Below are 60,948 nucleotides of genomic sequence, written 5' to 3' on the forward strand. Positions count from 1 at the left end.
AATAACGGGAACTTCCCCCCCTCGCAATGCCCAGACGACATGCCAAAAAGCAGAACTTCCAGAAGTCAAAACTAAAAATGGCAAATCCCCTTTCATCTCCCCAGCATTGCTTTTACTCCGCGTCCCAGCGCAGGGACGGTGCTGCCATTTCAAGGCTTAGACTTGAGCTTAAGGAGCTGGGAAAAGCTCAGCAGTGCCTGTGAGCTGTCTCGGGGTGAAAGCAGAGCAGAGAGGAGTTGCTTTAATTTTATCATGAAATAACTCCCCGCACTGGGCCACGGGCACCCTCCCAGGGCTGGATTTGCTGGGTTTGGTGCGGCCACAGTTTTTGCTCCAGGAAAGCTCTCAGGTGTTGCTTACCCTGGGGAAAATAATGCAGCTTTTCCAGCAGCAAAACAAGCCTCTGGCAGAGAAAGCAACCCTCCCCATCACCGCTTCCCCGGCTTATCCGCAGAGATTTCCTCCGGTGTCGGCTCCGACTCAGGCTGCCGGGGATGGGTGCAGGGGGAAGGAGGCTTTCACCCCGAGCTGCGTCCTCGGACTGCCATCCAGGGGCAAACCTCCATCGTGGGGAGAGAAAAGGAAGAAGAGGGAAGCTTGGGAGCAAGGGGGATGGGATTCTGGGAGCCGGGACCTAGGCAGGCCAATGGCATCTGCCTGACAGGGCTCTGAGCCGGGGCGCTGGGTATTGCCACAACAACAAAGCCATGAGGGGGGAGAAAAAAAACATCCCTTTTGTTTCCCAGGCCAGCGGCTGGAGGAGTTCCTGTCCCAGCGATGATATTGGTGGCTTTGCTGTAACACTAATTACACAGCAGTGGCGACGGGGGAGGGCTTGGCCCTTGTTGTACTTCTTTTTTTCCCCCCCCAAGTAACTCAAAGTAAATAAAGCAGGTTCAGCAACAGAGCAGAGCAGTCGTGGCACACACGCCCCATTAGCTTCTGGTGATGATCTTCTTTGGATGAAAGCCTGGCCTGGGACGAACGCAGCCCGGGCAGACCTTGGCTTGGGTCTGGAGGGGAGGGCTGGGGAAGAGGCTCCTTGCTGGCCGGGAGGATGCTGGAAGCTGTGTCTGTGCAAGCGCGGCGGGGAGCGGGGAGAAATGCCTGCTTCCCCTTTCACATTGCCCTGCAGGCACTGGAAAATGGCAATTTTTCTCCCTAGAAGGGGATATAATCTCACTCCCTCCTCCCTGCATGTGGCAGCTGGGCCTCCTCTGCCCCAGGGGCTCTGTCATGCTGCGCAAAGCTGCACTCCGACCCAAACACGATGCCAAATGCCTGCCATCGTCCCTCTCCGAGTGCCTTTCGGGCGCTGCCACCCAGACCTAAAAGCTCTGAGCGGAACCTCTGCTCCCTAAGCACCCATGGGAACAAGGAGCAGCCTTATTTCGCCAACGCTGCTCCCCGTGACCAGACTCCAGGCCGTACACCGGAGCAAAAAGCAGAAAATACTTGCTATTTTTGTCTGCAAATCCCACATCAAGAAGGGAGGCATCCTGGGTTTCTCTGCCCCGACAGCGGGGCTGTGCCATCCCGGGGGCTGCTGCCCATCGTCGCACAGAGCCCAGATCATCTGGCTGCCGGCCCCGGTGGGGAGGGGATGCTGGGCAGCCTGGAGGCACAGCGAAAATAAACTGCCTTGCTTTAACACCGCTCCCAGGGAGCGGCTGCAGGTGCAAGATTCGCTGTTACAAACACCTTGGAGAAAAAAAAAAAATCAAGGAAGCTTCTTGTCCTGTCTCCCAGATAAAGGCAAGGGAAACGAACCATGAAGAGAAGAAATCAGGGAGTCGAAATAAGCCCAGACCAGCTCTGGGCAGGTCGGCACCACCTGGGATGCCCTGGGTGATTTTGTGCCATACCGGGAGGGGAACGGGCTGGGGAGGACTGGGTCTGCCTCCAGCTACGGGGCTGACCCCGTTCCAGCCCTGTATGGAAAACAAAACCCAGCAGCTCCCACGCCTCTGCCAAGGCAGCCCCGGCTCTGGTTTTCATGCCTGGTTGGAGCTCGCAATAGCAGTAACTGGGTCAGAGCATCTGTCGGCGCAGGCAGAGCTGGCGAGGCCGGGGCAGGAGGCTTGGACCTGCCCGAGCCCTGGTCCACCAGGCTGGGCACGGCTGTCCTCCCCAGCTCGCACCGCGGAGAGGAGACGGGAGCTGTTTATGGAAAAGCAAACGGCGTCTCCAGCCGAGCCTCCAGCGGGGACAAGGTCTCCTTGTTCTGCCTGGGGCCAGGAGATAAACCCTCATCCAGGCCCTGCGCTTCGCACGGCTCCGACAGCCCCCTTCGCCCCCTGACCCACACGTGCTGACGCTGTGGGTCCAGGGACACCCACGGACACTCCGGCACGGAGCCGGGACACGAACAGCTCCCACCAAGCATCCTCAGGGCAGCTCTGCCACGGGCACACGGTGTGCTGAGGGCTTCTGCCCGCTTTCGGTCCCCAAAGCCCTGCGCAGGCTCCCGCTGGCTTCCCAGCACAGAGCAGATGGCACAGCACGGGTGGCACCGGCTCCGTCCCAGCCTCCCCGCCGGAGGCATTGCACCCCCCGAGCAGGGGGTACTTTGCCCCATTGCGGCAGCGAGGGGACGGGGTGCTGCCACCCCCTTCCACGGGCGTTCTCCCCATCTGCAGGGGGCTGGAGGGCTCCTTCCCTCCTCCGCTCTTCCCCGACCCACGATGGTTTCGTGAATGAGCTGTTGTAACGGGCCTGGGGAGAGCGAAGGCAGCAGATGGGGAGCGGGCTCGTCCCCGGCGCGGGCCGGTGGCCCGAGCCCTGAGCGATGCGGCCAGGTGCTGAAGGCCAGCCTTGCTTGAAGGTTACCCAGACAAGAGAAACACGAGATGCTCAAGCCCTTGCAGAAGGGCAGACCCATCCTTACAGCCCCCCCCCACCACCGCCGCGGACCTCCCCTGCGGCTTGTGCCCCTGCTCCGCCGGTGCCAGGAGCCCGGCAGGCTGCGGAGCAGCTCCCGCTCTCTCTGCTTTCCGGGGCAGGAGCAGCCCGGACCGTTCTCCTCGGGCAGGCAGTCAGCGTTGCCTGAGCTTCGCAGAAACCCCAGGCCAAGCTCCGAGCCCAAATATGGAGGCACTTTGGCCCCCGTCCCTCCCCTGCGAGCTCCTCTGAGCCTGCCCTCGCCCAGCCAGCGCAGCAGCGGGTCCGGGTCCAGCGCCGAAAGCAGCTGGGGAGGGGGGGCGAGGGCAGGCTTGCACCCCAGCCGTCCCTTCCCCGATACGCACCCTCAGGCATCACTGCCTCCCTCCCTCTTGCTGCTCCCCCGGGCAGACCCTCTGCTCCTGCAGAGGGGATGCGGGGGAGACCCCCGGGGAGGGGGGGGGCAGAGCAGAACCCCCCTCCTCTCCGACACACACGCATTCCAGCGGCTTTACCCTTCGGAGTCACAGAGGCTGGAGAATTCCAGCTATTCCAGCATCTTTATCTTTTTTGGCTACAATTTCTTTCGGCCACGTTATAAATTAAAAGCTGCTTTGCTTTTAACCTCCTCCAAGCTGCACCTTTTAACCTCCCTCCCCGGGCAGGAAGGGGGCTGCTCCTCGCCGAGGCCGATGCTCTCGCCTTGGAGGTCTGCCGCAAGCCAGGGAGCCCGGTTCTTCCCCCCCCTCCCTGGCTCAGCACCGGGTGCCAACAAAGGCTCCTTGCAAAAGGAGCTTGTCATCGCTGATGGATGACGTGGCCGCGCGGCGGCTGGAGCCAGGGAGCCGGGATGTGTCTGTGCGGGGGCTCAGCCAGCCACCTGGATGGCACCACCGGGCTCCTCGCCAGCGACGCGGTGGCTGCCGGGGCTCCGCGGTGCTTCCCGGGCAGGGGGACAACCCGGGGTCCCTGGAGGGGTTGGCACCGGGAAGGGAAGGGTCACCATCGCTCCGAGCAGAGAGCTTGATCGGGGTCCCCCAGGGACACATGGCCTGGGGTGAAGGTGCCACCCAGCCGTCCCGAGCCCCATCCTGGCAGCGCCGGTGACCAGCGGGTTGGGAAGGGCCGGCCAGCGGCTGGGGGATGACAGAGCGGCAGCTCTGCCTGCTGAGCTCCGAGAAATAATTCTCTCCATCCTATGTGGCTTCCTACATAAGGTATCAGTGCTGCTCTTGATTAGAGAAAAGCTTCCCATATTACAGGCTTTTGGCTCCGGGGAGGAACGAGTTGGCCAATTGCAATTATTAAGACATTTAAAGTGCATTTAACCCAGGAGCCCTTATTTTCCCCTTTCAATGTAACCACTAATTCCTCCTAAATGGTCTTCTCCGCGCTCCCAACCAGACAAAGGCTTTAATGTTCCCCTGAAAAGGCACCGCGCGAAGGAGAGCGGAGAGCAAGGCCGGCGCAGCCTCCGAGGGGAAATCTCAGGCAGCACTGGAGCCGAGCGCGGCGCGGAGCCCGCCGAGGGCTGCGGGCTCTGGGCAGCCCCGGGCTGGAGGCACGGGGGAAGCTCAGCAGGGCAAGGAGAGGCACGGGGAGCGGTTTGCGTTGCTTGAAGCGTCACAGCTGCGGGAGAACCCGGCCAAAGCCACCTCTGACTCCATGCAGCGGCAAAGGGTCACCCCGGGGAGCCAAGGCAGGGGACACTGCCAACTGTCCCCAGCCGCCGGTGTCCCCAGACATTGCGGGGATGCTCAGCCCTCTCACCCTATGTCTTGTTCAGGTGAGCAACCGGCTGCTGGAGCTGAGGGAGCTCATCCTGCTGCCTTGAGGGTCCTGGTCCACAGCTGGCAGTCCCTCAGGACACCAGACCCTGCCACCACAGCTCGGGGACAGCCCCCGGCGACGCAAACCCAGGGCTGGCCTGGGAGCTTTGTGCTTTAATCCAGAGCCAGGGGCTGATTTGCCTTTTTGCGAACCGATGTGGGATGCCCCTTGGGTGGGGGCAGAGCCTGGAAGCGCTGGATTCGTGCCAGGGATGCACCCAGGGCCGCAGCCTGCAGTAACATCACCGCGTCCTCGCGAGCCGAGCAGCCCCGCCGAGCGCTCCCCACCCGAAGCAAACCCATGCTCCGGCAGGAGCCCGGCTCGGTGCCACCAGCGTCCCCATCCTCTCCTCAACGCCTAAAATCCTGGGTTGGATTTATCACCTCTGAAGGGGTCCGAGCCCCCGCGGGACACCCAGCTGCTCCCATACCCCCACGTTTCTTCACACTTAATTCCTCCCGGAGCAAGGGACTCTCGGAAGAAGATTCCCCCCCCGGCCCTGGCTTGCCTGCGGGCTCCCATTCCCAGCTGAAGCTATCGCCGCGCTCGGACCCGATGGGTAAAACAGATGCAGCAGCAGATGCAAAAGTCATCGGCTCCTTCGGGGCGGGGGAGAGACGGGCCAAAAAAAGCAGAGCAGGATGGGCAAAGGGAAAACAGATTATTCTTTTTTTTGGCGCTGGGGTAACCAGGAGGCGGCACGGCAGAGCCGGTGTGAGCCCGGCTGCGCCGGATCCAGACCCCTTCCCTCGGGTTTATTTTTTCCAAACAACAACAACAAATTGGTTGCAGATTCCAAGCCGGGTGGGGAAATAAAAGGAAATCAAACCAAAATCCTTTGACTGCAGAGATTAAAGGGGATCAGAGGCCAAACACACAGTCAGCACCCAGCTCCTACCGCTCACATGATGGAGGCTGCTTTGCATTCGGGCTGCAATTAAACAGCTGTGTTTTCTTTAAAGTACAATTTAGAGTTTGTTCAAACACCATTTTTGCAGGGTATCACGGGATTTCGAATGAACAGACTTTTAAAAACATATTTTGCGGGGTGGCCTTGAAATTGTGACTTAGGAAGGAGGCAGGAGAATATCTGGAGGGGAAGAAAAAAAAAAAAAAAAAAGAGATGAAAATAGCCTGCAGAGCAAACACGCCTCAGCAGCCAGGATACACAGAGGGGGCCGGGGCTGCCATCCCCGGGAGGAGCGAGGCAGAGGATCAGCAGCTGCTGGCGAGCACAGGGTTAAGGCTCCAACCAGCCCCTCTATTAAGAGCTGAGCACATTTAATGGTTTAATATTAACCGAAGCGTGACAGCAGGGTTGCAGCCCAACTGTCTCGCCGCGGAGCGCGCAGCCTCACCGAGAGCTCCAGCTCCCCGGCGAGAAGGGCAAAACCCGATACCAAGCGCAGCCGGCTCCGGCATCCCTTTGAGAGATGCCAGCGGCCCCTTGGCACGGCCGGGGGTCCAGCCGCCCCCCGCACGCACACGCGTGTGCGCGGCCACGGGAAGCTCGCCGCCGGGTTACAGCGGGTAGCGCTGCCCGGCTCGGCAGATAGTCAATACCTAATTTGAGGTTTAGCCTTTCAACCATTTCCCATTCATTTCAGCAAATGGATTGGACTCCCACGTCTGCGGGCAGATCGAAGCCCCCCCCCCCCCCCCCCCAGCCCACCCCTCCGGCTGGCCAGGGTGGCCGGACCGCAGCTGCCAGATGCTCCCTCCCAGCAGCTCAGGGGTGTTAATGGGGAGTAGATGCGATGGCTAATGACTGCTCTGGGTTTGACCTTTGGGCCGGCCAAGGCACTGAGCTGTTTTGTCAGAAAAATGGCAGCTTGAGCCTGCTGGCTGGCTCAGGAGGCTCGCTGCAGAGGGGCTGGCAGCTGGGAACTGCGGCTGCTGCTTCACGTCCACTCCAGGTTTTGGGTTCCTTGGTGCTTGGATTTGTACCACGGATGAACCCATTGCCACGGTCTGCAGTAACATCACCGCATCCTTGCGAGCCGAGCAGCCCAGCAGCCTCTGAAATACAGCTGAGTTGGGTCTGGCTGTGGCCATCTCCCACCACCCAGCCCTCCTCCAGCATCACTGCAAGAGCTGCTCCACCACCTCCATGTCCCATCCCCATGGGCACCCACAAACATCACAAGGCAGTGCAACTTGGGCTTCAAGGCAGCATCCAACCTTCTTTTAGAAGCATTATAATGGTACTTACCTGAAATCACATTGATCTGGAGACACAGAAGCAGCTCTGCTAACAGCAACACCACCACCCTCCAAGGCAGAACCAGGAGCAGAGCTCAGGCCCAAGGTTTGGGCAGAAAGCAGCTCTCCCTGCTATATAGACCACCACTTAGGAGCCTGATGATGGAATAATGATTCCCACCTTGGAGCCCACCGATGGGCTCCAAGGTGGGAACCATCACCCCACTGATGAGCTCCCAGGTGGGAACCATCACCCACTGATGAGCTCCCAGGTGGGAACCATCACCCACTGATGAGCTCCCAGGTGGGAACCATCACCCACTGATGAGCTCCCAGGTGGGAACCATCACCCCACTGATGAGCTCCAAGGCGGAAACCATCACCCCACTGATGAGCTCCAAGGTGGGAACCATCACCCACTGATGGTGTTACCATGCTGGGGCAAGCACGAACCTCACCGCTTTGCACAGCAGATGATGAGCAAAGCCCACGTTTTGCGGAGCAGGACCAGTGCACCCACCCGCTGCCATGGGACCCCCCGGCACCCCCCTGACCCCTGCAGCGGGGTGATGCAAGGCGGGGGTTTTTTTGGGGACAGCTGGTTGCAAAGGTCACTGTTGCCCTCTGGTGGTCCAGGGACGGGGAGAGCGGGGACAGCCCGGCTCCCACCCAGGGCCTGGCACCCGGCGGGTGGGGACCTTGCTGTCCCTTGCAGTCACAAGTGCGCTGAACGCACCCGTGCTCAGCCAGGCTGCCACCGCCTCCGCCAGCTTGGGTCCTTCGGGTCCCCTTGCCGGCTGAGAGCCTTCCTGGTCCTAGCTGATGTCACCCCTCGTGTCAGGGTGATCCTTGCAGGCACCACCACGGTCTGAGCCCGCAGAGACCCTCAGCCGAGCTGGGGGACGGGTCCTGGGCGGGAGATAAATCAAATCTCCGGGAAATAGATCAAATCTCTGTCCCCAGGGGATTACAACCTAGCTCTTGTGCTGCAGGGCCCCCGGGACCACCCTGCCTCCCACCCCCACCTCCATCCGCCCCCCCAGCAGCAGCTCTCCCTCCCAAACGGGAGCTCTCTGCTCCATCCTTTGCTCCAAGCCCAATATTTTTCCCTCTCACAAACAAATCAATAGGAGGTACTCGGAGGCTGGTGACCAGAAGGCAAAGTCCGCCGCTTGCTGAATTCGAAGCTGTCGCTGCAGTCACGGCGCTGGCAGAGGGCCCGGCCGAATCTGCCCTGCCGGCGGGTCCCCAGGCTCAGCACCACGGATGCTGAGCCGGACCCAGCCTGGCAATTCCTGGTGACGTGATGGCCTCTAAATCCCCAGAGCACGTGGGGAGGAGGGGTGCTTTGGGAGCGGTGGGAAGGGGGGATGCCTCAGGACCCCCGGGGGAGGGGAATCTCTTGGGACCCTGGTTACGTGGCAGCAACGCTGGTCGCAGCAGCAGCAGGAGCCGTATGGGCTGGGGACAGGCACACTCGTGGGTCTCAGGCGAGCCGAGGGTCTGGTGTGTCCACAGTACCTCCAACCACCAGTCCCCCAGGGCAAGGGGCTGTGCTGAGCCCCAGGAGCCCCCCAGGGCCAGCCCTGGAGGGAGATGCCCCCACCAGCCTTCCCTTCCGCCAGACAGGAGCAAGGACCCAGGCTCCTGCACGTCCTACACCCAGCTCCTGTCTCATGCTTGCAAAACCCTGTCAATAAGCATTAAGAAAGCATCCAGCTCACTAAGGAAGGAAAAAATCTGTAGGGTTAAGATAAAGACATGATGACAGAGCAAGGCAGGGTGTTATCTCGGGTGCAGTGGAAGGAAACAAGAGCTTGGAGGGAGGGAGGTGGAGAGGGGGCTGTTTTCCGCCGCAGAACCGCAGTCTGCCAGGCTGAAGGTCAGGAGAGGTCTGTAGCAAATCAGCTTTTAATTGGAAGCGAGCACAGCAATCGTGCCCGTCCGCAGCTCCCTGCACGAGGATGCTGCGAGCCGGCTGCCACGCTGGCTGTCCTACAGCTTCACCCCCAAACACATCAGCTTTTTTCCCTCCCAGCAGCAGAAGTGGCAGCCCACCCTCCCGAGAAAAGCCGGGGGTCTGGAAACACAGCCCCTCCCGTGTCCCTGTCGAGGGAGGGGAGCAGAGAGAGAAGCAGCCTCCTGTCCTGCTACCTCCCAGCAAGAGCAGGAGGTGGAGGTGAAAGACCCTGTTTGGCTTCGGCACTGAAGGACACAGGCAGAGACCACAGTTTCCTAGGAACTTGGCATCTGCTGGAGCTCGGAGGCTGCTCTGACAGAGGCGGCTTGGGCTATATTGGATCCATACGTTACGCCGCGCAACTCGAGCCAAGATCTCACTGTGGGATTTGCGGGGCCTCATCAGGAACAAGCACCAGAGCCCAGGAGGTTCCCAGGCAGCTACAGCCAGGCTGCAGCCTCCTTCCTCCCCCAGGTCTTCCTCCCAGTAAAGAGGCCTTTTTCATCCCCCCCCTGCCCTGCTGCCCGGTGGGTAGCTGTGGTGGGGACAGCTGCCAGGGCTGGCTGTGGCGGTGTGACCAAGAGACCAAGGAGAGCGTCCACCAGCACCCAAGCCACTCTGCATCTTCTTGCTGCTGAGAGAACATCCCTCATGTCCGGAGACAAGAGCATCTCCCAGGCCTGCCCTCAGCCCTCCCAGCTTTCCATCACCCATCACCTGCATTTCAGCTCTTCCTGTCTCTCCTTTATGGGTCCCAGTTCCCTCTTCTCGCTGGTTCCCAGCTCATCCAGGCAAATGGGAATGACCCCGCGTTGCTTAGGGCACTACAGCCCACCGGCCTGCAGATGCTGTACGTTTGGCAGAGGGTCACTGACAGGGAAGCAGCAGCTCACTGGAGCTCTTGAGAAGTTTAAGGTCCTGCTGCTCGTCAACCCACAGCCCACCAGCACCACCAGCACCACGCACTGCAGAAGGGCAGGAGCCTCAGGCAGGCGTGGGTCTGCTGGACTCTTGGCTTTACAGCTTCAGCAGTCCATCTGACAGAAGGACATCGCTGCTTGGGAACCGGGTGGTCAAGGCAAATGGCAGCCCAGCCACTGAGGATGCGCAAAAGAGGGTTCCTCGCCTGCACTGAGAAACATCGTGGCTCAAATTCCCAGCCCGGCCCAGTGTTGCTAGCAATTCCAGTCACTACCCTGTGTGTCCCCACCCAGGGAGAGCCAGGTGAAGCTCATGGAGAGGACGGTGGCCAACACAGAGAGGTCCTTGGCCAGTTCTGCACCCGGATGGCTTCCTACACACAGAAAGTAGCCAACATCTGCAACAAGGTGGACCTCCTGGTGAAGGAGCTTGCAGACTCCACCGACACGAAGAGCCTTGTGCCACGAAGGGCTTTGCCGGGGAGTTAGCCAAAGTGCAGGATTACAGGCAGGCCGAGGTAAAAAGCGGTTGAGACCACAACCCCCTAACAAGGTCCTAAGCAAATAGGTCCCAGATGTGGGCCTTCCCATCAGGAAGCAATAAACACACACCCACAGTAAAGCGAGCTGCAAGTGCTCTGCAGAGTGGTAGTGACTGCCTTCACCGGGAGGGATGTGCTTCCTCCTGCCCTCACCATCTGTGGGCAGAAATGCCCCTTCGTGTAATGCCCGGCTGGGTCCTTCAGCCTATGCAGGAGAAATCAAGCCAAGGCTTGGACCTTGCCTGAGGTGATGACCCATCTCTGCTTCTCTAGAGCATTTTGGGGTGGAAAGGGGGGAAATCCCACCCTCTTCCCTGTACTTCCTCGTGGTACCTGGTACCTGGAGGTAAGCGGGTCTTTGAGATGCTCTGGTTGGCATCACCAGCTGGGAGACCTCCAGGTCTGGATCAGGTCCAACCATGCTGGTTGTTGGCCTGCTCCTGTTCATGCTTGCTCTGCCTTTCCACCCGGCAGATGAATCTCCCCTTTTCTCGTAGATGGAGAGGCTGGATGTGAAGGTCCTTGAGCCCCTGAAGCTCTACGGCACCCGTCTGAAGCAGACCTGGGTGAGCCCCGGCGAGGCTGCTCTGCCCAGCCCCGGCCAGGACACAGCTCCGTGCGGTGGAAAGCTGGTCCGGGAAGGGCACAGGTGAGACCAGGACAGAGGGGACAGGCCTGAAATAAGCTTCATCCCACAGCATCCTCACGGTCCAGCAGGCAGCCAGAAGGAAAACCTCTACTCCTCCTCCGAGCTGACCGGCTCCTGTACCTTGATGGTGGTTATAGAGATGAGTCCCTGCCTGAAAATTCTTCCCCTGAATTAATATCCCTTTTTTTCCTTTAGCTCTTATGGCGAGACAGATCTGCAGGTGCTCAGAAACCAGAGTAAAGACCAAGAGCCGGGAGCAAGGGAGCTGCCCCTCTCCTCAAAGTTCAAGATGGTTACACAAAACCTGTTCGTTCCTATCAGCCCAGCTTTCCCGCAGGGTCCTACCCGCAGCCTTCCTGTGTCGTGGCGTTGGGAGATGCTAACTCACTGCCACTGCCTTGAAGGGAGTTATTCCTGACCTACACCAGGGCCAAGGATCTGCTCCGAGCATCCCTAGCAAGCAGCAGGATGCTCAGGGATGAAGACTGACTTGCCTCACCCCTAAGGGACAAGGAGAAGCTGTCCCTGCGGTTTCCCATGGGAAGTGGGGAGGAGGGGGAGAGCCATTAAGCAGCTCCTTGCCCTGGGAATAATTAATCTGCAAAGCCCTCGAGGAGGGAAGGGCTGCGTCGCCCTCTCCACGCTCCCATTTCCAAGGAGGACCCTTGGAAGCAAGCCCCCATCTCGTGGCAGGGAGCTCCCCGCTTGCCACGTGCGGGGTCTTCGAGGGCACGGGGACGATCACCTCGGCCCCCCAGAAGCAGCACCCGGAGGCGAGCAGAGCCCCGTGCCGGGGGGCTGGGTGGGCAGGGGGAGCGTGCCGTGCCTCGGGGAGGCTGAGCTCCCCCCAGCCTCCGGGCAGCCTTCGCAAGCCGCTGCCTTTTTAATCTGGCGCCGGAGAAATTTGGGCAGCTCTCCAGCCCTCTGAGCTGTTCTGCGTTTAGGCTCGGTCGGCTTTTAGCTACCGCACGCAGGGCAGCGGCAGGGGCCAGGCTGCCTGTCCCCACCGGCTCGGGGCTCGCTGCCAGCACAGCGAATCTTTCTGCTTTTCCTGCGGCTTCTGGGCGACGACCCGCGCAGCATCAGGAGACCACGACCCCCGGCTGCTCCTCTCCGCTCCACCAGCCCCGTGCCGCGGTCCGTGGGCAGCCCCCCGTTGCACAGCGTCCCCGGGGTCATGTTTTGGTCTTGGAGGAAAACCTCAGCCCCATCCTTATTGCTCAGGCAAGGTCCAGGAGGCATTGCCCAGGGCAGAAGATGGCATCCTAGCTCAATGGGGTGGGGGATGGAGCGTGGGGAGGGAATCCCAGGGCAGAAGGTGGCATCGCAGCTCAGTGGGGTGGGGGATGGAGTGTGGGGAGGGAATCCCAGGGCAGAAGATGGCATCCCAGCTCAATGGGGTGGGGGATGGAGCGTGGGGAGGGAATCCCAGGGCAGAAGATGGCATCCCAGCTCAATGGGGTGGGGGAAGAAGCGTGGGGAGGGAATCCCAGGGCAGAAGATGGCATCCCAGCTCAATGGGGTGGGGGATGAAGCGTGGGGAGGGAATCCCAGGGCAGAAGATGGCATCCCAGCTCAATGGGGTGGGGGATGGAGTGTGGGGAGGGAATCCCAGGGCAGAAGATGGCATCCCAGCTCAATGGGGTGGGGGATGGAGTGTGGGGAGGGAATCCCAGGGCAGAAGATGGCATCCCAGCTCAATGGGGTGGGGGATGAAGCGTGGGGAGGGAATCCCAGGGCAGAAGATGGCATCCCAGCTCAATGGGGTGGGGGAAGAAGCGTGGGGAGGGAATCCCAGGGCAGAAGATGGCATCCCAGCTCAATGGGGTGGGGGATGGAGCGTGGGGAGGGAATCCCAGGGCAGAAGATGGCATCCCACAGAATATCACAGAATGTCACAGAATAGTAGGGGTTGGAAGGGACCTCTGTGGGTCACCCAGTCCAACCCCCCTGCCGAAGCAGGGTCACCCAGAGCAGGCTGCACAGGACCTTGTCCAGGCGGGTCTTGAATATCTCCAGAGAAGGAGACTCCACAACCTCCCTGGGCAGCCTGGGCCAGGGCTCCGTCACCCTCAGAGGGAAAAATCCCAGCTCAATGGGGTGGGGGAAGAAGCGTGGGGAGGGAATCCCAGGGCAGAAGATGGCATCCCAGCTCAATGGGGTGGGGGATGAAGCGTGGGGAGGGAACATGCATCCTCCTGGAGACCTTCCTGGGGACCTTTTAGCACCAGTCCAGAAAGGAGGGCAACAGCTTTGCAAGACGCCGGCCTGGAGCTGTGTAAAAGCAGCAGGGCTCGGCGTGACGATGCCTTGGAGACGCGCTCGCCCTGCCAGCTCCCGCCACCTGCGGCAGCCCCTTCAGCCCCGGCCTTTGATCCTCCTCCAGCTCCCGGCTCCCCTCCGCGTTTGCTGCCCGGGTTTCTCTCTGCAGGGATTTTCCAGACCACCTGGGTGGAAGCGTTTCTGCATTCCCCTGTGCGGCCCGGTGCCAGCGTGGGAACACGCGGCAGCTCCTGAAGTCAGCCTTGTCTCTGCCTCCATCCCCTGCCAAACCAGGCCCGTAAAATCAGCTGAATTTCCAGAGTAGTCGCTTTTCCCCAGCTTTTCCGAGCTGCCGGCTCCAGCGGGGCCCATGGTGAGGGTTCGTAAAAGCTTTTTATTCCGATGTGCAAACACCGGCAGGTCTAAAGCCACGCTTTAGCCGGGACCGGCGGGGCTTCATCAACGCAGGGGCTTGGAAAGGCTCGCCAGCCTGAGCTGCCTTGTTTACCAGGAACACATTTCTCTCCCGTGCGTGCGCCAGGCTGAGCCACACGACGGCATCTCCACGCCCCGGCTCGCTGCTGGGCGTCGAACGGGTCGGAGCGGAGAGCGGCTCCGTGAGCGTTCGCAGGACTGCGGGCTGCTCCCAGTCGGACGGCGCTGTCGGGTCTGCACCATCCCCGTGACCCCGCTCCAGCATCCCCTGCTCCAGCACCAAAGCCAACCCCCGGGGGTGTCCCCGGTCCCCCGAGCCTGACGCCCCGTCACCAGCCGGTGACAGACAGCTGAGCAGGATACGGCCCCTGCTCCCCCCACGTCCAAGGAGAAACAGCCCCCGCTGGTCTGACCCCCCTCCTCCTTCCCTTGCAGGCTGTTTTTCTCCCCCTCTCCTCCTTCCATCAAGCAGCAAATATGCTTTCAGAGCAATAAGACGGCTGTTCAGCCTTTGGAACAAATGTTCTCTGCCAGGCTTCGAGCACAGGGGCGGAGGGGGGACTCACACTGATTTAATGACAGTGATTTAAGCAATTTGATCCATTTTTATGGCGCATTTACAGTTAGGGGAAAAGAAAAAAAAAAAAAAGGAGGAGAGAGAGAGAAATGCAGGAGTGGAACGGAGGCAGGAAAGGTTAGGGAACGCACCCCAGCAGGCGCTCGCAGGGGGAGAGAGCCTGCCGCAAGCTGTTCCCCTCGCCGCTCTGCCAAGGCGAGCCCTCGCCAGCCTCCTGCGCCGTGCTCCGAAATCTGGCTCGTGTCAGCGCCGGCTCCCGGGGGGCTGCGGCTCGCCGGCGAGGTGCTGCCAAGCCTGCGGGGCTGGGCACGGCTCCGGGGCCACCCGGGAAAGGGCTGATCCTGCGGCGAAGGCTGGGGTGCGGGCACGCACCGTGCAGAAGCCTCCAGCCCCCGTGCTGGATGCGGGCAGGGGGTGGGGGGGCCAGGCTGCACCCCGCTGTCATGGGGGATGTGCAGCGAGGGCTCATCTGATCCCCAGCTCTCGTCCTCCTGCCTTCGTGGGGGGTCCCCCGGTTTGCCATCCCCGTTCGCTTCTCGGTGCCGGCAGCTGTAGGGGCTGCCGCTACGCCTTCGGGGTGCCGAGGGACGAGCTGCCCGCACAAGTGCACTGTGTTCCCTTGTAGCAGAGGAGAAAACAGAGCTCTGAGCAAAGCCAGCTCAGCAAAACGCCAGCCCCGGCCAGCCTTTCCCTTATAAATGCTTATAAATATCTGCAGGGTGGGGGTCAGGAGGACGGGGCCAGGCTCTTTGCAGCAGTGCCCAGCGACAGGACAAGGGGCAACGGGCACAAACTGAAGCAGAGGAAGTTCCAGCTGAACCCGAGGAAGAACTTCTTCCCTCTGAGGGTGACGGAGCCCTGGCCCAGGCTGCCCAGGGAGGTTGTGGAGTCTCCTTCTCTGGAGATATTCAAGACCCTCCCGGACAAGGTCCTCTACAACCTACTGTAGGTGACCCTGCTTCGGCAGGAGGGTTGGACTGGATGACCCACAGAGGTCCCTTCCAACCCCTACCATTCGGTGATTCTGTGATTCCCGTTGCTGCGCTGAGACCTGGCCTCCTCATCACACGCTCTCCGCACGGCGTCAGCCGGGCCCCGTTCCCAGCGCGGGGAGCGCAGCCGCTCGCCGGGGCCGGCACCGCTCCGCGGCTCCCAGCTGGCTCCCATCGCTCGCGGGACCGCCGGCCAGATGCGGGTTGTGCCGACGCATCCCGCTGCGTACGGCACCCCAAGTCCCGCGGGGCTGCCCACGGGGAGCCGCTGCCCCTGCGGGAACGCTGCCGGCCCCGGCTGCCCCGTCCTGCCCCGTCCTTCCCCTCCAGCCGGGACTGACCCCGATTCACTCCAGGATGCACCAGCTCGGACTTCCTGGCCATTCGGTGCGGCCCTGGAGGGGTGGAATCAAAGGGCAAACACCGCTCTTCCATCAGGAAGGGACCACGGAGGTGCCCACGCTCCGTGTGACAACAGCCAGGCAGCGAGCTTGGCCTCTGCAGGAAAATAAATAAATCCCCAAATCCTAAGGGATCCTTCCTGGGGTCCCCTCTGCCGCAGGCGGGGGTCTTGTGGGGCTGGAGCGGGCTGCAGCGTCGCACCCTGCCCAAAACCGCGTCGCCCCACGGTGCGGCTGCCCCTGAACCGCGCCTGTGCCGCTCCTGGTTGTGGAAAGTCGGGATTAAAGCCTTGCAGGGTCGCAAGGTCTCCCAGGGAGCCGGCCGGAGTCACTTCGCTGTCGTACGCGGCTGAGGTTCGGGTGGTACGGCTGCAGGCTGCAGTTCAATCCGCCGTCGTTCTGCAGGCTTTCCCCAGCGCCTTGGGTCCGTCCCTGCCAGCTGCGACCCGGGGACGATCCGTCCTTGGCAGCAGCTCGGGGCTCGCTGCAAGGTGAAGCGCAGCTGGGCCTCGTCCGCTGGCTGGGCTGGAGAGCAGAGCGAGCAGTGCCGCGGGGAAGCTGATGGGAACCGTTAGCTGAGGGGGGAAAAGTCTTTCCAAGAGAGTAAACCTAGCTTTAACATCAATAAACAGCGGGGAGCATCCTCTGCCGAATGCCCTCCGTCCTCCGGCTCCGGCTGCAAGGAGACCCCCGTCCCAGGAGCTGCCCCGGTCCCACCGGCTTTGGGTGCGGGTGGTCCCTCACCGCGGCTCCCGCATCGCCTGTGCAGAGCGAGGGCTGTGCCGAAGCGGGAGGCTCGGCTCCCCACAACTCCCCCCGCTGCTCCAGCCTCCGGCGAGCAAGGGGATCGGGGTGCTGCGGGCTCCTCGCGCTGCCGCAGCCGGCACCCCACCGAGGTGCTGCACGGGCACCCGTCGCTTCTGCCCGATCTCTCCGGCTGGATGGACTTTGTGTCCCACGGGAAGGAGATGCGGCAGCTGGGGGGTTTCTGCGGGGCAGAGGAAGGGGCACCCAGGGAGAGCGCAGCAACCCAGGGGCTCCCAAACTGGGTTTTGTCAGCCCACACCCCCCGAGGAAAGGGCTGCACGGAGAATCCACCCCCCTGCGCCATCGGTCAGTCCCACAGCCAAGAAAACTCTGCCTGGAGGCCGGTGGGGTTTTTTCTGCTTGTGTTTTTTATTATTATTATTATTTTTAAATATCAAGGCTCATCTGGAGGGTACAAATGTCCCGCAGCTCTGTAAGGGCCAGGCTTTGAATTCACCCCAAAAGGCTCTGCTTGAAGTGCCACGGGCGGCACCGACCCCCCCACGGACCCGGAGACGGACAGGAGAGCAGCGACCCAGCCCAGGCTCCGGGGGCTCGTTAGCTTTGGATGCCCCCAAGGAAAAAATAGAGAGGGGTAAAGAGAGAATTCCAAGCAGTAAACAAAATAAATCTTCCTCTCCGAGCCAAAACAGAGAGAAAATAGCCAGGGACCTTGGCCGGGAAGCTGTTTATTATAGTCCTGAGATTCGCTGCCAATTTCGGCAGTTGGACAATTTTCCTTTTTCAGCCCATAAATAGCCACCCTTTTGCTGGGCGGCCCCAGGCACTGCGGGGTGGGCTCCTTCCCTCGCCTTGGCGGCTGCTCCCGAAAACATCCCCACTCCGGCAAAGAGCCCGACCCGCCTGGACCCCCCCGGCCGGCGAGAGCGTTTGCCTTGGCAGAGGGACGGGGCAGGAATCACCTGCAAAGCCGAGCTCCGGCGCGGGAGCCCTGCCCGGGCGGCTGCGGGATGCTCTGCCGGCTGCAGCTGCCCCTTTTCGCTTTGTTTTCAGGGGATTATAAATAAAAAAAAAGAAAAGAAAAGGAAGAAATAAAGCTCAGGGGAGCACAAGGGATCGGCACACCTGCCTGCGGCACAACCCCGCGCCCCGCAGCTGCTCCCCCTTCGCCCCCCGACTCCAGCCGGTTCCCCAGGAAAGGGGCAGCTGGTGCTCGGCGGGGTCTGGGTCCCCCCTGGAACGGGGGACGGTGGCCCCAGGGATGGGGGGTGATGGGTGGGCCGGGGATCGCCCCGCTCCCTCCCCGTCTTTCTCCCCTTCCCACGAAGATGTCAGACAAAGCCGCCCCGGGAAAGGCAGGCGGCTCCAGCACGCGGCCCTTTGTCTGGCAATTAAAAACCAACAAAAAAATCGGAGGCGAGGGGAACCCGCCTGCTGCGGCCGCACGGCTCCTTCGCGCGGGCTTCGCTCAGCGGAAAGGAATCCGCCGGCTGCGAAATCAAACCCACGCGGGACGCAGGAGAACGGTCCCGGGGGGCCACGCACCCCCCGAAAGCCCCCGGCCCCTCCGGGGGAAACGCTCGTCCTTCGCACAGCCGGCAGCGGCACGGCCCCGGCTCGGATCGCGTCTCTCCAGCAGAGGTTTCACACCAGGGTTGTTCTCCTCGCTTCCCTCCATGCCCTCCATGTCGTTCCTCCGTGCTGCCAGCGCTGCGCTGCCGAGGGGTCCCCGAGCGAGGGCAGGGGAACGGGGAGGTCCTGCCCCGCACCCTGAGGCTGGAGCCAGCCTTTTGCCACCTCTGGAAGCCTTTGGGTGCCCGAAAGCCCCAAGCCCAGGAACAGCTGCTCGTGGCAATGTTCTACCTTCCGCACAACGTCACCGTTACCAGGTGAAAAAGGCGGCCAGCATGAAGTCCTGGGCCACCAGGTCGAAGGCAGTGAAAAGCAGGGTGCCGAAGAGGGTGAAGGACAGCTCGATGCTGCAGAAGAACACCTGGCTGAAGCTCACCTGGACGTCTGGAAGCACCAAGACCTCGCCGAGCGTGGAGCACCGCTCAGCACCATCAGCGGGCTCACGCCTCGCCCCGAGGCGGCTGAGCCTCCATGCAGGAGGGCACCGAGCCTCACCGGCGATGCTCAAAGCCCAGGCAACCTCGGTCCCCTCTCCCCAACCCAGAAACCCACCAGGAAATCACACAGCCTTTGGGAAATCATTTCCCCTTGGGAAATCACGTCGCCGTTACGCAGCGTCTGAAACTCCATGGCCAAGAGGTGCTCCAGAGGGACCTTCTCCTCCACCGCGTCACCGTATCCCTGCATAGCTGGGGCAGAGCCAGGGCGCGCTCCCGAGGCCTCGCAGCCCCTGCAAGGCAAGGTCACGGCAGGCTTTTGGCCGGGACCTCGGGAACCTGGTTCCCCGCTTTGTGGAGGAAAAATTAAATTTTCATTCAAATTTTCACTTTGGCAGCAGAGATATCGGCTCAATTTCCACCTGCTGCTTTGAAGCCTTCGCTTTGCATGGGAGAAGCGCACAACTGAGAGTTTTCAATTACAAAGCACATACATATAAATGCAGTAACAGCCAGGCTTATGGATTTTAAGCCTAAAAAAATAAAAATAAAAATTGAGGGGCACTCAGAAGCACGCCCCGTCCCAGGAGAGACCGCCTGCTGCTTGGCTGGGTGGAGCGGGGCCAACCACATCCCCTCCGGACCACGGGGACCACGCGCGTGGTTGGTCCGACTTCAACGCCAACAGCTTGCGACGCGGGGCTCGGCCCTCCCCTCCCCCAAAATCGTCCCCCTTCGTCTAGCTGGGGAGGGGCCAAGGCTTCACTCAAGGCCAGGCTTTAAGCTGGAGCGTGGGGCAGGTCTGGACTCTTCCCTTGAAGGGTGCTGGGACAATGTGTGTGGTGAGGCTGCGGTCCCCAGGCTATTGCTGTACCCTCTTCCAGGGGGATAAGAATGGATTTAAGCTCCTTGCAGGGCTGGGGATTCCCACTCCAGGGCTGCAATTTGACTGGAAACTGCTCCAGGTTCCATCGGTGGGTGGGAGGAGAGGGGAGCTCAGCACCGCTGAGCTCAAATGCGGTGCCCCGTGAACGCCCCGGGAGGGATGCTCGCTCTGGAGCCCCGAGAGCAGCTCTCCCTGCGCCATTTAGGAGTAATTTCAACCTGTAACTCTCAGGGACAGCTCTTTGAGACTCAACTAGGTCTCTAGGTTGAAACCTCCAGGAGCAGAGGTCCACAAACAGCTGATTCCTGTCCCCCACCAACCCCTTGTAGAAGCCAAAAGCCCCACCACCCGCGGGAAGAGCTCCGTTCACTCCCCAGATTGCCCCAAGGAGCACGAAAACATGACCTGGCCTTCCTCCCTCCGGCATCTCACTGCTCAGCATCCTCATGGAGCCTGCTCTCCCCACCAGCCCAGCACCACGGGGGCTTTATTCCCAGTTTCTTCCACCCATCCTTTCAGCTGTGCTCACCTGCACCACATTTGGGGACCTAACATATTCTTACAAATATCTGCAGGGTGGGGGTCAGGAGGATGGGGCCAAGCTCTTTCCAGTGGTGCCCAGCGACAGGACAAGGGGCAACGGGCACAAACTGAAGCAGAGGAAGCTCCAGCTGAACCCGAGGAAGAACTTCTTCCCTCTGAGGGTGACGGAGCCCTGGCCCAGGCTGCCCAGGGAGGCTGTGGAGTCTCCTTCTCTGGAGATATTCCAGCCCCGCCTGGACGCGGTGCTGTGCCCCCTGCTCTGGGTGACCCTGCTTCGGCAGGGGGTTGGGCTGGGTGACCCACAGAGGTCCCTGCCAACCTCTGACATTCTGTGATTCTGTGATTCTGCGATTTCCACCCAGCTGCCACGCCGCATGGCGAGCACAGCGTGGGAGGACGACGCTCCGGAGGAGGCAACCGCCAGTGCAAAAGAAAAACCTTCCAGCTGGCCACAGGCGATATTTATTGAATACCCGTGACAGCCGCAGCTCCCCATCACCCCCAGGAGCAGCAGGACCACGAGCCACTGTGGCAGCAGCTCCGGTCTCCAGCGAGTCCGGATTTGGCCCCGGCGCTGTTGGAGGAAGGCGTCCCGAGGGGGAAACGCCACGCTGGGTTCAATTTGCTCCATCCTCGAGCACCGCGCTGGCCGTCGGCAGAGCGCGAAGCTGAAGTTAATCTCTCGCTCTCAGGATGAAGCACCGAACCGGCGCTGATTTCCAAGAACCACCCCGGGGCCGAGACTCGTCTCCGAGCAGTAATTAGCTTTTGCAGATGCGAGACAACCTCGAGCAGAGGGTGCGATCCTGTCCTCCGTGGGGAGATGGCTCCTGTGCCTGGCGTCAGCATGCTGGGGGTCTCGCAGAGCACCCAGGAGCCGGTGGGATCACCCACCCACACCGTTTGGGCTTCTCCCAGTCCGTCGGGAAGACGGAGGCTGTCAGCTGGGTGATCGCGACGCGCAGCGGGTCCTGAGCCTGCAATGAAAGCAGGCAGAGGGTCTGCCCATCACCATGCAGCAGGGCAGCCACCACCGTGGCACCCAGCTGGAACCAGCCCGGGGATGACGCTGATGTGCTGCAGGGTGGGGACAGATCTGGGTTTGTCCTCTGCCTTTCCCCATCCCCTCCCGCTCCCAGGGAAGAGCCGGGAGATGCTGGAGCTGGGGCCTTGGAGCCACCTCACCCTGGGACTGCAGCACAAAGAGCCTGGGCTCCGCTCCAACGGCTCCAGAGATGCCAACCCGCCTGCTCCCCGGGGCCCGACCCTGCCAGACGCTCGGCTCCAGCCCTGCCTGCGACGAGGCCCCCCGGGACGGACCCGGCGCTGCCTTCGCGGGCGGCGTGGAGGGGGCTCGCGTCCTCCCAGGGAGGGTTTCCCCTCTGCGCTGCCACGCTGCAGCCAGGGATGGACCTCCCAGCACCCCGGCACGCACCAAGGGTGCAGCAAGCACCATCCCCTGGGGTTTCACACGTGAAATAACCTCAAATATCCCGCCAAGCTGCCAGGCCAGGGAGCTCCCAAGGGGACAGGGACAGAGTTTGCAGCCTGGAGCTGCGAGGAGCCTGACGAAACACACCCCGAGCCCAGCTCCGTACCGTGAAAACAAGGAGCCAGTAAATCTCAGTCTGTGGGACCACCACGAAGACGGCATTTGCCAGAGCCCTGCAAGGAAAGCCAAGAACTTGAGCAGGATCTGCAAAAGGCGAGAGGGGAAACGCTGCTGGGAGAGGAGCAGAGGAGCCTTTGGGGACCCTGCAGGAGGAGGTGACACGAACGACCCGCAGACGCCCGTGGGGTTGGCGTCTTCCAGCAGACCCAGACAAGGAATGGAGGACTGGGTCCTGCTCTCCAAACCAGACGAGCTTGGGAAGGGGGAACCATGTAGCCATGTCCCCCTCTCCCCAAAGTGTGGCTCCTGGGGGGGGGGGGGGGCGGGATCAACCCCGCTTCTCAAGGGACCTTTGGGGACACATTAGCGAGACCCTGCAGGAGGAGGTGACACTAACGACCCGCAGACGCCCGTGAGGTTGGCGTCTTCCAGCAGACCCAGACAAGGAATGGAGGAGTGGGTCCTGCTCTCCAAACCAGGCAAGTCTGGGAAGGGGGAACCACGTAGCCATGCCCCCCTCCAAAAAGTGTGGCTCCTGGGGGGGGGGATCAACCCTGCTTCTCAAGGGACCTTTGGGGACACATTAGCGAGACCCTGCAGGAGGAGGTGACACTAACGACCCAGATGCCCGTGAGGTTGGCGTCTTCCAGCAGACCCAGACAAGGGGTGGGTCATGCTCTCCAAACCAGACAAGTTTGGGAAGGGGGAACCACGTAGCCATGCCCCCCCCCCCCCAAAAGTGTGGCTCCTGGGGGGGGGGATCAACCCCACTTCTCAAGGGACCTTTGCAAGAGCCTGCCCTCCCTCCAGGCTCCTACGCTGCATTTAAGGGGTGACCATCAGCATCTCCCGCAGCCATCCCGCATCCGAAGCTCTCCTTTCCCCAGACCTCGCTGGCAGGGGGGGGGGGACCACCGGCGGGCTCCCCCCCACCCGAGCCAGCTGCGCCGCAGACCGAGGGGCCGCCGCCAGCCCGGCAGCAGCTGCCTTGGCCCGGGTTCAAGCACGGCGCTGGTCGAGAGCAGCTTGTTATTTCGGTCCTGCGCCGCGGTTATTTTTAGAAAGCGCTGAACGCCGCTTCTCCAGAACGGCTCCTCGAGGTGCGACCTTGCGGCGCTGCAGCCGCTCGGCTCCCGGTCCCACCACCCTTCTCCTCGGGGACCGGAGCCGAGCGTCACCCACCCGTCTCCCCCGGCGTCCCCCGCACAGCCCTGGCGGCATCGTGGTGGGGTGGGGGGGATGTTCAGCCTGAAGAAGAGAAGGCTGCGAGGGGACCTTGTCCTGCACCTGGGGAGGAACAACCTCATGCACCAGTACAGGCTTGGGGTGGACCTGCTGGAGAGCAGCTCTGCGGAGAGGGACCTGGGTGTCCTGGTGGACGACAGGGTGACCATGAGCCAGCAGCGTGCCCTGGGTGCCAAGAAAGCCAATGGAATCCTGGGGTGCATCAAGAAGAGTGTGGCCAGCAGGACGAGGGAGGTTCTCCTTCCCCTCTACACTGCCCTGGTGAGGCCTCATCTGGAGTACTGTGTCCAGTTCTGGGCTCCCCAGTCCCAGAAAGATGAGGAGCTGCTGGAGAGAGTCCAGTGGAGGGCTACGAGGGTGATGAGGGGACTGGAGCATCTCCCCTATGAGGAGAGGCTGAGGGAGCTGGGCTTGTTCAGCCTGGAGAAGAGAAGGCTGCGAGGGGACCTTAGAAATGCCTCTAAATATCTGCAGGGTGGGTGTCAGGAGGATGGGGCCAAGCTCTTTCCAGTGGTGCCCAGTGACAGGACAAGGGGCAATGGGCACAAACTGGAGCAGAGGAAGCTCCAGCTGAACCCGAGGAAGAACTTCTTCCCTCTGAGGGTGATGGAGCCCTGGCCCAGGCTGCCCAGGGAGGCTGTGGAGTCTCCTTCTCTGGAGATATTCCAGCCCCGCCTGGACAAGGTCCTGTGCAGCCTGCTCTGGGTGACCCTGCTTGGGCAGGGGGTTGGGCTGGGTGACCCACAGAGGTCCCTTCCAACCCCTACCATTCTGTGATTCTGTGATGAAGCCCGAACCACATCTCGACCCCTGACGCCATCCGGGTTTCGCTCCCGGTTTCAATTATCACCTGCTGGAGCGGCAGCTGCCGAGCGCCGGGAGCTCAAAGGCGTCGGCAGGGCTTGTTGTCTCAGCTGCTCGGGGGCACCCAGCTCCACGCGTCCCCCCCGCTCGCCCCGCTGCCTGCAGGGCCCCCGTCCCGCTCTCCTGGGCAGGTAAAGGCGGCGGGGGCTGCCCAGGGGGGAGCAGGGAGGAACCTCAAGAACAGGAAGGAGGGAAAAAAAAAAGGAGAAAGAAAATTAAACAAGAAAAAAAATAAACCCCAAGCCCCAACAACCCAGCCGCTGCGCAGAGGTTATCCGGGGGACAGAGCAAATAATTGGCGAGGCGAACAATGCATTTTAATTAAACCTCTGCAGGAAACGAGGGGAGGGAATCAAGTTAATTGCACGGAGCGGGAGCAGGAGATTAAAAACGCTCTTCGCTCGGAAGATGGTGGCTCCCATCCGCCTTCGCCGAGCAAAACAAGGCCACCCGGGGCAGCGATGCTGGCAGGGCAGCCCCCCGGGCTCGGAGGAGCCCGTGCCGCGGGGCTCTGGAGGGGCATCGGGCTGCTGCCCAGGGCCGGGGGGCTGCGGGGTCCCTCCGGGGATGGGGGGTGCAGGATGAGCCCAGCCGTGTGAGCAGCTCCCGGGAAGACCCCAGGGATGGGAGGCATCGCTTCTGGCTGCTGGAGCAGGACCAGGGGGACGCGTCTCGCCACAGCCTGGTCCCTTCCCCAGGTCCGTGCTGCTTTGTGCCCCCTGGGCTCAGCCCAGGCTGTGCCGGGCACTCTGCCCACACCCTAGGCTAAACCAGCAGCCTTTGCTTTTTGCTGCTCTGGATACCTCAGATTCCAGACTCTTCCAAGCAGAGAGAGGTGTTTTCCTCAACCATCCCCTCTTCTGACCTTGCACCTTTTGCTCACGCCCTTGTCTTCAGAGCAGCCTTACCCCCTCTCCCTCCCAGACACGGTGCAAGCGGAGCAGCCGCTTCGCTGCCCGCGGCACAGCAAGTCCCTTGCCCTACCCAAGAGAGGAAAAAGCACCGCAGGCTCCAGCATGCTGGAGGGTTGGGGCAGGAGCCGAGCACGAGCCCTGACCGAGTGCCCCCCGCCTGGCACCGGTGCAGGGAAGCTCTGTCACCCCCCCTGGGCACCCACCCCCCCGGCATCCAGGGCAGGAGGCAGCAACCTCTGCTCCGAGGTAATTTGTGAGCCATCGCTCTCTGCCCTCCATCCAGCCGCCTGCTAATTAGCAGCAGCCCAGCCCTCTGCCTGCCATGAGAACAGCAATCAGCCCCGCTGCTCGCCTGCTAGCAACAATCTCCCTCCTTCCCTCCTCTGCATAAATTTCCCAGGCTGTGGTTTTTAGACTCTGATCCCACATAGCTTTATTCACAAGAGAAGTCCCACTGGGGGCAAGGAAATTACTCCAGCGAGCAAAATTACCCGTGCGCGGGATGCACGTACAGGGCACAACACGAAGGGTGGTTTTTTTAGTTGTTTTTTTTTTTCACAGCATCAAAACCAAAATAAATCCACCCAGGGAGCTCAAAGCCCAGCCTTGCTCCTGACCACGGGTAAGAACCGGACAAATTATGGCAATTAAAAAGAAGAAAGCGACATGTGGACTTTCATATCCACAAACCTCGGGATGTCATCGGCGGGGGAGAACAATTCGCAGCCACACGCGCGCTGCAGAACCAAAGTACATCGCAAAACACTGTCTGTCCTCGGAGGCACACGCTGTCCCTCCAGTGCCACCAGCCTGGGCACACGGCTGGGACAGCCTGTCCCTGCCGCAGCCCCCCGGGACGGCTCGTCCGCGGCAGGAGGACACCGGCAGCACCGTACCCGCCGCGGAGGTTTTCCTGCTGGAGACTGAATTGCAGGTCTCCCCCCTCCCTGCTTCCCATGCACAAACGCTGCCTGATGGGAGACTGGGAGCTCCGAGATCTTCTGCTTTCCCCCCGCAGCTGCGGTCGGAGGGCCAGAAAAACCACGGTGCTCTGCTGAAACGCTCGCTCCTGCCGCAAGAACGAGCTTTCCACCCGAGCGACCGCGGGGAACCGGCCAGAAAAACGCTGCTGCCTCAGCACAGGCTGAAAGCGCGTCTCGGGAGGGGGGCAATCGCCCGACATTTCCACCTGAAACCCGAGTCAGAGCCAGCAGTGAAGCCCACCACGCAGACACGGAGGGGGCTGCAGCGTCTCCGGGCTGTTTGTTCAATACGAGCATCCTAAGCGCGAGTCAGGCTGGGAGACAGCGGGGTCGGAGCTCAGCATCCCGAAGAAACGGAGGCGAGGTGGGGGCTAAACCAGCGGGTGCAAACCCAGGAGCACCCCCCCGGGCACCCCCCTTGCTGCTGCCACTCCATCAGCCACCAGGCTGCCCCAGCCCACCCCGGGGTACTCATGGTACCCGGGGTACTGTGCGAGGATCCCCGGCCGGCAGCGGAGGCGTGGGCACGCTGGCTTCTGTGTGCGGCGCTGCGGGGACGGGGACAGTTGGCAGCTGCCTGCAGGGAAGGTGTCTGAAGTGCCGCTTGCTGTGGGAACATGAGTCAGAGCTCCCGGGTGCAGGAGCCTGACGTCTCCCTCCTGCTCATTTATTCAGCACGTCAAATATTTGCCCTGCGCACTGGCACCAGGCGCACGTTATTCAGGAGCTCTTTTGTTTTTTTTCCCCTTTTTCTTTTCCCCTTTCTGCTGGCAGTGACAGCTTATAAAAAAAAAAACACCACAGTGCCATCTTGGGAAACTTGGCCTCCCAGCTAAGCCAGCATCCTTTTCCTCGCCTGCTTCGGGGTCCGGCTCCCCTCCAAGCATCCCCTCTGTGGGGACTGGCGAACCCCTGTGGGGACGAGGAGGGGCTGGATGCTAAAACCCACGGGCAAAAGCAACCGCCCCGCAGGGCTGCAGTGGGGCAACGGCGCTTCAGACCCATTTCCAGCACTGTCTGAGCGACAGCAAAGCCAGGAGTCTGGGTGTCCCTGCCTGTCCCTTGCCCTGTCGAATCACCCTGCCTGGAAGTGGCACCCTCAGGGGCAGGAGAAGAGGCCAGCCAGGGAAAACTTGCTCAGTTTTGCCTCCCTTTAGCAAGGAAGCAGCTTTGCTGGCTGCCAGCCTCACAGTAATCCCCTGGGGACCTCAATTTTTTCCTTTTTGTGCCACATCCCTGGATTTCTTCTTTCTCACACCCTGAACGCCTGGTCCCCAGGGAGGGGGAGGAGGCATTTAGCTCTGATTAACAGCTAAAGGCGGGAGAACGTGCCCTCGTGCAGAGGTGACACGAGAGGCCCCGTGTCCCACCTGCCACCCAGGGGTTTCCATCGCATGGATGCAGCCAAAAATGTCCCGTTTCATCCAGGAGTGGCTCATAAAACAGGAGCTCAGGGACGCAGCTGAGCGGCTCGGCCAGCCACACGGTGCGCTGCCGGATCAACACGGCGTGCTGCAGGGAAAAACCACGTCCCTCCACCCTGTTCGTGAGAGGAAAATCACCCTGCAGTCCCCACTCGGGTTCCCAGCTGGGGCACACGCTCCACTGCTTTAGACCTTTGCCAGAGCTTCCCAGCATCAGGGCTGGGATTCATTGCTGGGGGGGCTCCGGAGCCCACTCCCTGCCCCAGGCATGCATCTTCCTCCTCGGGGCTTGCCGGAAGCCACACTGCGTGAAAAAGCCCCGGGGCTGGAATAAACCTGCAAACAGCTCTCGCAGCGCTGCCAGAAATGGCATCAGGAGCAGCGGTGCCGTGGCTGGGGCTCTGCTTCGCCCGGGAGGACGGGCATCACCGATGCCCAGCAGCCACCCGACGCCGGCCTCACGCTCGGTGGCTCCGGTGGAGCCACAAAGGAGCCCCGGCAGGACCCATGCCCACCGGGTTGATGCTCTGCACAGCCAATGACCCAGTGCACGGCGCAGAGATTCGCTGCGCCGGCCACGCTGCTGGGAGAGGGAGAGGGGGGGACCACCTCGTGGGCTCAGCCCGTCAGCACCGCATCCTCCCCGTGAGGAAAACGTCCTCGAGCTTTGTACTCAACCAGCTCCAGAGGGATCTGCTGGGAAGGGAAACCGTGCTGGCAGGAAAGGACTGGGGTTTAGAATCCCAGAACGCTTTGGGTTGGAAGGGCCCTGCAGAGGCCATCCAGCCCAACCCCCTGCAGCGAGCAGGGACATCTGCACCTGGATCAGGTCGCTCAGAGCCCTGTCCAACCTGGCCTGGAATGCTCCAGGGATGGGGCATCGGCCACCTCACTGGGCAACCTGTGCCAGTGCCTCGCCACCCTCATGGTAAAAAAAAAACTCTTCCTTATATCTAGTCTAAACGTACCCTCTCTTAGTTTAAAGCCATTACTCTTTGTCCCGTTGCAACAAGCCCTGGCAGCTGCTCCCAGGTCTCCCAGCAGCCTTCTCTTCTCCAGGCTGAGCAGCCCCAGCTCTCCCAGCCTTTCAGACTCCCCAGCTTATCCAGAGCTGCATGTCCCACTCCGCTCGCGGAGGGGCAAGTTAGGCTGAGCCCATGGCAAAGACCACTCACAGCTGAGCTCGATGCCATCGGAGGAACCAGCAATGAAAAAATCAGTGCTCAGGTGAAACCCTGGTGAAAATCATTCAGCCAGGACACCACCACACTCCTCCCCAGCCGGCCAAGGAGCTGCAGCGACCTTGCCCAAACACAGTGGCTCAGGTTGAAAGTGCAGGGCAGGAGGACGCGGCTCACACCTGGGAAGTGGCTGCAAAGGACAGATGTGTCTCATCACTGCCCAGGGCCTGAGCTGCAGCTCTGTTGGTGCGCACAGTGACTCAGCCTGGCCTCCGAGCCCTTCCGAAAGAGGAGCCGTGGAACATCTCTTCCCAGCAGCATCCCTGTGCTGCCATAAAACAGATATGGGAAGTTCAGGCTCCCACAAGGGAAAAAAATAAAATAAACCAAATTGAAGGCATGTTTCTCTGTGGCAATCTTCCAACTTCAATTGTAAATCATTTAGGGAAGGATAAAGTCAAATGTTTTAGTGGTGGGATCCATCTCTCTACGTTTGGAGACCTAAAAACTAGACATCCCCCCTGCCCCAATGGAAGGACACTGATGGGTCCCCTGGATTTTCTTAGACATTTACCGTAGGGCAGGAGGAAAAAAACAGAGATGCTTCGTGTCTGAAGGAGGAATAAGGGGATTTTTAACAGGTCTCCTTCCTACAATCCGAAGGAAATTCAACAACATTTAGTGGAGAGAGCCCCAAAGCACCGAGGTAAGGCTGAGCCACCCCACATTAGACATCAGAGAATCTAAAGCAGTGAGCGCTGCAGCCAGCAAAGATTGGAACATTACTTCTGTAGGTCCCCTGCCAAACCCAGACCCGGACCCCCCACACACACCTTGGGCAGCTTGCCCCCCGCCTCGATACCCCCACCTTTTTCACAGCCATCTTCTCCATTTCTCCTCCGCCGCCCACACGCCGTGCAGCAACACGCCCGGGTACCAAGGGACACCACGGGGCGACGGCCGGGGTCCCCTGGCAGCAAACCTTCGGGGTGATTCATCACAGATTTCCAAGCACACCCAGAGGGTCGGGGGACACTGGGGCTCTTGGACCTGTGCGGATACAGGACTCCTGCTCTGCACCGTGCCAGAATCCCACCTTGACACCAGGGGTTCTTCCAGCGTGAAAGCAGATGAGGCCACATCTGCCGGGAATTTTTCCTGGGCACGTCGTGGCTTGAAAGGCACCAGGAGCCGCCAAGTTTGCTCCAACGCCCGTGTGCGGCACCGGGCCAAGGGCTGCCGGCCCCGGGGGCCAGCGAGCCCGGAGCCAGCCATGCAGTTCGCTTGGCAGACACTTGATGGCGCTACGAAACCGAGTACCGGCTCACCTGGGGAAAACGGGGGGCAAAACTGCCTCTGCCAGACGTTTTGGGGTCCTGCTTCGCGGGGAGCGGGCTGGCGTCGCGATAGCTGCCAGCACCGGTGCGGGATGCTGGCCCCGGCGCGGGATGCTGGCCCCGGCACGGCGGTACCCGGCGCTTGGCAGCTTCGCTTCGGCCTTCGGTCGCATCTTGGGCACTCCGTGGCCGAGCAAGGATTGCCAGCAACTGGGCAGAGCTGGAGGTTTTCCCCTCAAAAACATTTTCCATGCTCAGTTTTGCGGAGCGAGGGAAAGGGAGGGCAGGCGGCTCGGGCAGCGCAGCAGCAGGCGTCTCCGGCACCGGTGCCTTGCAAAGCACCGATGAAGTTTTCTGCTCCCGTTGCAAGACCTTGCTGCCTCCTGACAGCCCACTGCCCAAACCCGGGCTCTTTGCAGGCTGCTGTGGTGGGCACTGGGGGGATTTTTCCCATCTTTCACCCCAAAGCACGGGGAGGATGGGGAGATGCTGTCCCAAAGCAGAGCCTGGGCACGGCAAGAGGCGCAGCCCCGCATTGCGGAGCCCGCTGCGGGCAAGGGCCAGCCCTGAATTCCCCGAACGCTGCTGTCAAACTTTCCAGCACAGCTCTAAATCCAGCAGCCCTTGCCTGGCTCCAGCTGGCCGAGCAGGCTGGCAGTGGCGTGCGGGTGAGAGCCGCTAGCGAGAGTCAAGGCCTCTCCTGCTCGAGAGAAAAGCGAAGAAGAAACGGTGCCCATAAATCCTGAGCTGGTTACTGATGGAGAGGACCCCCCTCCCTCCTGCTCCACACACTGAGGCACGAATTATGGCCCCAACTTCGCTGTTGTTCAGTGATGAACATCTGAAAAGGCTGTGACAGATGAGGAAAGGGATGATTTAACAGCCATAAATCCAGCCAGCTTAGAGGTGTTTTTACAACCAAGCCCATCTTGAATCCCCTCTGTTATGAATACTCATCACTCCCAGACACTGCTACAATGGAAAGGTTTTTAACACCTTTAATAGAGACACAATAAAACCCCCAGAGCCCAGCAAGCAAACGTCCTTTCTATGCCTCAGGGGAGGGGGCTGGGGGCCGCTTGCTGCACTCAGACTGGAAGGATCAGCGCTGGAGCAGCCACGAGGCCACCGCTAACCCCTGGGTGTGATGGATGGGGGCTTCACCTGAGGACTCTCTCAGCTCACCTAACGCCGTTGCACAGAGGGGGTAATTAATACCCCGCAGGGAGGGAGGGACAGGGAGACAGGCTGTGCCCACGACATACAGCACCTTCCCCCTCCAGTGCTGCTCCTACCTTTGCCAGGGCCTCCTCCAGAGCCTGCGGTTGCCCAGATCACCACTGGTCTCACCCACCTTCGGGGATTTAAAATGGGGGCTGTTTTAGCTCCAGCAGAGACCAGCTGGGGTGGGGTGCCAGTCCCTCAGCTGCCCCTCGCCTCGGTTGATGCACCACGTTTCTCACGCAGCAAAAGCTAAACGAGCTCATCAACCACCCCTCAGCGAGCAGGACAGGGACACCAGACCTCGCAGCTCGGGGTTGAGTGGCCCAGGACCTCTCTCCCTCTTGCCACGCCTGCTGCCTCTGTAGCTTCTCCACGCCGTTCTGCAAGCGCGGGCTGCACCCAGCCAGCCAAGCCAGCGGCCAGGAGGTGCTGGGGGTGCAAAGGGCACCCGGTGCTGAGCACGTACCTGAGGAACAAGCACCTCCTTTCTTACACCCCCGAGCTTGTCGGGCAGGGCAGGGCAGTAAGGCATTCATCGGGTGGAGGGGACAGAAGCGCTCCCAGGGCACGCGGCTTCTGGTTCTTGGTAGCTGGTCTGCCCGCACCCGTGTAAAACCCGGGGTAGAACATCAGCAGGGCTGATGGTTTCCCCCCTGCGATGGTAAATCTGTGGAGTGCTTCAGGGAGGGTGATTTAAAACAAGAAGGAGCAGGGCAGCTCCTTCCTAGGAGAAACGTGGCTGTGAACCCCTGCTCCTGGGCTGCTGGGGGAGAAACCAGCACTGCAGGGCAGGGAACAGGCTTGGCTTGGCCATACGGAGACCCGAGGGGATGTGGGCTTTGAAGCCTGGATGGAGGATGACGCTCCCAGCCCATTAATCTAAGGGAACATCTTTTTTTTTAATAAGATAATACTGAGTAATTGATTTTTAAATACACCGAAATCAAATGTCCCGAGGCCAGAGCAGGATCCCAGCCCCGCCGTCAGATCAGCGGCGACTGGCAGAGATTGAGCGCACGGGGGAAAAGAAAATAAAAATTAAATCTCCTCCGTGTGCCTAGCTGGCTGCAGGGCAAACGTTAACGTTTCTTTAAAAGGTGCATCAATTTTTCCCTATTAAAAAAGTAGGTCATCAGAAGGGAGAAGCCGGCGGGGGCTGAGGTGGAGGAGGCACCAGGGACCATCGAGACCGAGCAGGCAGCATGGAGAAGATCCATCTGATTAAAACACAGGACAACAGCTGAACGAGAAAGTAATTTTTAAGACAATTTATCCCAACCTCTCTCTCTCTCACCCCGTCCTTCACGCAGTCCTAGTCGAGAAGGTTTTACAGATATTTTTATTTTATTTTAATCTATTTTTTTTAGAAAAATACACATGCAAATAATATATACTTCACTGCTGAACTTTTTTTTTTCTCATGTTGGGAAAAGAAAATAATACTAAGAAAGAAACAAAGCAGGATTTGGGAAAGACCTGAGTGGAGACAGACCCGGGGATGCCACGGGGATGGGATGTTCTGGGATGCAGGTCCTGGGGCTGAGCTGCCCGATGCCCGGGGTCCAGCACATCCTCTCCATCAGAAAGGTTTTTGTCGGGTGAGGGGCTGCCGGAGGGGACGAACGTCCCCTCCGGCAGCCCCTCACCCGACAAAAACCTTTCTCCAGTAACTCTGCCCAGGTTTGGGAATGGCCGAGGGAAAGCCGGTGCTGGATCCGACCCTTCCTACGAGACCCAGCGCGGAGCAAATTCCCAGCCCCAGCAGCAAGGGAAGCCCAGCTTAGGGCAAAGCATCACCTCGACGCTAGGAAATGACACCAGAAACTAAGAGCTACGTGGGAGAAAAAACCCTTTTATGCTATTTATCTTCTGGGATGCAGCTGACAGCGTGGGGAAAAACGGACCGGTGGTCCCTCGGAACCTGGACTTCTGTTCCAGGACGGTGTTTTTAGGGTGAGACTGAGCGCTGGACCTAGGCTGCGTGGAGCTGGGTTTTCCTCTTGCTCACGGAGCAGCTTTTCCCATCAGAGCCCTGCAGAGAGGAGCAGCGATGTCCCCACGTCCCCAGCCTCTCTGCAAACACCCTGCCAAGGGCCGCGGGGAAGAAACCAGATGCGCTGCAGCCCGGGTAGCTGCCAGCCCTCCAGCAGGAGATGTTCTCAAGGTCTGATCGCTGATCAGCCGGAGCGAAGGGGCTGGGGAAGGAGAGGGCAGCGAGGGGCGGCCTGGGGGAGGAGGGCGATGAATCCCATACCACAGCCGGGGGGGCTTTGGCAAACGCCACGAGCCTGCAGCAGCCCCGACGCTGAGGATGCCGCAGGGAGTGGGCACGGGGTGGGGGTTCTGCCTCTCTGCTGCTTTGCTGCCTCCTGCCAAGCCGCTTTCGGGCGACGCTTCTCTGCCTCCTGCCCCGGCGATCCCGCCCAAGGCAGAGCCTTTTTTCCTGCTGATCCAGGCTAACGATACGGAGCAAACTGTTTTCTCTCTGTCCAGAGGCACAGAACCACACGAAAACCTTTCCCCACTTTTGCCAGCCGAGGCAGCCCCTTGCCCGACAAAAACCTTTCTCCAGTACCTCTGCCCGGGTTTGGGAATGGCTGAGGGAAAGCTGGTGCTGGATCCGAGCCTTCCTACGAGACCCAGCGTGGAGCAGAGTCCCAGCCCCAGCAGCAAGGGAAGCCCAGCTTAGGGCAAAGCATCACCTTGACGCTAGGAAAGGGAAGAGCTCCTGGGGGAAGAGTTCCCCTCCAGTTCCCAAGGAGCTTTATATTGAGGGAGGCAGCAGCACGTTGCCAGCCCTGCCTCTGCTCCCAGCAAGCCCCCGCTCTGCCCATGTCCCCAGCCAGTGGTAACATCCCCAGACAGGCAACGCAACGCAACACAACCTGCTGCCAGCCTGACCCGGAGCCTCCCGCCGGCTGCTGCATCCCAGCCATCACCATCCTCAGCAGCCGGAGACGTCGCCAGGACAAACCCACTGTGCTGCGAACGCCCAGTGCCTCACTACGGAGGGAGACGGGTCAGACCGGAGGCAGAGCCGGGTGCTGTCCCCCGGCAGTGGCTTCCCTCAGCAGCTGGATGCGGCCCCGGCAGCTGGATGCGGTCCCTGCCGTCCCCTCCCGCATCCCTGGTCCAGCTCCAGCCTCCGTTGTGCTCGCCCAGAGGATGCCGGAGGGGAAAGCCCGCAGGAGACTCGCAGCCTTGGATTCCTCCCGAGTCACCGCCGTTCGCAGCAGCCTCGGGAAGGCGAGGAACAGCAAACGCGCTTGGCAGCTCCGCACCCACCGCCGTCGTGCTGCGAGAGACCGAAGCCACAGGCAGCATTTCATGGGGGGGGGCTGAGACTCGGCGATCCAGCTCCCGTAAACACACGGAGGGGCCGCAGCCGTCGCTCTCTTCTTGCTTTTCTCTTGTTTTTTGTTTGGGTTTTGCTTTTTTTTAACGGGCAGAATACACTTTTGGGACTGTCTACTCTGAAAATAGATGCGGGAGCGTCTGGCGAGGGAATAGGGGCTGTTTGGCTCCTATTTCTACAGGCTGCCCTTGGCGCAGCTCGAAAGTTTGGTGGATGATCATGCAGGTTTTATTGCAGCTTCTGTGTGTGATTTTTTTTAAGTAGCCCAGCTTCAGTTCCAGGTAGCCCCAGAGGGGGGGTTCTCTCCCCTCCCCACCCACTCTGGCCGCCTTCTCTTTGCCGTGGCGTGCCAGCCAGGCAGCTATTCGGTGGCCATCTGCTCGATGTGGTCGCTGAGCAGCTTGTATTGCTCTGCGGAGGAGAGAGAAAAGGGTGCTGCGAGGGTGCTGTAGCATCCTGGCCCGGCAGGCAGGCTCCATCCCTCCAGAACCCCGCGACGGGGGTGCGCATCCCCCCGGGCTCGCCCCTACCTTCATCCAAATTGCCGATGGTCGCCTGCTTCTTCAGGAAGTCGCTGCAGAGCTTCTTGCTCAGGCCGAAGGCCAGCATGTTGTGAATGAAGGTGCTGAGGAAGGACAGAGATGCTTTCGGCGAGGGAAGCGACAGGCTGCCCTTTCTTCCTCCCCCCGCCTTCCTCCTCCTCTCCGCAGCCCCCAGTACCAGGTGCTGGGATGATGCTCGGCTGTGGGAGAGCGGGCTGGGTCCCTGTGGTGCCTGGCTGTGCAACGCAGGGGGTAGGAGCAGGTCCTGGGGAGAAGCACCAGGCATCCTCTGCACCATAAGGGATGTCCCCAGTGGGGGAACATCTGGAAGGTGTCATCCCCCCCCAAGCTGGCGAGGACGCACCGTGGAGCCCGGCCGCAGGAGGCACAGACCCCCACCCTGCTCACCCCAGCTGCCCGAAGGTGATGTTCTCGTTGAAGCGGAGGCTGTCGTCGCGCTCCTCCTGCGTCATGTGGCACCACTTCTCCCTGCAAGGCACAAGCCCGTCCGGCACCGCCGGCACCGCGGGACCCCCCCGTCTGCTTCCCCCCCTCCCCGGGCCACGCTGCCTGAGGACGGGGGGCACCCAGAGCCCCTCCGGCTGCTGGCACACGTGCAGTGCCAGGTGAGCTCGCACACCTCTCACCCGGGGGCAAAGCGAGAGATACACCACGAAAAAGTCTTCTTCACTCTTGGCTTTCTCCTAAGGGCCCTGATGAAGAGCAAGGAAACAGCATCGGCCTCTCCAGCACAGAGCTCGCGTCTCTCACTTTCGGTGCCATCGCTTTGGCAAGGGGCACAAGCGAGGAGTCAGGGGAGTGGCAGCTCTTGGGGGAGGCCATCCCAGCGGGGCTCTGCTGAAGCCCTCCCATCTAGGAGGGGTACTGGGGGGGGTAGCAGGCACCTCTCCCCCGTCTGAGGCAGGGCTCTGACTCCCCGAGCAAGCTGCTCTTCAAATATAGAGCATGGGGGGCTCCTATACCCCTCCCCACAGCCCCACTCGGGGCCAAGGCATAAAATCAGAGAATCATTAAGGCTGGAAAAGACCTCTAAGACCACCAAGCCCAACCATCAACCCATCACCACCACGCCTGCTGAAAAATCACAGCACTGCCCTGAGGATGCCCTGGCTCCACTCCGGCTCCCTGCCAAATGCAACCGCAGCTTTGCCTTAAAGGAAGGGTTTTTAGGCTCGAGATGTTTGCAACCAACTCAAGGCGGTGGCAGGAGTCCCCGTCCAGGTGGAACAAAGCCTGTGTCACAGACAGGTCACCGGTGCAATGCTCGGGTGGTGGCGGGGGGGCTCGGTGCATGCACGCTGGGGGAACTACAGCTCCAGGGTGAAGCCCCCTCCCGAGAAGAAGTCAGGTGAGGTCACAGCCAAGGATAAGAGGAGGAAAAGCAAGGAAAAACAGGGACAGGTAGAAGAAAAACAGCTCTGTGGAGGAGAAGGAAGTGGAGAACGCCAGGAGCTCGCGCCAGCTGGCTGGCACGCCAAGCAGCACGGGAGGAGCTGTGTGGAGGGGAAGCGGTGGCTGGGAGGGAGGGTGTCCCACAGTGGGTTCCACGGGGTTAGCTCAGCCCCAGAGCAGGTTTGTGGTGCTGAAACTGGCAAAGGATGAGTGCCCGGTCCGGCTGACCCCGCGAAGGGGAGCAGGTCCTCGCTCCAGTCAGCCCAGCCCCGGTGTGCGGAAGCTGCCGAGCTGAGCCTTTGGTCTCCAGCGGGGAGCTGCTTGTATTTATAGGGCTCTGGAAACTTATACGATATGTTTAAAGGGATTTAAAAAAGAAAATACAAAAAAGGTGTAATTTCTTCCAGATACAGCTTACGATAGCAAATAAAAACTGTATCCAAATCTGGAGGGTGAAAAGAAAGGAGAAGAATCAAATCAAGGGGCTTTGTAACCCAGAAGCAAAACTTCACAGGTCTCACTGGCCCACTTGCAGAAGAAGCACGTTTGTAACTGTTTTTTTCCTGCCTTTTTATGTTTTTGAGGGAGGAAGGAGGGAGAAAAAAAATTATCAAAGCGTCCAAGAAAAATTCGCTGTGCTTCTGGCTTGTTTTTCAAGAGCAACGCGCCTGGCGAGGGGAAGAGCCCACACGTGGCTCTGCTCAGAGCCTCTGATCTCCGCTCTCTGGGGAGAGCCGCGCCGGCGAGACGCGGCTGCGGGCGCTCAGCGTTGCTCGTCTCTCAGCAGCAGCGTTTCGCCCCGCGCACCTGAGCCTCGAACACTTCGGTTATCCAGGCGCCGGCGCGTGCCTCAGCCACACGGATTTGCTGCCAGGCTTCAAAGAGCCCTCGTCCTCTTGCTGATGCCATCGCTTGGAGCGATTTGCTCCAAGGTGGAACATCCCACACTCCAGCAAGAGAGCAAGGGCTCTCCCTGCTCCCCGCTCCCCCTCGGAGCGCAGATGGAGGTGGTTGCTTGGAGCTTTGCAGCCCGGAGGACACAGTCATGATCGCGACGTGCAGCCCCGTTTGCATTTTTCTTTTTATCTAGGGATGGCAGCACAAGAGTGCATTAAACAAAAACAGAAGGACCAGCTTTTCCAGCTGGCAGAGGGCCCTCGGCACATCTACGCAGCAGCAGAAGCCGGGAGCAAGCGGGAAGGACAGGAGAGGGGGATGCTTTCTCCGCGAAGAGGCTCAGTTCATGTCCAAAACCTGCCCAGGGAACAGTTCCCAGCACAAGCCCTCGGCTTCCCCAGCAGCTGGGCACCCGATTCCCGCAGCAAAGCATCACAGCTTGAAGCCAGTCAGGTTTCTTTTTAAAAAGATGCACAGAAGAGAAATCAGCCTAAACCTTTCTGGCCCTTTCGAGAGGGCGATGCACGTGAAGTCAAACCTCCGGCAGCCGTTCCTCCTTGGTGAAGAAAGGGCCTTTCAGAGCCCCCCCTGAAACCCGTTACCCCCCTCCCCAGGGCAGGATTTGGACCTGAAGTGAGCACTGGCCTCTGGACACTAATGCACCGAAGTACGGGGACAGACACACCTCTTCTCCTCTTCCTCCCCAGCGTTCCCTCTGGAGCGGCAGCAGAAACGGAGCCGACAAAAGTGGTGCGCGAAAGATCATGCAAGATAGAGGGATGGAGGGGAAAGGAGAGAAGAAGAGATGGAAGAAGGTCGTTAGAGGCAGAGAGAGGAAAGAGAGAGAAAAAGAGGAGTTTAGTTCTAGTTCCTTCCCCCCACCCCCTGCCCTCCCCACCAAGAGGAGATCAGACCTCTCCGGCTCTTGCTGCAGCCCTAGGAGGACGCAGCTCAGCTGCTCCAGTGATTCCCTGGCCATCCCACGGGAATGGGCACCGTCACAAACCCGTCACCATGGACCCTGCAGGCGCCTGCCGTGGTCAAGCACCCTCCCTGGCGTTTTGAACCCAGCCGGTGGGATGCCAGCCCTCGCCAGCCAGCTCCTCCTGCCAGGGATTTCGGTCCTCGGTCCAGCAAGCAGCATCCCAGTTCACCCAGTGGCCTCCATTATCCTCTCCAGGGGACTGAGGCGGGGTGACCACCACTTTCCAACCCTCCTGAGATACTCGGAGTACTCCAGGCTGCGGCTCCCCGCGCTCATTCGTTAGCTGGGCTTGTTTCTGCGGCGGAGGCAGACTCAGCCATCAGATTAATTGAGGAAGGCACTCGGAGCAGAGAGCAGCTGCCGGTGGCGTGTGTCCTTGTGAGACACTCGCTGCTGCTAATTTGGGGCTTAATCAAAGCAAATGCGGTTACGGTTACATTACTGTTCAATAGGTTCTTTCAGTGGCTTGCTTGGAAAAAAAGGACAGCAATAAAGGAGAAAGCAGAGATGGATCGCTGCGCTGAGCCTGGCAGAGCATCCCACGGTGCGAGCCAGGGCTGCCGTGGCTTAGCTCAGGTTTTGGGGAGGATGCAGAAGGGCTGGCTGCTTCCAGAAGTGCCCTCGCTGCTTAGAAAAGGGGCTGCTCAAACCCTCCGAGCCCAACAACGCTCGCCCCGAGAGCCCAAAGCCTCAAAGCGCTGCGCAGATACGCAGCAGGAGGGTCCGGCTCCGGAGGGGTGAAGCTGTGCTCGAGAGAGGAGTGAATGCTGGAGCCCTCGTGGCAGCTCCGTGGTGGAGCAAGAGGTGGGCGTGAGCCTGGTGAGCATCTCGCCCACCCTTGCACTTCGTGGGCACCCAGACGCTCGCTGGGCACAGCCACCCTCCGAAACGAGCAGCCCCTTCCCTTCGCAGGGTTTATCCCGATCCCCACGGCTCTCGGGGCCGAACACGCTGCCGTCCCCAGCTCTCGTCCTTGCTGGCTGCCCGGGGTCAGTCCCCACACTGGCAGTGCTTCCATGGCCCTCCTGGGGATGGCTGGCACCCAGGTGTCCCCTCCCTGTCCACCACAGCTCCCCAAAGGGCTGCCCCAAGCTTCTTTTCCCAGATCTGCCTGCAAACTGAGCACCAACGGCCCGAAGCCCGGCTGGGTTTTCTGGGCATAATTCTAAGGCTTTGTTCTTCCAAAAACGGTGCAAAACGAGCAAGAAAACCTTCACGCTCCCAAACCCCTCGGAGGATGCAGACCTCACCTGCCCACCCCAGCCCAGCGGCCCCAGCCACTTTGCGATCAGCGGTGGAAGGCAGAGCATCTCCCCACGGTCGGTAACGCTTAGGGCTGTCGGGAGCGGGGGGGGATGTCAGGGGGGGGCTGGAGGGGACATGGAATGTCCTTTTCCCACGGGGACATGTCCTACCTGGTGGTGGGGGACCGCTTCCTGCGCTCGCAGTGGACGGCGTCGAAGAAGGCGGCGTTCCAAAACCGCAGGTTGTGCCTGCAGGGAGGGAGGTGTTGGGGAAGACCACGTCCCACCACCCTCAGCCTGTCCCCGAGTCCTCCCAGGACCAAGCTCACCCACGTCCCAGGGGCCAGGAGATGCTGCAAGGAGGGGGCTAAGCAAGTCCAGCAGATTTGGTCCATTTTTGGACCAGCTCCTGGTGTGTCTGCAAACACACTCTCACTAGCACAAGCGATGTGCAAAAGTCATGGCCACCTCTTGTAGGGCAGCAGCAGCTTAAAAGCACTCAGGAAACTCTGGAGAATGTGTGGGCAAGGAGGACAAAGCCCGTCCCTGGGGAGGCCAACACTGGGCAAGAGCCACCTCGCCCCAGTCAGGCTTTACCAGATTGGCTGCTGCTTGAGGTGCATGTACAGGTAGATCTTCTCTCCTTTCTTCTCCTCCTCCGGGCTCTGCACAGAAACTGTGGGGACACACAGTTACATGCCGAGGTCTGGATGACTCCCACCTTCCCACCCATGCACAGACTTTGTGTCCCCCTGCCAGCTTGGCATCCAAGCAGCCGTGATGGCAAGGTTTGCACACCAAATACTCATCCCCAGCACACCTTCACCAACATGAAGAGGAGCTTTGGCTGCCCGTTGCGGGCAGATATTAGCTCTGATCAAGGCATGGATGTCCCAGGGGGATGCTCAAGTGACTGGACCACTGATTTGCTAGCACACACAGCTACAGGGGAAGGGGGGCAGGGGGGGGACACACGATGGTGACGGGGACTGGTCCAGCACAAAACTCTGAGGCAGTGGATGCCCAAGCCTCTGCAACCTGTGCCACTGAGGACAAGAAGCCGCAAGATGTCCTTCCAGGACAACAGCTGTGGTTGCTCCAAAGCAAGGAGCTGTAAAAAACTCTTTTGGAGCATTCCTCTAGGAGCTCAGAGGAGACAGCATCGTTCCTTCCTCCCTTCTCCCCACCCCACACCTCCGGCAATGCAGCCATCGCGTACCACTCCCAACCCTCACTCCTTCTCCGGGGAAGCCTTGACCATGCCTACTTCAGCAAAGCTGGCTTCACTCACCTGTCTTCTTCAGCTTCTCCTTTGGTTTGTCCTCACCTTCACTGTGGCACAGAAATCAATGTCAGCACCCAAAAAGCCTGTTGCCCTGACAGCCCATGCAGCAAAGCCCTGGCCCCCCTGGCGAGGGAAGCACCTTCATTTGAAAGACCCCCTGCTCCCATGCCACTGTCCCCAGGTCCAGAAAGGTGGCTAAGAGACCATGATGTCCATCCCAATTAGACACAGCACAGAGATGATGCAGAAGACAACAAAGCACATTCACTGTCTCCTGGAACTACATATCTCCATGGCCAAGGGACACAGGACACCCCAACCATGACATGCCCAAAGACCACAGTATGAAGCATGGGGCCAGGCTAGAGACCACCCTTCCATGGCCTTGATAACCCCCGGCTCATGGTGGTCTTACATCCAGGAGATTTCTGGCTTGGTCACCTTACAAGTGCATGCTTCAGCCCACCCTGCCCACCCAACAGAGTGGTACCCACTCGCTCCTTTTGGTGGTAGGACCCTTCAGTTTGGTCTCCAGGCCCCCGAAGAAGCCCTTGACGTTCTCTGTCTTGGCTGATGTGTTTTTCAGCAGCCGCTCTGCGATGTCCTTCTTCTCCGCCAGCCAGCTGTTCGCCGACTTCAGGTACGAGTCGATGCTGCCCATGGGCTTCTCCTTGGCTTCCAAGGGCAGCGCATGGGTCTTGCCTGTGGGCAGTGTTTCAGGAGCTCAGTTGGCCCCATGGTCCTGGGTGCTGCCAGCTCCTGGGGCACCTGCTCCCAGCTACAAGATGCACCAAGGACACCAGGACCCGGATGGAAACAGTCCAGACCCCATCACATCCCAGGTCCTGTAGCCTTTTCCTGCTCCCTTTTTGGACAGAAAATCCAGCCCCCCTTCCACAGAGGGGTGACCACCACATGCCAGGCAACGAGCCAAGATGCTGCTGGGCTAGAGCGTTCACATCACATCCCAGGCCTGAGGAACATCTGGGGATCACCACCCACAAACATCCCTGGCTGGAAGCAATGACAAACCAGCATCAGCGTGAGCTGCCACCCCAGTGCGGGTCTCCAGCAGGTCTGCACAGCTTCTCGGCCATGGAGGCTCTTTTCTGCTCAGTACCGGAGTCAGCCAGCGTAAGGCAAGCCCGGGTACCCCTCCCATCACCCTTCTCATGCAAGGGGCACACCAGTCTCCAGCACAAGCAAAGCCCAAGGGTGCAGGTGCCACTTACCAACGTAGTAGTAGGTGAAACACATGGTCATGAGGTTCTTGGCAGGGCTGAAATCATCCATCTGGTGACACCTGACACGGGGGGAAGATCTGGTGTAGACACCCAGTGATGGCAACCCAAGCAGCCTCCCAGCTGCTGCCCCTTGTTGAGCCGTGGCTCTGATCTCAGGGGCTTTCGGTGGTTGCAACAAAGCCCCAAACTCCCCCAACTTACTCAAAGAGCACGAGGGCAAACGACTGCATCAGGCGGTAGAAGGTCTGCTCCGAGACGCACTTGGAGTTGCAGCGCTGCAGGCAGAAAGCGCAGGGTTTAGCACAGCTCTGCGGGGCAGCTGCCCGCCGCGAGCAGCAAGGACCACCTCACCCCCCCCGGGACCCCCGGCCGCAGGGAGGTGGGCAGAGAGCACCGGCGGTCAGCCCTGCCCCTCGGAGACAGCGGTTTGCCTCCCTGCATCGTTCTTCTAGGGAACAGGGTGTTTCGGAGCGCTGGTGGGATTTCTTTTTAATTAAAACAGACAACTTCTCTCCCACAAGGCAACAAGCGTGTATTTATCTGCCCCGAGATGTGTTTGGTCACTTCTGTACCTCCCTGTACTGAAGTTCCTCCCTTTCCCCGAGCTCCTGCCCTCCAAAAATATTGCTCTGGGCCATTGCTAAACCCCCTGGTCTGAGCCTCCTGCCCAGGCTGCCCCAAAGCCCCAGTACAGAACTGGTGCCCCAAAGCCCCAGTACAGCATCGCTACCCCAAAGCCCCAGTACAGAACTGGTGCCCCAAAGCCCCAGTACAGGTTCACTGCCCCAAAGCCCCAGTACAGGATCGCTGCCCCAAAGCCCCAGTACAGAACTGGTGCCCCAAAGCCCCAGCACAGGATCACTGCCCCAAAGCCCCAGTACAGGATCACTGCCCCAAAGCCCCAGTACAGAACTGGTGCCCCAAAGCCCCAGTACAGAACTGCTGCCCCAAAGCCCCAGTACAGAACTGGTGCCTCAAAGCCCCAGCACAGGATCGCTGCCCCAAAGCCCCAGCACAGAACTGGTGCCCCAAAGCCCCAGTACAGGCTCGCTGCCCCAAAGCCCCAGTACAGAACTGGTGCCCCAAAGCTCCAGTACAGGTTCACTGCCCCAAAGCCCCAGCACAGAACTGGTGCCCCAAAGCCCCAGCACAGGATCACTGCCCCAAAGACCCAGTACAAGCTCGCTGCTCCTTCACCCATCTCTCCCCTTACCTGGGCACTCACGTATCTCGCGAACCACTCCCTGCCCTTCCCGTTCTCACAGCTGCAGAGCTCGCCAAACCTGGCCTTCTCTTCTTGGTCCAAATCCTCTCTGAAATGGGGAAAAATAAATAAAAAAAAAAGCCTTTAAAGTTGAGGATGTGGCTGGCATCCCGTGCCCAGCCAGCACGGCTCAGCTCCCCCCCGTCATCCCTCTCGGGTCTCCCCATGCTGCCGTGCTGTGCTGGGAGGAAGGCAGAGGAAGAGTGGAAGGGGAGCATCCATTTTGCCATCCCTTGGCTCATGCTGCTCTTTTGTTCCTCCCTGGCAGGGGGGGGAACCGAAGGCAGAGGAGAATGGAAGAGCCAAGGACAGCCCGAGCAGAAGCTGAGCTCCAGAGACGGGCACTCTGCCCCAGAGCAAAACCAGCCCCTGTCGCTGCTCATCACGTTGGGTTTGCTCAATCCCGCTTGACACGCCGAGCCGCAGCGTTACGGAGACCGCGGCGATGGGAGCTGGGGGGATGCAAGGGTGGGGGGGCACAGCCAGGGGCTGCTGCAGGGCCCCGGGGCCCGGGTGAGCCGCGGGCAATCGCAGAACCATCGTCAGAGATGCCCAGTGGGGGAGAGGAGCTGGAGACCCCCGGCACGGGGAGCCCCTGGCATGGGAAAGGGGAGAAAGAAGAGGGGAGGGAAGCTGGGGGTGCAAGATAAGCTGGGACGTGGCCAAGAGAGGGGTGCAAGTCAGAGCCTGCATCCCCTCTTAGCTCCGATGCCGCATGACGGCCGGGAGCAACAAGCTGCATTCGCCAAGCACGGGGACGGACACAAACCAACGGTCCCGGAGGGGGAAGGCAGCCGGACCCCGACCCGCGGGATGTCCCCCGGCAGCAGGCTCGGCAGCGCTCGCCAGCCCCGCTCGCTCACCCCCCGGTGAAGATCTTCTCCACGTAATGCCGCATGAACTCCCGGCGCGCGGCCATCGCCTCGTCCCGGGCCGACTCGGTGCTCTGGCTGGAGGAGAAGGACTCGTTGGAGGACGAGCGGTGGTAGCCGCCCCAGTGCCCGGGAGAGTCACCCATGTCGTTCTCACTGTCCGCCGACTCGGTGGCATCGCTCTCCTCCCCAGTCACATCCCCCGTGTCCCCCAGGTGCCCGTTGCCGCTGCGGGCAGCGGGAGGAGAGGGTTCCGAGGGGATGCTCGCCGGCGTTTCGGCTTCGAAATCAATGAGGTTCCCTACAGGCACGTCCAGAGGGGCCTCCATGGCTCTCCCAAGGGATGTGGTAGTGTTGGGGGCACCCGCTCCTCGTCCTTCTGTCCCTCACTGGGGCGCCGAGGCCATCGCCGGCAGGGTGCCTGGGAGGACCGTCTGGCTAAGGCAGGCAGGTCCTTCTGCAGGGGGACGGGTTACCGCAGGACATCTGAAAGACAGGAGGAGGACCAGAATGAGGAGAGGACCCCGAGGAACCACCACCATGAACCTCAGGCAAGCAGACCACAGGCCACCGCCTGCGATGTCCCCAGAATGCCCGTCAGCAGTGGGGAGGGACAGGACAGGGACACACTGGGCAGAGCTGGCTGCTCCCCATCAGCCACGCCAACAAGCAAACCCCTGCAGTGCTCCTCTGCTTTCTGCACTGTTCAAGCGGGTTTTTCAACCTTTAGCCCAGAAAAGGGAGGATATGAGCCCAAGCTCCGTACGCCACATCTGGGACGTGACATCTCGCAGCCTCCCCAGGGCAGAGCAGAGGGGGAGGAGAACCTGCCTCGCCCTGCTACCCACACTCCTCCTCATGCACCCCAGGATCCCATTGGCCTTCTTGGCACCCAGGGCATGCTGCTGGCTCATGGTCACCCTGTCGTCCCCCAGCACTCCCAGTCCCTCTCCGCAGAGCTGCTCTCCAGCAGGTCCGTCCCAACCTGTACTGGTGCCTGGGGTTGTTCCTCCAATTGAAGAAGTTCCTCTACCAGATGGGCATCCTTAGAGGCATCCACCCCAATCAGAATTGCCCCCACTGAGTGGCACACCAGCGGCACAGGGAAGAGATGGCCACATCCAGGACATATTTCTCCAGACTTCACCAGAAAGAAAACAGGACCGTGCTGGGGAAACGGTGGCCCCTGGCTCTTCTTCAGGCCACGCCTGTGGCCAGGAGCGACAGAGCCTCTGTCCCCAGCTCTCTGCCAGCTGTGCACAGCTGGCAGCAGGCAGATGGCATCGCTGCCGGACCATCCTCTGCCCGTCCCTGTCCCCTCCAGGCAGCGGGTCGGGGGCTGCTCCGCACGCAGCGGTTTGCAGGACCTCGCACACTCCACTGCCCAAACAACTGCCCTGAAACACACGGACCCGAATTTTCCCGGCATCCCTCGTGTTCTTCTCCTCGCACCCCACGCCGCTCTGGGAGAGAGGAGCTGGGGTGCAGGCTGGGCGAGACCCCAGGACTGGCAGCGGGTGTGAGGAGCGCTGCGAGCTCAGCAGACACCGGGCCAGGGCTGCAGGCAGCATGAGTCAGTGGTTCTGCTCGCAGGGGGCCAGGAAGGGTTTAACCACTCGCTGCCGAGCTCACGATAAAGCTCTGCCCTTGAACGAAGGCCACAAACGGTATTTTTAGAGGCTGGCAGCTGCCCAGGCTTCCCAAGCCCCTCCACCACCTCCGAGGCTGCTGGGTTCTCAGCACCGAGCCCAGAAGAGTTTCAAAACCACAACGAGCCCCAAACACAGCCCCGTACCCACTGCACAACCCAGCCACTGCTCCGGCGGAACAGGAAAGGACGAGCCAGGACACAAACCCAGAGCCCCAGGTCCACAGCCTGAGCGCTCGGCACCAGCACCACCGACCCCATCATCCCACCCAAACCCAGCGGCCACCCGGACCCCGGCAGCAGGTCTCCCACCGCGCCGGCAGCCCGTGTCCCCATGCCACGGGGTGTCCCGGTACATCCCGCCGGGTGAGCCTGTGTTTTCCAGGGATTTCAGGATGCGATGCCTTCTCCCAGCATCCCTAAAGCGGGCGCGGAGTTTCCCTGTGGAGCTTTTTACAGGGTGCGCTGCAGGACCTCAGGAAGCGGGATCCCAGTTTGCTGCGATGGAAATCCCAGCGGGGAGCAGGACTCAGCCAGTCTGGTGCCCAGCTCTCCTGGCTCCCCAGCTGTGGGGCTTGGTCCCCAAGACCCCCTGCCTGCCCCGTCCCCAGAGCTGGGTGACGAGCTCGGCTAAACCTCGTTACCAGCTCAGGCCGTGGGCAGCCAGCACAGTGACAGCGCTCGCACCCACGCTCACATCTGCGTCCTGCGTGGGGACGTTGCTCCCGCCTGGAGCCATCAGGGGCGATTAAAAGCTGTAATTAAATCGAAGAAACCTCTGGCTGTCTTCTCGTAGCTACAAGATGACATCCCTCCCTTCCTGCTGCTCCCTGGGTGCTGGGATGGCACCCACGCACGTAGCGCAGGGGCTCTGAGAGCCCTGGGGACATCCAGCCCGTCTGCATCCCTCACTGGAGACGCTGCTCCAGGGAAGGGGAAAAGACACGGTGGAATATTCTTGCAGGACTCAGCTCGGCAGCCCAGAGGGGATGGCTCTGCTCCTTCGGCTGCCGCAGGCCGGCACAGCCACGGGCTCTGCCCGGATCCCCGGCAGCGCATCCACTCCGTGCCAAGGGCTGCGCTCATCCCCGCTGCTCTGCAGAGCCGGAGGAGATGCGCGGGGCTGCGAGATGCTCCCGCAGCGCGTCTTGCCCTGCCAGCGGCGGGGCTTGGTCCTGCTCTGCAGCAGAGGTGGCTTAAACAGGTCCTGTGCCTCCATTTCCCAGCCGTGCCAGGGGACATGTCCTCCCTAACCCGCGGGGAGGGGGACGGTGCGTTGCTACCCCCTCCCACCGAATCTCCTCCTGCCCCGGAGAGGACACGGCCCCGACGCCGTGGGGACATGGCGAGTCATCGCTGCCGGAGGGACAGGGCAAAAGCTGCGTTTCTCAGTGCTGGCACCTTTCCACGCTGCAGCCCGCCGCGGAGATCCGCGTCTGCCTCACCCACCCCGCGCACGATGCACCCACGAGAGCATCCAGACCCCCAGCAGCCCCCGGGCTCGCATCGCCCACCACGCAGCCGGACCGTGGGATCTGACATGGGCACGCCGCTCGCACCGCGGCCGCTGCAGCAGCTCCGGGTACCGGCCCTGCCCCGGGGGACCCTGCAGCCGCCCACCTCCACTGCACCCACACGTCCGTACTCGGCAGGCACCGAGCCAGCCTGGCAGGGCTCTGCAAAGGCTCCGTGGGCAAAGCTTGGCTTCTGCCAAGGAAAACTCCCTGTGCCGACAGGGAACAGCCCGTTTCCTCCGGGGGAACTGGTCAGTCTTGTTCCCCCGTGGCTCTCCCACGGTGTGAACACCCTGGCAGCAGGGTCACGGCTGAGGGACGAGGACCCGTTGGTTGCCAGATCCCTCAAACCACCCTAACCCTGGAGGTATGGCACCTACCCCTCCTCCGACAGCACCCCGCGAATGTTTAAACACGCAAACCTCCTTGCTTAGACAAGCCCTGGGACTCGGAGGAGCTGAGACTTCCCCCCACTCTGGGTCTGTGTGTCCCTGCTGCGGATCTGCCCCGCTCCCCGCGCCGGCAGCGAGGACCCGCTCCCCGTTTGGGCAGGGGTCAAGCTGCGTCCTCGCCAAGGCACAGCCGTGCTGCCCCGGCCGCAGACCCTGCCCGGCCGCTTCGCAGCCCGAGGAGTTACAGCCTTAATTAAAAATAATTCCCTGGACACCAGGGAGGCTGTGAGCTGAGACCTTCAGCGGGCAGAGCAGAGACCGCGAGCACTCGGTGCATGTCGGCACCGGCACCCAGTACTGCACCGCGACTGGGAGAGCCGGAGAGCGGGGCGAGAGCCCGCAGCCGAGGTCCCATCCCCTGGCAGCCCCCGACGCCGGATTTTTGGCAGGAGCTGTGAACGCCGTTGGTCCCCTGGGTGTCCCCCCCAGCCGCGGCTCTGCCCCCGGCCCCAGCATCGCTCCGCCGGGCTCTGGTGCCTGCCGGGTCCAGGACCCTTCCCCTTCCCCAAGCCAGCGTTAACCCCCTCGGTCGCGGTACGAGGCCAGCTCGGCCTTCGGAACGGAGCCATGGAAGCCCAGCGAGCCCCCAGCGAGCCCCGCTTTGCAAAGAGCCCTCTCTTCCCGCTGCCGTCAGACGCCAGATGGCAGCTCCCCGCTCGCCTGGACTGGAGAAGAGAATTAAATCTCCCTTGGACAGACCTGCGCTGCGCAAGGCCGGCTTTTGTGCCGAGCAGCGGCTGCTCCTTTAACGCTCGCCGGCGGCGCAGCTTTCACCCCCCCCCCCCGCCACGCACGCACGTCCCCAGGGAGCCCCGAAACCCAGCTATTTATTCTGCAAATCCCATTTTCACCTGGCAAAATCTCGCCCAGGGGCCCCGGGGGCCGGGCTGTATTTTGGAAACGAGCTCCCCGAAAGGCACGGGAGGGATTCCCCTGCCCCAAACATCCCCCCCCGCCCCTACTCCCACGGGAGATGCTGCCTCCAGCCGTTGGGTTCGTGGTTGAAGATGCGGCCAGCATGGCGGCGTGGCCGAAGCCATCTGCTGATGGAGCCCAGGGGACCCTCCATCCCCCCGGGGGAGGATGGACGCATCCCACCCAAGGGCTGTGGTTATGGAGAGGTCGGTGCTGCCGGGGCGGCTGGGCCACGAGAACGCGAGTTCTCCCCTCCCAGCGTCAGACGGGGAAAGAGAACGGATTAAACCTCGCCGGGGGGGACCGTGTGGCCACGCCGAGGCCTGTCCTTGTGTGGGGGTCACAGCGAGCCGGCGTCCCCCGGCCGCTGCCCTCCCGCTCTCCCCTCGCCTTTACCTGCACCCAGGAGTCCCGGCGCGTGGAGCGGGTCAGCGGCATCCGGCGAGGCTGGGTCCGGCGCGGCCGGCACGCCGGCGAGCAGCCAAGGCGGGCGACGCGGGGACGACGCGATCCCTCCCTCCGGAGCTCAGGCGCATCGCGTCCTCCCCCCCCGGGTGCCCACGCACGGCTGCGCGCAGAGCCCGGCTGGCTGCGACGCCGGCTCCGGGGAAGGGGAAGGAAAAAGCTCATTGTGTAATTTCGCCCCGGCTTTTTCACGGCCGGCCGAGCGCGGACGGCTCCCGCCAGCCGTGCCGGCCCCTTTCCTGCGTGTGCAGCCCCTGCGAGAGCACTCGCCTTGCGGTGGGATTCCCACTCTGGGCTCATCACCCCCCCAGAGCAGCCTGTCCTAACCCCTGCGCACGCAGACATCCAAAATATTGAGCAAAATTAAGCGGGGTCGCCATCAAAGGGGAGTAGTCCAGCCCCTTCCATCACCTTTAGCTGGTTTGGAAGCCTCCCCGTCACTCAGACCCCTGAGGACTGTGAGTTACCTGCTCTGTTCCTCTCCAGAGGAGCCACTCTGGAGAAAAAAAAATACCATTTTAAACAGAGGGAGAAAAGCCCCAGAGGGGAGGAGAAACCGGGTGGGAGCAGCCGGGGCAGCGTGCGGTGGGATGAGGGCAACGCTCGGGGGAATTATGGCTCGCTCGGAGGGCAGCGTCGGTGCAGTCCGGCTTCTCCCCCGGCACCGGAGGAGGAAAAGCTCCAGGAGTTTCACGTCAAGAGATGGGAGAGAGACCCCCGGGAGGGATGTCCCAGAGGAGGTGTCACACGCCCGGGTGGCAGTTTTGGGGGTGCTCACTGCAATGGGGAGTCTCTGATGCAGAGAAGCAAACGACCATGCAGAGAAGGCCACCAACCCCTCCGCCTCCTCTGCCAGGGCACCTCAGCCCTCCCGACAGGACCCTGTCACTTGGCCAGTCACTGCCCGTGTAACCCAACAGGCTCTCTCCAAAGAGGGATTCTCTGGTGGAGCAAAGTCTGGTGCTCAGGGCACGGCCACATCCCTGACACAGCCCGGCCAAACCCAGATGCTGCCACCCAAGGGCACCCTTGGAAGAGAGTCAGAAGCCTCCACACGGCTTCTTGTCCTCTCGAGCCACGCAGGGACGAGAGAGATGGGTGAGTCACTCCTGCCACCGAGCATCCTCGTCAGGAGAGCTCAGACGGTGCCAATTAGCGCGAAACCGCCCGACGCCCCGTCCGTCCCCGCGCGGAGGGGATGCTCCCTGCCCACAGAAGAAGCAACGCCTTCGCGACGCGAAGTTTGGGCTCAGCAGAAATCCAAGAGCATCACTAATTGACTGCCTGGTGAGGGTGATTACTGTAATTAAGTCAGACTTCAGAAATGGCAAGCGACGTGTAAAAACACATCCCAGATCCCCAGTTTTTATGGAACATGATGGGTGCGGATTCTCCCGTGCTCCGCTGCAAACCCCAGCCCAACGGCTTCGAAGAAGCCGTTGGGCTGGGGTTTGCAGTGAAGCATGGGAGATGCCAACCCTGGTGATGTGCCGGCACGCATGCTCCTGGCGTCAAACCAGACCCAGCCTCCAGCACCGGGATGCCACGGCTCAGGTTGGGTTGTCAACCCGCCTGCACCCGGGTGAGGGGTTCGAGAAGTTCCAAGCAGCTTCTGGAAACCTCTCCACGGTGGTGACTCCCCAAAACGCCCTCCTGGGAGAAGGACTCCTCTCCCCAGCACCATCCTCAGCTGAGAACCATCTCCCACCTCCCTCCTCCTGATGAGGTTCAACAAGGGCAAGGGCAGGGTCCTGCACCTGGGGAGGAACAGCCCCAGACACCAGTACAGGCTTGGGGGGACCTGCTGGAGAGCAGCTCTGCAGAGAGGGACCTGGGTGTCCTGGTGGACGACAGGGTGACCATGAGCCAACAGTGTGCCCCGGGTGCCAAGAAGGCCAATGGGATCCTGGGGTGCATCAAGAGGAGTGTGGCCAGCAGGGCGAGGGAGGTTCTCGTCCCCCTCTGCTCTGCCCTGGGCAGGCCCCATCTGCAGTGCTGGGTCCAGTGCTGGGCTCCCCAGTTCAAGAAAGATGAAGAGCTACTGGAGAGAGTCCAGCGGAGGGCTACGAGGATGAGGAGGGGACTGGAACATCTCTCCTGCGAGGAGAGGCTGAGGGAGCTGGGCTTGTTCAGCCTGGAGAAGAGAAGGCTGTGAGGGGACCTAATATATACTTACAAATATCTGCAGGGTGGGGGTCAGGAGGACGGGGCCAGACTCTTTCCAGTGGTGCCCAGCGACAGGACAAGGGGCAGCGGGCACAAACTGAAGCCTGGGAAGTTCCAGCTGAACCCGAGGAAGAACTTCTTCCCTCTGAGGGTGACGGAGCCCTGGCCCAGGCTGCCCAGGGAGGCTGTGGAGTCTCCTTCTCTGGAGATATTCCAGCCCCGCCTGGACAAGGTCCTGTGCAGCCTGCTCTGGGTGACCCTGCTTGGGCAGGGGGTTGGGCTGGGTGACCCCAGAGGGCCCTGCCAACCCCGAACATTCTGTGATTCTGTGATTCTGTTTGCGGGGAGCCCGTGGGCACCCACAGACCCGCCGGCACCAGGGCCCCAGCCACAGCTCTGCCCTGGGCTGCCGTGGGTGTCCATCGCCCCGCTCCCCTCGTCGCAGATGAAGGCTCCCCGGCTGCCACACGCCGCCCGCACCCCGTTGTCCTTCCCCCATCACCACGCGGCGCGGCTCCAGGCGTAGGCGGGCGAAGCGAAACACCCACGCTCCCATCTGCGGGGAGGGAGGCAGAGAGGAGGAACGGGTGCTGAGCGGAGGGTGACGTCCCCACCTACTCGGCAGCTACGAGGGGAAGCACCTCTTTTTGTGGAAGTTACTGAAGTGTTGGGCAATTTTTGGCTTCGCGCCCTTGAGCAAAAAGCAGCCCAGGAGAGCGGGGCTGGGCAGAAGGCGCTGACAGCTCCGGAAAGGAGCCAGGGTTTGGAAGACAGAAGGTCAGGCTGAAAAATCCCGCTGTGAGGAACAGGGGCAGAGCAAGAGCGGGGAGAAATGAGATGAAAGCTCTGATAACAGCCCCAAAGCCAGGTCCGGCCGAGCCCACGGTGCCAGCCGAGCTCCGTAACGGAGCGGCCGCTCCTCTGCTGCGGCTGGACGTGTCTGTGGCCACAGCCTGGGCAGGGACCTGCCCGCGAGCATGCCCGGAGCACAGCCAGAGGTGGGACAGGGGCAAGGGGACACTCCAGCGTGGCAGAGTCATCTGCACAGCAAGGAATTATTTTGCATTAAACAGACCCACAGCTGTATGAAACCATCCGTGCCCCAAAGGACGCTCGCTCTCCGCGATGTCACGGGCGGAGGGATTTGGTTCGGACTCCCAAGACAAGGACGACGTCGGGTTCCTGCTGCACACCCAGCCACGTCCCCTCACAGCCCAGACCACGCTCCCGTGGCCTCCCTACCCCATCTCCCCCGTGCCCAGCCCAGCAGCTCCGGGCTGCTCGCTGCCCTCAAACCCAACTCCCCAGCGCAAGCACAACAGCGTGTTGCAACACCAGGTAGGGTTGTGACACGGCTGCTAGAAAGCGAAAGAAGCCACCATTCCAGGCTGGCCCTCTGCAAATCCCTCCCAATCCCACCTGGTTTATGGCGTGAAGTTGGACCCTCCCGTACCGAACACCCCCATTTGCACAACGGTGGGGAAAATCCTCGCCCGTGGAAGTATCTCAGGACAGGGATCTGCCTGCACCCTCAGCTGCATGCCCCGCCGGCACGTCCCACATGCGGCACACCACCGGTCCGGGCACGGGAAACCCCTCCGTGCCGGCTGCTCACCGAGCCATACGTGGCCAGGCGCTGGTGAGCACCTTCTGCTTTGCTGGGTGCTGACGTGGTGTCAAACACGGGGTTTGCTCCATGTCAGCCAGGCACAGCCGAGGAGCCGGAGGGGACGAGCCCTGCCCTGCCCTCCGTCACAGCTGGGTTCCAGGTTGCGAAAGAAGCCTGAAAACCCAGCAATTTGGTGAATGATTCGTGGAGAGCAGAAGGTGCCAGCGAACACACTCCCCACCGCGGCTGGGTTCGGGTGCTGCTCTGCCCTTCCCGGGGCCACCCCACGGCTGGATCCCACATCGGGGGGACACGGCTGCACTGCCAGCTGCCGCTCACCTCTCCGCTGCACGACGCGGAGCTTGCCACGGGCTGTCAAAGACGCACTCCTCCGCGACGCGAACTTCTTCAGGGAGGAAGAAGCCTCCCCGTGTCTCCCCGGGGTGCTCGCAGTTAGCAAACATCTGCCACGACACGTGCACTGGAAGCGCTCAGCGGGGGAAGCAGGCGTCAGCACGTTAGGACGAGGATGTTCTAATTACCCTCAGCCTCCCCGCAAGCTGCGGAGCGCCGAGAAGTTGTGCCGTGGAAGAGCAAAGCAGCCGAACCTCTTTATACGCTCGGGGAGACGCAGATGGCCGGGCTGACACGAGCTCCAGCAGCAGGAGCGGGCTCCTCTCCTTGCTTTTCGCTGCAAACACGCCCGAATGGCCTTTGGCTCCGTCAAACGCTGAACACAGAAATAGCCGGGGCCGGCGCGGGCGCTGCGTACACGGCATCGCTGGCATCTTCATCCTCTCCCTTCCCAGTAAACCGGCCCACGGGAGCACGGCGAACCACCCAGGGAGTGCCGGCAGCGGCGGAGCTGGGGGAAATGAGGGTGGGTTTGATCCCTCACAGAATCACAGAATGGTTGGGGTTGGCAGGGACCTCTGTGGGTCACCCAGCCCAGCCCCCTGCCCAAGCAGGGTCACAGAATCACAGAATCACAGAATAGTAGGGGTTGGAAGGGACCTCTGTGGGTCATCTAGTCCAACCCCCCTGCCAAAGCAGAGTCACCTACAGTAGGCTGCACAGGACCTTGTCCAGGCGGGTCTGGAATATCTCCAGAGAAGGAGACTCCACAACCTCCCTGGGCAGCCTGGGCCAGGGCTCCGTCACCCTCAGAGGGAAGAAGTTCTTCCTCAGGTTCAGCTGGAGCTTCCTGTGCCTCAGTTTGTGCCCGTTGCCCCTTGTCCTGTCACTGGGCACCACTGAAAAGAGCTTGGCCCCATCCTCCTGACCCCCACCCTTCAGATATTTGTAGGCATTTATAAGGTCCCCTTGCAGCTTTCTCTTCTCCAGGCTGAACAAGCCCAGTTCCCTCAACCTCTCCTCGTAGGGGAGATGCTCCCGTCCCCTCACCAGAGGGGTCACCCAGAGCAGGCTCTCCCTCACCAGGGTCACCCAGAGCAGGCTGCACAGCACCGCGTCCAGGCGGGGCTGGAATATCTCCAGAGAAGGAGACCCCACAGCCTCCCTGGGCAGCCTGGGCCAGGGCTCCGTCACCCTCAGAGGGAAGAAGTTCTTCCTCGGGTTCAGACGGAACATCCTGTGCCACCTCCCGCCCACGCGAGGTGGCCGGGACAGGCAAGGAGTAAACTCAGGGCTGCCGGGAGTGCAAAGGTTGCGTCGGCGAGCAAGAGCTCAGCTGCCTGCTGCGGTGCCGGCATCACGGGGTGGCTCCCAGCGCAGCAGCAGGGACCTCGGCGTGGCAGGGTGCGCCTCGGCTCGTGCAGACCGCCGGGTTTGCCGGGGAAAGGCGATGCGGGCGGCCCGGCACCGCAGCTCGACGCGGGGCAGAACCCCTCGGTGCCTCCACCAGCCTCCCCGAAACACGCCGACACCCGCAGCGCGTGCCCAGGACGGCGCTCGCGTTCCGTGTCCCCTCTCCCTGTTCTGTCTCGGGTGCTAGGAAGGGTGACGAGCCACGGTGAAGCAGCACCTCCAGCCGTGCCGTCTTACCCAGGCGGAGCGGGGTCCTCCATCGCCACCCCCAGCAGTCCCCAGGGCGTGTGGACATCAGCAGCTCGGGACGAGGGCAGCGGGTGCTCGGGAGATGCCGGCGGCTGCAGCACCAAAGGGAAGGTCACCGGCAAGACGGACGCCCCGAGGACCGAACGCTGGTTTTCCGCTTTCATTTCCCAATGCCGATGAAGGCGTGGGTTCCCGAGCAGCCACCTCAGCTGTCCTCTCCTGAGGTGTCACCTCCCCGCGGACCTCCCGGCTCTCCCCCTCATCCCTCCCAAGGATTGCCTGAGTGAACATCGCCGACGTCCTCTGCAGTCCTCGGAGCGCAGCCCCGAGCCGCGCCATCGACCTTCCCCATCAGCAGCGTGCGGTGCCCAGCAGCAAGCGGGCAGCGATGGGGAGGACAAAAGACCCGGTGCGTTTCCAGGCAGGAAATTAATCCATCTCCAGGGAACCCCATCCCTAATTGTTCTGCATTAAGAGCTTTCAAATGCATGAGCACAACAACCAGGAAGAGGAGAAAAGCAATTAAATTAATTCCAGGAGCCATGAAAGGCAGCTTTGCCTCACGGTCCTGCAGCCCTCCGTGATGTGGCGTGGTCCTTATGATGGGATGGGTTGGGATGGGATGGGATGGATGGGATGGGATGGGATGGGGATGGAGATGGGATGGGGATGGGGATGGGGACGGAGATGGGGATGGGGATGGGGATGGGGATGGGATGGGGTGGGGATGGGATGGGATGGGGATGGGGATGGGAATGGGGATGGGATGGGATGGAGATGGGGATGGAGATGGGGATGGGGATGGGGACGGAGATGGGGATGGGGATGGGGATGGGGATGGGATGGGGTGGGCATGGGATGGGACGGAGATGGGGATGGGGATGGGGATGGGGACGGAGATGGGGATGGGGATGGGGATGGGGATGGGGATGGGGATGGGGATGGGATGCAGCCAACCACTGCCAGTCACCCTCAGGTGACTATTTCTTCACACGCACCGAATCTACACAAACCAAAGTCACTTAGCACGCGCCCACCAGAGCTGCTTCCCTGGCCAAACCCGTCACGCTCTCCAGAAGTGCTTTGTGCAACAGAATTTCCTTTCCAGTTACAGCAGCCAGCAGTGACTCTCGGCTCTCTGTTTGTGTAAAGCTCTCTCACGTGCCGGATAACAGCCCAACAAGGAATTTATAAATATAGTCTTCTGAGGCAGTAATTGTCACTCCAGCCATCTGTTAAAGCGGAGAGCGAGGCAGCGGCGCGGCGGAGGTGAAAACACAGGGCGAAGCGTCGCAGCGGTGCCGTGGATGAGCCTCCGAGGGGGCAGGGGAGGTGCCGGGATCTGGGGTCTCGTGGGAGCTGCACTTTGACCATTGGCCCCAGGGCTCATCCAGCTCACCCTCCAAAATGCCCAATTTCCAAACTACACTAAAATTCCCAACTTTTGCCGTTCCCCACCTTCTCCTCGCCGCGTGGGGTGCAAGCCAGCACCCAGTATCCTCTCCCAGCAGACTCCAGCGGCTTTGCCAGGCGGGATGAGCCGTGCCGCAGGCGGACGCCCACCCTCCGGGAGCCCCGAGGGGCTGCTCCGGCCCCAGCACCCTCCCCGGGGAGCCCCGCAGCACCCCTTGGCTTTCTACCTCCGAGCTGTGGGTGCTGGCTCCCCAGGGCTGCTCCTTCCAGCGGGCGAGACGCGACGCCCTGCGTGCCCCGCTGAGCTCGGTCCCGCGGCAGACACAGCCTGGCGTTACGGGGACGGTTTCGCAAGCGTTGACCGGTGCACGATGACTAATTAAAGCGACGACTGTCAAAATTAAAGATAAGCATGGCGAGCCGGTGACGCACCCGGCGCGTTTCCCTCTCCCCGGGTGCCGCCCCGCTGCCGACGCGCCCCGAGAGCCGCAGTGGGAGCTCCGAAGGGGCTGCGTGCCGAAAGGCGGCCCCGGGCAGGACTGGAAAGACCTGTTGCTGCTCTCGGAGCCACGAGGGCGCGGGGCCAGGAGGAGAGGTGTGGCGGAGGCCAGCGAAGCCGGCGTCACCGCCTCCCGCGCCGTCACCGACGGCCCTGCGCTTGGCGAAGGGTCGGAGGCGGCCGGATGCGTCCCGCAGCCCGGAGCGTGAGCCCAAAGCCGCGCAACGCCCTGCGCCCGTGGAGGGAACACACGCCTTCGTTCTGTCCCTGCGCAAGGCTGCGGGTGCCCGACGCGTGGCCGGGACCCCCAGGCGCCGGAGGGGAAGCCCCCCCACCCTGAGTCCGGGATGGACGGGATGCCCCGAGGCAGCGGTCCCGTGCTCCGGTCCCCGTCTCCTGCTGCTCTGCCTGCGGCACGAAGCGCCTGCAAACCAGTGCAGCCAGGGGGGAAAAAAAAGAAAAAATAAAGAAAGAAAAAAAGGCAGCTTTATTTCTCCCTGACATTTAATAACCTTCATTGTCCGCCAAATGGCGGTTTCCCATCCCACGAGCCGACAGCACGGCTGATCTTCCTCCAGGCTGGAAACGCTTCAAAGCCCGGCGGCCGCCCCGTCTCCCCGCCTCCCCCCAGCAGAGAGAATCACAGAATCACAGAATCACAGAATGGTAGGGGTTGGAAGGGACCTCTGTGGGTCATCTAGTCCAACCCTCCTGCCGAAGCAGGGTCACCTACAGCAGGCTGCACAGGACCTTGTCCAGGCGGGGCTGGAATATCTCCAGAGAAGGAGACTCCACAGCCTCCCTGGGCAGCCTGGGCCAGGGCTCCGTCACCCTCAGAGGGAAGAAGTTCTTCCTCGGGTTCAGACAGAACTTCCTGTTCCTCAGTTTGTGCCCATTGCCCCTTGTCCTGTCGCTGGGCACCACTGAAAAGAGCTTGGCCCCATCCTCCTGACACCCACCCTGCAGATATTTGTAGGCATTTATTAGGTCCCCTCTCAGCCTTCTCTTCTCCAGGCTGAACAAGCCCAGCTCCCTCAGCCTCTCCTCGTAGGGGAGATGTTCCAGTCCCCTCACCATCCTCGTAGCCCTAAAGAGAGAGACCCCAAAAGGTTCGACGGGCACAAACCAGCAGGAAACGCCGCGGGGAGCGGGGGCCGGGCTGGCTCCTCCGGAGCTCACCGCAAACCCCACGTCCCTGCCACCTCCTGCAGCTCCCGGCTTGGCCCCGCGGCATTTCCCGGGCGGCTCCGGTTCTTTTTCAGCACTGAGCTCGTACCGAAGGTGCCGGGGCCGCAGCAGAGCATCCGACCCGTTGGGTGCGGTAGTTACGAGGCGAGGGGGAGAGCCACTGACACCTCGCAGGGGGCAAAAGGAGGAGTTAATGGTGCTGCAATTCCCACTGCCTCCGTCATTAGGAAAAGGAAACGCATCCAAGCATCCTCACTCGAATGCACAATGTAATTTTTTTCTAGTTTAATACCACGCTGCTTCCCGGAGACGGGCCGGAGCTGGGAGAGTCTCTGGATTCATCGGCCGCGCCTCAGGGCAGATGCGAGGAAAAGGAGGGGAACGGCAGAGAGTTTTATCAAGGGGAAAAAAAATCATCTAAACTGGCAGAGTGTCGGAGCTGCAAGGGGCAATTGGCCACTCAGCTGCTATCGACGTTATCACCCGGAGCTGCTTGCTAATCAAATAGCTAATTAGCTCAGCATTTAACTTCGGGGTTTTATGGAGGGTGTCGGCGAGGTTTCCTCCCACCCACCAAACCCCGCACCGCTAAAACCGCCTGGCGTCACCGCGCTCCGGCGCGGGACAGCGGCATCGCCTCCCCCGAGAGCGCGAGGTCTGGGGCGGGACGGGAGAGGGGCGAGGGGGTCTCAGTTTTACCCGGGGTTTAATCCCCTCCTCGAGCCCCGGGCTTCGCACCAGGAGGTTGGGTTTTTCCCCAGCCCGGCTCGCGGCGTTTCCTCCTCGGGGCCTCCTGTTTGCGCGGGCGGCTGCGAAACGTTTCCTCCTCCCGCTGCCACGAAACGGCCACGCTCGCCCTCGCAGCAGCTCCGGGGGAGCAGCCTGCCCTGGCAGCAGCACCCACGGCTCCCCGAACCCCAAAACCACCCCTAATTCAGGCATCGGGTCCCCTCAGCTCACCCCCCCCCCCAAAAGCTGCCGTGCTCCCCCGCACCTCCCGCTTCTGCTTTCCAACCCGAGAGCACGGCCGGGCCGACAGCCCCATCAAGCTACGTAATTCAAGTCGGGTCTCCAGGCGCTGCCGGAATAAAGAAATAATCAAGTACAGACCTGGTGGTCCCACGGCAGCCAAATCGCCGGGTTTTTTCTCCAGGGCTGGAACAAGGAAGAGCTAAACCACGCTTGCTCCAGAGCGCAGGCAAACAACAGCTTATCACCACGTTAGCAGCCCCAAGGCTATTGCACGGCTTCAGGAAAAGTGTTCTTCCTCTCCGCCGGTGGTAAAGTTTCTATTTCGGGCCCCTCCGTCACGCCGAGCCGCTGCCTGCGCCCGCGCCGGGCTGGGAAACCCGCCAGCCCCGCAGCCCCGAGGGGTCCCTGCACAGCCCCGCTGCCTCCGCCACGGCCAAACGCGCCAGCAAACGGCGAAACCCGCGGCCAGACAGAGACGGCTTTTGTGAAAGCCGCAGATTCCTCACCGCTCACCTTGGTTTGGGCTTTTCTGTTTGGCTTTTTCCGCTGAAATGGCTGGTTTCTTGGGAGACGTCCCCGGCAGAGGAGACCCAACGCAGCAGCCCGAGACCGTGCGGCGTTGCCACCCACAGCCCGAATTCGCAGACGGGGTCACATCGGGGTGGCTGAGCTGCTGCTGTCGGAGGGCACCGGCCGGGGGGACGCTCGGGCTGGCTGCGGCGGGGGGGCCGCCGTGCCCTCGGACCGCTGCTGGGGAGGCTGTCCCGGGAGAGCGGGCACCAGTTCGGGATGCTTTGATGCTGGGGAAGGTCCGGCCAGGGCTACCGAGGTGTTTGGGGCTGGCATCAGAGTCCCAGGGGATGCTCGCCTGGCTCGGGGGGGAGATACAGAATCACAGAATGTTCGGGGTTGGCAGGGACCTCTGTGGGTCACCCAGTCCAACCCCCTGCTGAAGCAGGGTCACCTACAGCAGGCTGTAGAGGACCTTGTCCAGGTGGGTCTTGAATATCTCCAGAGAAGGAGACTCCACAGCCTCCCTGGGCAGCCTGGGCCAGGGCTCCGTCACCCTCAGAGGGAAGAAGTTCTTCCTCGGGTTCAGCTGGAGCTTCCTTGGCTTCAGTTTGTGCCCGTTGCCCCTTGTCCTGTCGCTGGGCACCACTGCAAAGAGCCTGGCCCCGTCCTCCTGACACCCACCCTGCAGATATTTGTAAGTATGTATTAGGTCCCCGAAGGGCAGCTGCCAAAGGGCAGAGCCAGACTCTGCTGGACGTGGCAGTGCCACTTGAGGGGGTTCAGCGTGGGAAACGGTGGATTCTCTGTGCTTGAGGGGACAGAAAAAGCCGCAGCTGATCTGACCCGGCGCTGCTGACAGCCCTGCCTGGTGGGCGAGAGGCCGCCGGGCCCTTCTGCCAACACATCTGCGCTGCTCCCCTGCCCGCCCCACGCTCTCCCTGGCCAGGGAGAACAGACACGTCCCTTTTCTCTCTCGGCTGGTTCCCCTTTCCAGAGCCCGTCAGCTAGCCCTGGCCGCAGAGCTGCCGCCGCACCGCTGCGGTGCCCAGACCCAAACGCTCCACACAGCGAAAGAGAACGGTTCGGATAATTGCTTTCTGCAGAACTGTGGGATTTGTAATTGAGGGTGAAATTACATCCAGGGTGCATTTCAGGACTGAAAATAGCGTGATAAATGAGCTCAGCCTTTTCCTGGTTGACTCAGCTAATCCCTCAGACGCCGACAGGCAGGTTGGATCCTCTCGGCTCTCCTTGGGCTCAGTAAATACCAAGGCCAAGTCGTGGCAGCTGCAGATCTATCCCGAGCTGCTGCCTGCAATATATAATCTGCCCTTCCTTCTGCCTGCACCACAGCTCGGCAGCAGAGCTGAACAGAGGCCGCTCGCGCTCCTGTTTTGATTTATGAATATGGATTTTGTTGGTTAAGCCATTAGGAGCGGCGATGAAGCAATTGGGCGTACATCCCGAACCGCAGCTCGCCTCATTTGCCGCCCGCTCGGCAGAACGTTCTCCGTGTCTCCCCCCGCAACGCCGCTCATGCAGAGAAGATGATATTAAGGCTTTGTCTGCGACGCTGTAATTCCACCTTGCCGCCCCGAGCCCTCTCGTACGTGAAACGACCCCGCCGCAGGCAAGGGAACGGCTGCAAGCGGAGACTGCGGAGGGCTCGCACCCGTGCCCAGCGGGAGAAGCCGATACCCTGCCCGAAAGGCTCGAGGAACGGCGTGAAATCGGCTGGGACCCCAGCGGGGACCCTGCTCCGGCTGCTCGCAGCGTG

The 60,948-nt window shown here is 61.4% G+C and overlaps 1 protein-coding gene across 3 annotated transcripts; it reads right to left on the reverse strand.

The window, feature by feature from the left end:
* Positions 1-32,350: 32,350 nt before the first annotated feature.
* On the reverse strand, positions 32,351-58,961 carry KIAA0513 (KIAA0513 ortholog). 3 transcript variants are annotated; one of them, XM_075433922.1, is made up of 13 exons: positions 58,797-58,961; positions 43,793-44,287; positions 42,879-42,978; positions 41,867-41,940; positions 41,654-41,724; positions 40,916-41,123; positions 40,428-40,468; positions 39,734-39,812; positions 39,308-39,385; positions 37,593-37,622; positions 35,006-35,086; positions 34,586-34,680; positions 32,351-34,466 (listed from the first exon to the last, which is right to left on the reverse strand). In XM_075433922.1, the coding sequence occupies exons 2-13, from the start codon at positions 44,128-44,130 to the stop codon at positions 34,417-34,419; spliced, it is 1,245 nt and encodes a 414-aa protein (XP_075290037.1). In that variant the 5' UTR covers positions 44,131-44,287; positions 58,797-58,961; the 3' UTR covers positions 32,351-34,416. The 3 variants fall into 3 exon arrangements, with proteins under 3 accessions (XP_075290037.1, XP_075290035.1, XP_075290038.1); XM_075433920.1 differs by lacking the exon at positions 58,797-58,961 and adding an exon at positions 48,727-48,886; XM_075433923.1 differs by lacking the exons at positions 37,593-37,622; positions 58,797-58,961 and adding an exon at positions 48,727-48,886.
* Positions 58,962-60,948: the final 1,987 nt, after the last annotated feature.

Source organism: Opisthocomus hoazin, chromosome 12 (assembly GCF_030867145.1).
Source record: "Opisthocomus hoazin isolate bOpiHoa1 chromosome 12, bOpiHoa1.hap1, whole genome shotgun sequence".
Classification (NCBI taxonomy): domain Eukaryota; kingdom Metazoa; phylum Chordata; class Aves; order Opisthocomiformes; family Opisthocomidae; genus Opisthocomus; species Opisthocomus hoazin.

Excerpts from the sequence above, each read along its gene's own strand:
- KIAA0513 (XM_075433922.1), bottom strand. The coding sequence starts at position 44,130 with ATGGAGGCCCCTCTGGACGTGCCTGTAGGGAACCTCATTGATTTCGAA. Across the intron at positions 41,941-42,878 it reads CGAGATACGTGAGTGCCCAG|CGCTGCAACTCCAAGTGCGT; the intron begins GTAAGGGGAGAG and ends TTCTGCCTGCAG. Across the intron at positions 34,681-35,005 it reads ATCACCTTCGGGCAGCTGGG|CACCTTCATTCACAACATGC; the intron begins GTGAGCAGGGTG and ends GTCCTTCCTCAG.